The sequence below is a fragment of the Balaenoptera ricei genome, chromosome 1 (assembly GCF_028023285.1).
Source record: "Balaenoptera ricei isolate mBalRic1 chromosome 1, mBalRic1.hap2, whole genome shotgun sequence".
Lineage (NCBI taxonomy): Eukaryota > Metazoa > Chordata > Mammalia > Artiodactyla > Balaenopteridae > Balaenoptera > Balaenoptera ricei.
In genome coordinates this window covers 78,609,494-78,681,582 of record NC_082639.1, presented here as the reverse complement: position 1 = coordinate 78,681,582, position 72,089 = coordinate 78,609,494, and the positions used below count along the sequence as shown (strand labels likewise).

The 72,089-nt window shown below is 38.4% G+C and overlaps 1 protein-coding gene across 2 annotated transcripts; it reads left to right on the top strand.

The window, feature by feature from the left end:
* The first annotated feature begins 44,092 nt into the window (after window positions 1-44,092).
* Window positions 44,093-65,915, top strand: LOC132367468 (guanylate-binding protein 6-like). 2 transcript variants are annotated; one of them, XM_059925924.1, is made up of 11 exons: window positions 44,093-44,275; window positions 55,004-55,216; window positions 56,015-56,142; window positions 58,403-58,512; window positions 58,715-58,911; window positions 60,265-60,510; window positions 61,228-61,508; window positions 62,235-62,447; window positions 63,377-63,479; window positions 63,816-64,009; window positions 64,951-65,915. In XM_059925924.1, the coding sequence occupies exons 2-11, from the start codon at window positions 55,027-55,029 to the stop codon at window positions 65,176-65,178; spliced, it is 1,890 nt and encodes a 629-aa protein (XP_059781907.1). In that variant the 5' UTR covers window positions 44,093-44,275; window positions 55,004-55,026; the 3' UTR covers window positions 65,179-65,915. The 2 variants fall into 2 exon arrangements, with proteins under 2 accessions (XP_059781907.1, XP_059781898.1); XM_059925915.1 differs by having other exon boundaries at window positions 55,000-55,216.
* The last annotated feature ends 6,174 nt before the right edge of the window (window positions 65,916-72,089 follow it).

Here is a 72,089-nt window from a genome sequence, read left to right as displayed (position 1 = left end):
GTCTATCACCTCCATGTGGTAGAGTATTCATATAATTTTTCTCTGCATTGTATTAACACATTCTTTATAGAGTTAGCTTGAGAAATGATCTGGCAACAATGTTTAGAGCTCTTCAGTATTCCACAGATTCAGTTATACCCAGTTATGACTTTCATTTGCTGGGTCTTTGAAATACCTTTCTTTGCTTTCTCAATATTGTAATAGAACAAGGAAGAACTTAAAATGTGAGTATTCTCTTTGTCTTCTAAGGCCAACAACTTCTATTATAATTTGAACAAAATATACGTCTTGTAATTTATTAACATTCAATACTAATTAACATTTATAATTCATATAACATTTTCATAGTCATTACAGAATTTGATAAAATAAACCCTTGGAGTATCATCATTATGCCTATATGACAGATAAGGAAATGCTCAGAGAGTTTAAGCCTGAGCCGGTGCGTGGCAGAGCTAGGACTCAAGTGCATGTCTTTCAACTCCAGGATCGATGCAATAATAAAAGTTTTGGTAGAAGAATCATCTTTGGGGATGTATGTGAATTTAAATTATTCCTGACTCCTATTACTATGACTAATTTGAAATGACTCTACATATTTCAAAATTTCTAGTTAAATTTTGATAACATCTTTTTAAAATGTACCATCTGTGATTCTTCAGCAACTTTTCATGGTGGATCTGTGGTTTATTCTAAATAGATAGGTTATTAATTCATAATGAAAGTGACACAATGCTAGTAGAAGAAATTCACCAGAAATGATGATAAATCTATCATTAAAAAAGGATTTTAAAAAGTTATTCTTTTGGCTAGTTATCAATAAGATTTTTGAAATTAAAATTATTCCAATTATAGCAAACTTGTACTCGTTCTAGGTTTTTCCGTCCCACCACAGGTTCAGTATTATACTGAACTTCATTCATGGCAAATGGATTCTGTCCTAGCACCGAAATTCAGTGATGTGGAATTGTGGTTTCAATACCAGTTAATGGACTGGCTACTGCCCTAGATGCTGTTATTGATCATCTGAGCATTTGCTAAGATTGCCTTTCTGAACAGCTACTGATTAAGGCTCTTCTCTTACTAACAATAGCAAACACATAAGCCCTCAGCCTGTGCCAGGCATTACAGAATTGTTTCATAGAGGTATTTAGTTCCTGACATGTTATGATAGTTTTGTCTAAACTTTCAAGAAAAGATCTAAATTAGATGACACAAATAGTCATTGCTCAAGGGAAGCTGAAACACTCTTGTCGTTTGTATATTCTTAAAAGCTTGCAAAACACTTTCTTAGAATGATCTAATCCTCAAGATGGCTTCAGGGGCGGGTATTATAATTGAAATCTTACAGTAGAAGGAATTGAAGTTTACAGAGGTTAAGTGACTTACCCAAGACCTCTTTGGTGGTGGCAGAGTAGGGACCTGGGGCATCGTGGAAAGAGCAAGGAGTCAGAGAGACTCGAATGCAAGTTCCACCATCTTTGCCATTTCCCAGCTCTTGACCTTGGGCAGGTTCCTTAAAAGTATCTGAGCTAGTTTCCTCATCTGCCTTGGCTTTGTCAGAGGGTTGCTGGTAGGACTGAGTGAACTGATGAGTGTGAAGTGTCTGACACCTGAAAAGTGTGTGTGTGTGTTAGTTACATTATTTAACCTTTGAGGAGGAGATGGGAGATGGCACAGCACTGTAGACCACAGCACTTCAAGGCAGAACTGGCTCTAACTAACATGTGCTGCATGATCTTGAGTGTGTTATTTGAGCTCTCTGGGTCTCTGCTTTCCTCTGTTGTGAAATATGTATCACAATATGACTCTGTGGAGCTGTGAGCATCGACCATCGTGACGCAGGTCGGAGCACAGCACCAGGCTGTCAGGAGGCACTCAGTGAACATCAGGGCTCCTCTCTCTGGCTTCCAGCCCAGTGCTGGTGTTAGGACAGCACTCGCTCCATAGACAGTGCTGAATGATTTGGTCTAGCATGGAAGAGCTGTGGTGGGCTATGCAGGTCATTCCATGGGTGAGGAATCTGAGACCCGGAAGGGCGAACTGACTTGCCCAGATCACAGAGCTAATGGCAGAGTTGGAAGTTGAACCCAATTCTGATTTCAACTCCAGTAGTCTTTTTTTTTCTTTTTTACAATATTACAGTAACTTCATAAATAGCATTATTTATACCTCTTTCGCCTTTTGAAAATGATTTTTAATAAAAACTAATTAATATGTGTAGATAGCATTGCTGGAGCAGTTGAATCAAACCTGAGTTGTTCTACTTCACTGATAGCCAGGTGTAGGACTTCAAGCGTAGAAACATTTCCTTTTGTATACTGAGCTATTCTCTGTAACAGGACCACAGGGATTATTTGGTTTCTTTGCCTGGTGTCTAAACCTGTGCCCCCTTGGAAACAAGTCACACACTTTCAGTGTCTACTTATTTGATTTCAAATTCCCTGTTGCTATTTCTCCAGAGACTTTTGTGTATCCAATGAAAGATGTAGTGGAAAGAACTCAGTACTGAGGCATAAAGAAATCCAGATTCTAGTTCCACATTTGGTATTATTAACTGGTTGTTAAACCTTGTTGGTAACACATCTATTACCCCTCTGATGGCTCTAAATATCTGAAGTGAGTCTGGAATATTTCTATTGCTGCTACAACAAATTACCACAAACAATGGCTTTAAACGACATAGATTTATATTCTTATAGTTATGGAGGTCAGAAGTCAGAAATGGGTCTTATGGGGCTAAAATCAAGATGTTGGCTCTTTCTGAAGGTTCACAGGAGAATCCATTTCTTTGCTGTTTTCACCTTGTAGAGGCTGCCTATATTCCCTGGCTCATGGCCCCTTCCTGGCATCACTCCCATCTCCTGCTTCCACGATCACATCTCCTCCTCTCTCTGACACTCCTCCAGTGTACCCCTGGGATTACACTGAACTCACCTGAATACTCCGGAATACTCTTCCCATTTCCAAATCCTTGACTAGGTCATATCTGCAAAGTCCCTTTTGCCACATAAGGAAACATTCAGAGGTTTTAGATATTAGGATGTGGGCATATCAGCCTACCACAGTAACCAAAGTGGTCAATGATAGAGGACTGGGGATTGGAGTAGGAAAGAATGAACTTGGTTTTGGTAACTTCATTTATTTCTTAAAATTGTGAACAATGGCAGGAAATATAGTACATGAACTTCAGAGTTATGTAGACCTAGATTCAAATTCCAGCTATGCCACTTACTAGCTGTGTGACCTTAGGCAGATAACATAACCTCTCTGAGTCTCTGCTTCCTCATCTGTAAAATGGAAATAATAATGTGGATTTTTTTTTTAACGTGAGGTTTGAATAAGATAATGCATAGAATGTCAAGCTATTAGATAATGACTAGTACAGGTCAAGGTCTCAGTAAATGAGGCTATCAACACTACCAAAGCCCAGGTCTTGCTTCAAATTCAGCGTGTGACCTCAGGAAAGCTCTCTCACTTTTTTTTTCTTTTTAAAATTTGGAACTTGGGTGCAGAGTTGAGATCATTGTACTCCTCAGTGCTCATCTGGGCAAGGTATCACTTTTGTTTAATTTTCACTTAGTCAAATTTCAATATTCTTATCTCTTCCTCTGGTTCTTATTCCCATTTCCTCCACTGCCTTCTCAACAAACCCTCTCTAATGTGCTTGCTATGTGTCTTTGGATTCATATATATTCTTCTAAAATATACATTATGGTATAATACATGTACATGTTTTAAATTAAATGTTATGTATTGTACTCTACAGTGTGTCTATTTCTTACTTTTTTTTCACTCACAGTTGCATTGTTCAGGATTTGTCTGTCCCAGCCCATATTACTTATCTACTCCGTGGTGATGGGCATCTCTCCCCTCTACAGACGAGTATCCATTTATATACATCTTTATAGACTTGTGCAAAAGTTTCTCTGGGACATACACACAGTAGTTAGAAGAAGGGCAATGGGATAAGTATTGACAGATTGCCCTATAGAAAGGCTACACCATTTCTTCTTCCACCTCTTGAACAAGTGTTCCTGTTCACTTGGTGTTTTTTGACTTTAATTTTTGCCATCTGAGGGGTACAAAAAGCTATTATTTGTTTTTCAATTCCTTTAAGCACTATTGGACTTAAGCATAGTTTTATATACTTGCTGGTTTACAAGTTTCTCTGTTCTATAGATACAAATAATATGCATAATTTATATAGATATTAATTCTTTGCTCATTTCTTTCTTGGCTTAACTAACTTTTTGTCGTTGTTATTTGTTAATTTATTGGTGTCACTTGAATGTTTTAGATGCTACTTCTTTGTTGGGTTTAGACATTTCAAATTTCTTGTCCAAATCTTCATTCTTCTGTTAACTCTATCCATAATATATATTCTAGATATACTCAGATATAGATATCGTGTCAGTTATGCTGTCACTAACTTTGCCCAATCACATGTATTTTAAGACTGGGAGGGTTTCTTTGATGAAAAGAAACTCAACCATTTCCCCCCTTATGATGTATGATTTGGGGTCTTATTAAAAATTTCCTCCCCACCCCGAGATAACAAAGATGCTCTTCTGCATTTTCTTCTACTAGCTTTATATATTCCTTCATACTTTTAGTTCCTTAAACCTTCAAGGCTCACTTTTATGTATGGTATGAGGTAGAGATCCAACTTAATTGTCTCCCAGGCGATGACCAGTTTTTTAATACCATCTCATACACAACACATCCTTTCTCCCCTTGTCTTTCGTACTGTATCCATCATATGGCAAGTTTCCATATGCATATGGACCTATTTTTGAACTCAATATTTAACTCCATGGTCCATTTGTCCCTATATGAATACCATGTGTTTTAAAAAATTACTATGGATATATAGTGTGTCTTAATTTCTGGGGCAGAGTCCCTTCCCTTTTCTATACTTAAAGAACAATTTTTGGTATTCATGAATTTTTATTCTTCCACATCCTAAATGTGCTGAGGTCCCCTAAAATTTCTACTGTAATTTTGATGGGGATTTAATTAAAATGAGAAGTATAATCTTTGATTTTTGGCACTGGATGAGACATGAAGAGTAATGTCTATATATACTACAGAGCTATTTCTAACATTACTATAAATTTTTGAGGGATAAAAACTGCATTTATGCATATGGACTGGGGAGTATCTTTGAAATACAAACTGTGACTTTTTGTTTAACTTGCAATTACAGCAAAAGGTGCAGTGTTGTGAGAATGTTTCTATAGTCATAAAATTATAGCATTTGAATAACATTTTATGAAGTCCTTACATGTACAGACACAATTGCCAACAGAAGCTCCCAACTTAAGAGATTCTGTGGCCATGGATCACTTCTACATAACGTGAACCCTGTGAGCTATCAAGTTCCTTCTGATGTGTTTTTAGTCCAAAGTCTTAATTCTGGAGCAAGAGATTAAAGGTACACTTTTTGGGTGGTGTATCTACAGTTATCTAAACATTTATTTTACTCTGGAAGCACAGTTATTTAAATATTACCATGGTACATAAGCTCTCTGACTATATTACAAAAGCAGATCTCTGTCTCCAGAAACAAATATTCTGAAAAATGTGACCATTGGAGAGGTGCCGGCCAGAAAATATTTTGCTCTATTCTAAATAGAGTTAGATGGGCCTGGCAGTAGCCCCATTGGCTTCAGTACCCATCTTATGAATAGATGGGTGTCCATTTCCCATTTAGCTGCTCATTCTCCCACTCCTTATAGTCTCGGTCTTTCTTGCCCTTGTCAGTTGGCTCTCAGGAAGTAATCTGAAGCTCATCCAGATCAAGGCATAAATGGTCCAGAAGACATAAAGTCCTGCACTCCCAGTGATATTTGCATTAGAACAGATATCTCAGTCTCAAACTAAAGATATGGATCTGCAAGGTAGGCAGTAATCCCTTCTGAAGCCCCTGAAATTATAATTCACATTCCATTTATGCACAATCTCAGCTTCAGAACTAAGGCAAGGATGCCAGCAAAAACAAAAAACCTAGACTTGTCATTAATTTTTTTTAAATGTACTGTTACCAGGTTACCTGTAGTGACTATAAAACTCCATGTAATTGCTGTCCTGTTCTTCCAGCCCCAAAGGGCTAGATTTGTTGTGAGCCTCTTGGGGAAGGGTGTGAAGATTGTCACTTGTCTCCCCTCTCCTCTCCTCTGGGCCTTCTGCAGGAGAGTGAGGGGGCGTCTGAGCACAGAGGAGAGTTCCAGGAAGGCTGCATGACCCACCCAAACACAGCCTGGCCTTATTGGCTCAAAGCCCATCTAAGATATGGGACTCCAAGGGTCATGTCCTTGCATTTGTCCTAGACAATTACAATTGCCTACAAAAATACTTCATCTGGAAGGTATTTAGCATTCTTGATGGAAAATATGGTCTTAGGCAGCCTTCCTGAGAAGTAACCAGTCACAGAAGAGGCTCCTTCCAGCTAAGTCAGTAACTTTCAGAAGCGATATCACTTGACTACTATAGCAGTTCATCTGTAGGGAATATGATGGTTGTTTTGGTTGAATTTTACTCAAAAGGATTCAACTTAACCTTTAAAAAAAGCTTAGGTCAACAATTAGTCAGCACCTAGTTTCTGCCAAATGTGGACTGAGTTTTCCAAAGGTGTGTTGGGGTCAGAAAGAGCCAATGGGAAAAAGGAAGCAAAGGTCATGCTGAGTTCAGCTCAGGATTTGGGGTGTGCTTTCCCAAACTCTGCCTTACCAGGCTACCCACCGATTAAGTGGGGCAAAATGATTAACAAAACTGTTCATGTACTGGGGACACAGTCAACCATTTCAAAAATGCCCTGATTGGCAAGAATGCATTTCTCAACCATGGGTCAAGAGGAGAATGACCACACTTCACAGCAGATTCTGGACATGCACTGCTTGCTTATGGTGAAAGTCTCAGAAAATTAATTGTGGAGCGGAATAACTTCCACTCTGCCCCTTCCTAGTTACCTGGAACTCCTTAAAGAGAGAGACAATGGCTTACTTGTTTTGACTCAGTAATGTGCAGCACAATGCCCAGCACATAGTAGATGCTTAATTAATATTTGCTAAGTGATGGGATCACATCAGCAGACTAATGCCAAGGAGCAACTTCATAATGTGGCTGTGCTATGAGACCTCTCAGTGTGAAAGGATGTGAAGATGTAAGTTCATTGGGGGTGGGGTGGGGAAGCCTTCTCTAACTTATAGCCAATCACCTCTGTGCTTAGAAACTAAAGAATGCAAAACACATAAAGCCAATGATTAGTTTATCAGACAAGGTATCTATCACCTTGCACTGGATCCAAAGGAATGCCATTATTTAGGAAGGGGTGGAAATTGTGGGGAGAAGGGATGTCTGGGGCTTAAGGGCAGAGAAAAGAGAAGGAGGTACTTCAAAGGAAAAAGGAATTAGAAGAGGTCAGAAGAGACACTTCTACCCCAGTGGATATTCAGACTTCTGGGACTGTGAAACTATGAGAACAGGCAGACTTCCTGGATTTATGGCAGCCCAGGAGGTAGTAAGTACGTGACCTTGTTTTTAATGAAACATTCAGTAAGATGCAGGCAGCTCACTGGTTCCTCACTGGCATTAAGCAATAAGAATAGTATGGGAAGGGGCTTCCCTGGTGGCGCAGTGGTTGAGAGTTTGCCTGCCAATGCAGGGACACGGGTTCGAGCCCTGGTCTGGGAGGATCCCACATGCTGCGGAGCAACTAGGCCCGTGAGCCACAACTACTGAGCCTGCGCGTCTGGAGCCTGTGCTCCGCAACAAGAGAGGCTGCGATAGTGAGAGGCCCGCGCACCCTGATGAAGAGTGGCCCCCGCTTGCCGCAACTAGAGAAAAGTCCTCGCATAGAAACGAAGACCCAACACAGCCAAAAATAAATAAATAAATAATTAAAAAAAAAAAAAAGAATAGTATAGGAAAAAATGAAACCCATAGATCACACCCACATTTACTTTCACCATGGTATTACATCACCACCCTTTTCCTGTTAGACTCTGACAAGGAAGCTCTTGTCCTGAGTGATCCTACCCTTCTTTTCTACCACTTCTGCTCTGTTATCAGAGAAATGGGTTGAAGGAGTTTGGAGTGGAAAGCAAAGGGCGAGGTGTCTCATACCTGGATGAGAAACCTCTGGGGAAAATTCAGAATCAGACATGATTGGGGAAGGATGGGATTCTGTGTCTCCTTCACCCCTTTGTTCCTCTCATCCCCCAGCTGGTGTGGGTCTTTGAGAATGACCACTCTGTAATTACGCAGTGTGAGGTGGTCACTGCTGGGGGAATTGGGTGGTGAATCAGCCCTACTCAAACCCTCAAAAGAGCACACCTTTACCTTTGCACGTTTCCACCAGGATTGGTTGTCTGGGCCTCACCTGGGCCCATGCGGGTCTTTTCGGGCTCTGTCCCAAGGCCTTTTGCAGTAACTCTGGCCTTGCTCTCATTTGTCTAAAATGGGACAGTCACTTCTTTCTGGGGTCTTGCCTCCTCCCTGGCCCCCAGCCTTCAGGGACCCACATCTTTTCTTGTTTATTTCCCCCTCTCCCAGAGGAAGTCTTTTCTCTGGGCTGAGGAAAGTCCCTCCATCCTGCTTGCTTCTTCCAAGACTCTCTGCTTTTAAATTCCCTTTTCCTTTTTATCTCCTCCACAAACCTTCTAAATTCTCCCGTGGGTTTAGTTTAGGCTTTGTGAAATAAAACCTGGAAATTGTTGCTTTTGGCTCCGCTACAGACCTCTCTGAAAGCAATGAAACACAGAGCCAGCTACTTGTTTGAAAGAGGAAGAAGAAGGGAGAAAATATAGGAAGGTGGGGGGGGGGGGAAAAAGTAACTCCTAAAGGCTTAAAATATAGTTTTTCAACCTTATTTCAAGAATATTCAAGTATTTGTAGGTGCTCTGATCCCAAATAATCATAATAACATAAAGAAACAAACGTTTCCATACTTGAAGGGGAGATATTTATAGACAGATAGAACCTATGGGGCCCTACGAATGGCACTATATATGCAGTTTTCCCCAAGTGAATATAAAACTCCCCTGGGTACAATATCCTGAAATACTTGGTTTGCTGACTAATATTTCCTGCCATCTCCCAAAAAGTTGATCTCTCTTTTTTCTTGACTTCCTCCCTTTTTCGTTTTACTGTTAGGTTCTGGTGGATCAGATTTCCTTACATCTTCCTTCTACCAAATTTGGCTTATTTGCCCTGAATCGCTTCTAACAAACTTTTACAGACTTTACTAAAAGTTCGTAAATTTCTTGTAAACTTGATTCTTTATAAAAGTTACTTAAAATCTCCCCATCTTTCTCCCTCTTCTTCGCCTTCTCTCTCTGTCCTATGTCTCAAGTCCGAGAGTGTGCCAGCTCTTTTAGAAAAACCCCTCTGCTGCCTTCTTGTGGACATCTGTGGAGAAGCAGGCATGCTCCCCAAAGCTGCTGAAACTGGCTGGCTAACTGCTGCTAACTGGCTATGGAAATGGGTGGGACGATCACTTGGCTCCCACCAATGAGCTCCTTGACGTTGCTTCCTTCCTGGCAGCATCCAGGACACTGACCCACAGTCACAGCTACACTCGTTTTTTTATTTAATTGGACGGACTCAGCTAGTTTTTTGTTATTGGCAGCTTATGAGTAGTTTCCCCTATTTTTCTGTCTCAGTCCCAAGGTTTGGAGTCAAGGAAGAAAGCAAAGTATTTCATAAATGTCTGAAGCTGCTGCCTGTGGAAAGTGGACCCCTCCTTTGGAGGGGCAGCCTGAAACTCCCTGGATTGTTACTAAGAGTGATCAAAATGGGGCTTCTCAAGTGTCCAGACTGACCTTCATTCTGGGCACCAGGGTATTACTGTGGGCTACTTATGTTGCTGCTTTTCTTTACCTCCAGAGTGGGATGTGTCTTCTTTTTTTTTTTTTTTTTTTTAATGAAAGTAATATGTTCATTTGTACATTAGAAAAATCAGATAGTGAAAGAAAGACAGTAGAAGTCACCTGTAATGTCAACACACTGAAAAGCTGTTGGCAATTTGCATTGCATCATCCTACTTGTGTATATATATCTCTGAAGAGTTGTATCCTATTATAGAAGTGGTTCGACATCCCTTTTCTCACACACACCAGGTTGCAGTCATTTTTCTAAGCTGTGCTGTGTAATTTACATCATTCTTTTCATGCTGCATAGCTGTCCTCATGCTTGCATTAGTGCCTTTTCACTCGGCTTTCCCTTGTGAGGACGGGAAGATTTACAAGCTGTCCCCCTTGTCGGCTCCTTGTTGTCACTGAAGCCTCAGCTCGAATACTGCCACCCCCATGTGGCCTTCCCTAACCTTCAATATAGGGAGACTTCTCTGTCATTTGTCATTTGCTTCATGCCACATGCCATGTCAGTCCTGTCGGTGATGAATTTGTTCATTTATTTGTTTTCTTTCTTTCTTTCTTTCTTTCTTTCTTTCTTTCTTCTTTCTTTCTTTCTTTCTTTCTTTTTGGCTGTGTTGGGTCTTAGTTTCTGTGCGAGGGCTTTCTCTAGTTGCGGCAAGCGGGGGCCACTCTTCATCGCAGTGCGCGGGCCTCTCACTATCGTGGCCTCTCTTGTGGCGGAGCACAGGCTCCAGACGCGCAGGCTCAGTAGTTGTGGCTCACGGGCCTAGTTGCTCCGTGGCATGTGGGATCTTCCCAGACCAGGGCTCGAACCCGTGTCCCCTGCATTAGCAGGCAGATTCTCAACCACTGCACCACCAGGGAAGCCCTATTTGTTTTCTTATCTTTGGCTTTTCCTAAGAGCTGAGGGCTTCTCTGTCTTCTTTATCACTCTGTCCTCAGAGCTTAGGGTAGTATTTGATGCAAAGAATTTCCTTGGTCAATAATTCTTGACTGACTGACTGAATTCATTCTATGGCTGGACCAACTGTACCAAATGTGTTTAAGTGATTTCTTTTTGCAGAGTCTTTAGATGGTACCCTGTATTTTAATATTTTTAGCAACACTGCAAGAATGTCTTTGTGCACTTGGACCCTTCTTTCCTCCCTCCCAACATTAAATTGAAACATTTTAAACATACAGAAAAGTAGAAAGAATGATGCAACAAACACCCATATACGTTTCCTCAAGATTAAAAATTTGTTAATATTTTGCCACATTTATTTTCTCTCTCTGCATACTTTTTTTGATAAACATTTTAAAAGTTACAGATTTCACAATACTTCAACTTAAACACTTCACCCCTAAGCATGCATCTCCCAAGAATAAGTAAATTCTCCCAAATAAACACACCTAGGAAGGTTAATAATAATTTTTAAAAAATTTTTACTGGAGTATAGTTGCTTTATAATATTGTGTTAGTTTCTACTGTACAGCAAAGTGAATCAACAATATGTGTACATACATCCCCTCTTTTTTGGATTTCCTTCCCATTTAGGTCACCACAGAGCATTGAGTAGAGTACCCTGTGCTATACAGTAGGTTCTCATTAGTTATATATTTTATACATAGTATCAATAGTGTATATATATCAATCCCAATCTCCCAATTCATCCCACCCCACCATTTCCCCCTTGGTACCCATACGTTTGTTCTCTATGACTGTGTCTCTATTTCTGCTTTGTAAATAAGATTGTCTATACCAATTTTTTCAGATTCCACATATATGTGTTAATATAATATTTGATTTTCTTTTTCTTACTTACGTCACTCTGTATGGCAGTCTCTAGGTCCTTCCACATTTCTACAAATGACCCAATTTCGTTCCTTTTTATGGCTGAGTAATATTCCATTGTGTTTATGTACCACATCTTCTTTATCCATTCCTCTGTTGATGGACATTTAGGTTGCTTCCATGTCCTGGCTATTGTAGATAGTGCTGCAATGAACATTGGGGTGCATGTGTCTTTTTGAATTATGGTTTTCTCTGGGTATATGCCCAGGAGTGGGATTGCTGTGTCATATGGTAGTTCTATTATTAGTTTTTTAAGGAACCTCCATACTGTTCTCCATAGTGGCTGTATCAATTACATTCCCGTCAACAGTGCATGACAGTTCCCTTTTCTCCACACCCTCTCCAGCATTTATTGGGTGTGGATTTTTAAAATAAATTTATTTATTTTATTTATTTATTATTTTTGGCTGTGTTGGGTCTTCGCTGCTGTGTGCAGGCTTTCTCTAGTTGAGGCAAGTGGGGGCCACACTTCGCCGCAGTGCGTGGGCCTCCCATTGCAGTGGCTTCTCTTGTGGCAGAGCATGGGCTCTAGGTGCTTGGGCTTCAGTAGCTGTGGCACGTGGGCATCAGTAGTTGTGGCTCGCAGGCTCTAGAGTGCAGGCTCAGTAGTTGTGGCACACGGGCTTAGTTGCTCGGCGGCATGTGGGATATTCCTGGACCAGGGCTCGAACCCATGTCTCCTGCATTGGCAGGCAGATTCTTAACCACTGCGCCACCAGGGAAGCCCTGTTTGTGGATTTTTTGATGATGGCCATTCTGACCAGTTTAAGGTGATACCTCATTGTAGTTTTGATTTTCATTTCTCTAATAATTAGTGATATTGAGCATCTTTTCATGTGTTTCCTGGCCATCTGTAAGTTTTCTTTGGTGAAATGTCTATTTAGGTCTTCCGTGCATGTTTTGATTGGGTTGTTTGTTTTTTTGATATTGACCTGCATGAGCTGCTTGTATATTTTGGAGATTAATCCTTCGTCAGCTGCTTTGTTTGTAAATATTTTCTCCCATTTTGAGGGTTGTCTTCTTGTCTTGCTTATGGTTTCCTTTGCTGACAAAAGCTTTTAAGTTTAATCAAGTCCCATTTGTTTATTATTGTTTTTATTTCCATTACTTTGGGTCAAAGTAATGGGTCAAAAAAGATCTTGTGATTTATGTCAGAGAGTGTCTGCCTCTGTTTTCCTCCAGGAGTTTTATAGTGTCTGGCTTTATATTTAGGTCTTTAATCCATTTTGAGTTTATTTTTGTGTATGGTGTTCGGGAGTGTTCTAATTTCAGTCTTTTACATGAAGCTGTCCAGTTTTCCCAGCACCACTTACTGAAGAGGCTGTCTTTGCTCCATTGTATATTCTGGCCTCCTTTGTCATAGATTAGGTGACCATAGGAGCATGGGTTTATCTCTAGGCTTTCTATTCTGTACCATTGATCTATATTTCTGTTTTTGTGCTAGTACCATACTGTCTTGATTACTGTAGCTTTGTAGTATAGTCTGACATCTGGGAGCCTGATTCCTCCACCCCCATTTTTTTTTCTGAAAATTGCTTTTACTATTCAAGGTCTTTTGTGTTTCAATACAAATTGTAAAATTTTTTCTTCTAGTTCTCTGAAAAATGACATTGGTTGTTTGACAGGGATTGCATTGAATCTGTAGAATGCTTTGGGTAGTATAGTCATTTTCACAGTGTTGATTCTTCCAATCCAAGAACATGGTATATCTCTCCATCTGTTAGTGTCATCTTTGATTTCTTTCTTCAGTGTCTTACAGTTTTCTGTGTGCAGGTCTTTTGCTTCCTTAGGTAGGTTTATTCCTAGGTATTTTATTCTTTTTGTTGCAATGGTAAATGGGATTATTTCCTTAATTTCTCTTTCTGATCTTTCGTTGTTAGTGTATAGGAATGCAAGAAATTTCTGTGTATTAATTTTGTATCCTGCGACTGTACTAAATTCATTGATTAGCTCTAGTAGTTTTCTGGAGGCATCTTTAGGATTTTCTATGTATAGTATCATGTCATCTGCAAACAGTGACAGTTTTACTTCTTCTTTGCCAATTTGTATTTCTTTTATTTCTTTTTCTTCTCTGATTGCCATGGTTAGGACTTCCAAAACTATGTTGAATAATAGTGGCGAGAGTGGTCACCCTTGTCTTGTTCCTGATTTTAGAGGAAATGCTTTCAGTTTTTCACCATTGAGAATAATGTTTGCTGTGGGTTTGTCATATATGGCCTTTATTATGTTGAGGTAGGTTCCATCTATACCCACTTTCTGGAGAGTTTTTATCATAAATGGGTGCTGAAGTTTGTAGAAACTTTTTCTGCATCTATTGTGATGATCATATGGTTTTTATTCTTCAGCTTGTTAATATGGTATATCACATTGATTGATTTGCATATATTGTAGAATCCTTGCATCCCTGGGATAAATCTCACTTGATCATGGTGTATGATGTTTCTAATGTGTTGCTGGATTCCGTTTGCTAGTATTTTGCTGAGGATTTTTGCATCTATGTTCATCAGTGATATTGGTCTGTAATTTTCTTTTTTTTGTGTGTGATATCTTTGTCTGGTTTTGGTATCAGGGTGACGGTGGCCTTGTAGAATGAGGTTGGGAGTGTTCCTCCCACTGCAATTTTTTGGAAGAGTTTGAGAAGTATAGGTGTTAGCTCTTCTCTAAATGTTTGATAAAATTCACCTGTGAAGCCATCTGGTCCTGGACTTTTGTTTGCTGGAAGATTTTTTTTTTTTTTTTTTAGTTATTTCTGAGATATACATTTTAAAGTAATAACTAGGATTATGACTTATAACATTATACCAGAACATATAAGATTTTTAGAAATTTCATGTAATGTCTGAAACATTTATATTAACATATTTCCATACAAATAACCCAATGAAAGTTTAGTATTAGTTGTTTTGTTTGTTCGTTTTTTTTATACTGCAAGTTCTTATTAGTCATCAATTTTATACACATCAGTGTATACATGTCAATCCCAATCGCCCAATTCAGCACACCACCATCCCCACCCCACCACAGTTTTCCCCTCTTGGTGTCCATATGTCTGTTCTCTACATCTGTGTCTCAGCTTCTGCCCTGCAAACCGGCTCATCTGTACCATTTTTCTAGGTTCCACATACATGCGTTAATATACGATATTTGTTTTTCTCTTTCTGACTTACTTCACTCTGTATGACAGTCTCTGATCCATCCATGTCTCAACAAATGACTCAATTTCGTTCCTTTTTATGTCTGAGTAATATTCCATTGTATATATGTACCACAACTTCTTTATCCATTCGTCTGTTGATGGGCATTTAGGTTGCTTCCATGACCTGGCTATTGTAAATAGTGCTGCAATGAACATTCGGGTGCATGTGTCTTTTTGAATTATGGTTTTCTCTGGGTATATGCCCAGGAGTGGGATTGCTGGGTCATATGGTAATTCTATTTTTAGTTTTTTAAGGAACCCCCATATTGTTCTCCATACTGGCTGTATCAATTTACATTCCCACCAAGAGTGCAAGAGGGTTCCCTTTTCTCCACACCCTCTCCAGCATTTGATGTTTGTAGATTTTCTGATGATGCCCATTCTAACTGGTGTGAGGTGATACCTCATTGTAGTTTTGATTTGCATTTCTCTAATAATTAGTGATGTTGAGCATCTTTTCATGTGCTTCGTGGCCGTCTATATGTCTTCTTTGGAGAAATGTCTATTTAGGTCTTCTGCCCATTTTTGGATTGGGGTGTTCGTTTCTTTAATATTGAGCTGAATGAGCTGTTTATATATTTTGGAGATTAATCCTTTGTCCGTTGATTCGTTTGCAAATATTTTTTCCCATTCTGAGGGTTGTCTTTTCGTCTTGTTTATGGTTTCCTTTGCTGTGCAAAAGCTTTGAAGTTTCATTAGGTCCCATTTGTTTATTTTTGTTTTTATTTCCATTACTCTAGGAGGTGGATCAAAAAAGATCTTGCTGCGATTTATGTCAAAGAGTGTTCTTCCTGTGTTTTCATCTAAGAGTTTTCTAGTGTCCAGTCTTACATTTAGGTCTCTAATCCATTTTGAGTTTATTTTTGTGTATGGTGTTAGGGAGTGTTCTAATTTCATTCTTTTACACGTAGCTGTCCAGTTTTCCCAGCACCACTTATTGAAGAGACTGTCTTTTCTCCATTGCATGTCTTTGCCTCCTTTGTCATAGATTAGTTGACCATAGGTGCGTGGGTTTATCTCTGGGCTTTCTAACTTGTTCCATTGATCTATGTTTCTGTTTTTGTGCGAGTACCATATTGTCTTGATTACTGTAGCTTTGTAGTATAGTCTGAAGTCAGGGAGTCTGATTCCTCCAGCTCCGTTTCTTTCCCTCAAGACTGCTTTGGCTATTTGGGGTCTTTTGTGTCTCCATACAAATTTTAAGATGATTTGTTCTAGCTCCGTAAAAAATGCCATTGGTAATTTGATAGGGATTGCATTGAATCTGTAGATTGCTTTGGGTTATATAGTCATTTTCACAATGTTGATTCTTCCAATCCAAGAACATGGTATATCACTCCATCTGTTGGTGTCATCTTTAATTTCTTTCATCAGCATCTTATAGTTTTCTGCATACAGGTCTTTTGTCTCCCTAGGTAGGTTTATTCCTAGGTATTTCATTCTTTTCGTTGCAATGGAAAATGGGAGTGTTTCCATAATTTCTCTTTCAGATTTTTCATCATTAGTGTATAGGAATGCAAAAGATTTCTGTGCATTAATTTTGTTTCCTGCAACTTTACCAAATTCATTAATTAACTCTAGCAGTTTTCTGGTGGCAGTTTTAGGATTTTCTATGTATAGTATCATGTCATCTGCAAACAGCGGCAGTTTTACTTCTTCTTTTCTAATTTGTATTCCTTTTATATCTTTTTCTTCTCTGATTGCTGTGGCTAGGACTTCCAGTACTATGTTGAATAATAGTGGTGAGAGTGGACATCCTTGTCTCGTTCCTGATCTTAGAGGAAATGCTTTCAGTTTTTCACCATTGAGAATGATGTTTGCTGTGGGTTTGTCATATATGGCCTTTATTATGTTGAGGTAGGTTCCCTCTATGCCCACTTTCTGGAGAGTTTTTTTCATAAATGGGAGTTGAATTTTGTCAAAAGCTTTTTCTGCATCTATTGAGAGGATCATATGGTTTTTATTCTTCAATTTATTAATATGGTGTATCACATTGATTGATTTGCATATATTGAAGAATCCTTGCATCCCTGGGATAAATCCCACTTGATCGTGGTGTATGATCCTTTTAATGTGTTTTTGGATTCTGTTTGCTAGTATTTTGTTGAGGATTTTTGCATCTATATTCATCAGTGATATTGGTCTGTAATTTTCTTTTTTTGTAATGTCTTTGTCTGGTTTTGGTATCAGGGTGATGGTGGCCTCATAGAATGAGTTTGGGAGTGTTCCTTCCTCTGCAATTTTTTGGAAGAGTTTGAGAAGGATGGGTGTTAGCTCTTCTCTAAATATTTGATAGAATTCACCTGTGAAGCCATCTGGTCCTGGACTTTTGTTTGTTGGAAGATTTTAAATCACAGTTTCAATTTCATTACTTGTGATTGGTCTGTTCATATTTTCTATGTCTTCCTGGTTCAGTCTTGGAAGGTTGTACTTTTCTAAGAATTTGTCCATTTCTTCCAGGTTGTCCATTTTATTGGCATATAGTTGCTTGTAGTAATCTTTCATGATCCTTTGTATTTCTGCAGTGTCAGTTGTTACTTCTTTTTTATTTCTAATATTGTTGATTTGAGTCTTCTCCCTTTTTTCCTGATGAGTTTGGCAAATGGTTTATCAATTTTGTTTATCTTCTCAAAGAACGAGCTTTTAGTTTCACTGATCTTTGCTATCGTTTTTTCATTTCTATTTCATTTATTTCTGTTCTGATCTTTATGATTTCTTTCCTTCTACTAACTTTAGGTTTTTTTGTTCTTTCTCTAGTTGCTTTAGGTGTAAGATTAGGTTGTTTATTTGAGATGTTTCTTGTTTCTTGAAGTAGGATTGTATTGCTATAAACTTCCTTCTTAGAAATTTTTGCTGCATCCCATAGATTTTCAGTCATTGTGTTTTCGTTGTCATTTGTTTCTATGTATTTTTTGATTTCCTCTTTGATTTCTTCAGTGATCTCTTGGTTACTTAGTAGCTCACTGTTTAGCCTCCATGTATGTGTGTTTTTTACATTTTTTTTTCTGTAATTGATTTCTAATCTCATAATGTTGTGATTGGAAAAGATGCTTGATATGATTTCAATTTTCTTAAATTTATTGAGGCTTGATTTGTTACCCAAAGTGTGATCTATCCTGGAGAATGTTCCATGTGCACTTGAGAAGAAAGTGTATTCTGCTGCTTTCGGATGGAATGTCTTATAAATATCAATTAAGTCTATCTGGTCTGTTGTGTCATTTAAGGCTTGTGTTTCCCTATTAATTTTCTGTCTGGATGATCTATCCATTCATGTAAGTGGAGTGTTAAAGTCCCCCACTATTACTGAGTTACTGTTGATTTCCCCTTTTATGGTTGTTAGCATTTGCCTTATGTATTGAGGTGCTCCTATGTTGGGTGCATGAATATTTACAATTGTTATATCTTCTTCTTGGATTGATCCCTTGATCATTATATGGTGCCCTTCTTTGTCTCTTGTAATAGTCTTTATTTTAAAGTCTATTTTGTCTGATATGAGTATTGCTAATCAAGCTTTCTTTTGATTTCCATTTGCATGAAATATCTTTTTCCATCTCCTCACTTTCAGTCTGTATGTGTCCCTAGGTCTGAAGTGGGTCTCTTGTAGACAACATATATGCAGGTCTTATTTTTGTATCCATTCAGCCAGTCTGTGTCTTTTGGTTGGAGCATTTAATCCATTTAGTAAGGTAATTATCAATATGTATGCTCCTATTACCATTTTCTTAATTGTTTGGGGTTTGTTTTTGTGGGTCTTTTTCTTCTCTTGTGTCTCCCACCTAGAGATGTTTGTTTAGCATTTGTTGTAAAGCTGGTTTGGTGGTGCTGAACTCTCTTAGCTTTCGCTTGTTTGTAAAGCTTTTGATTTCTCTGTGGAATCTGAATGAGACCCTTGCTGGGTAGAGTAATCTTTGTTGTAGGTTTTTTTCTTTCATCACTTTAAATATATCCTGCCACTCCCTTCTGGCCTGCAGAGTTTCTGCTGAAAAATCAGCTGATAGCCTTATGGGGATTCCCTTGTATGTTATTTGTTGCTTTTCCCTTGCTGCTTGTAATATTTTTTCTTTGAATTTAATTTTTGTTAGTGTGATTAATATGTGTCTTCATGTGTTTCTGCTAGAGTTTATCCTGTATGGGACTCTCTGTGCTTCCTGGCCGTGGGTGGCTATTTCCTTTCCCATGTCAGGGATGTTTTTGACTATAATGTGTTCAAATATTTTCTCATACCCTTTCTTTTACTCTTCTTCTTTAGGGATCCCTATAATTTGAATGTTGGTGCCTTTAGTGCTGTCCCAGAGGTCTCTGAGACTGTCCGCAATTCTTTTCATTCTTTTTTCTTTATTCTGCTCCTTGGCAGTTATTTCCACCATTCTATCTTCCAGCTCACTTATTCCTTCTTCTGCCTCAGTTATTCTGGTTTTGATTCCTTGTAGTGTATTTTTCATTTCAGTTATTGTGTTGTTCATCTCTGTTTGTTTGTTCTTTAGTTCTTCTAGGTCTTTGTTAAACATTTCTTGTATTTTCTTGATCTGTGCTTACATTCTATTTCCAAGATTTTGGATCATCTTTACTATCATTACTCTGAATTCTTTTTCAGGTAGCTTGCCTATTTCCTCTTTATTTATTTGGTCTTGTGGGTTTTTATCTTGCTCCTTCATCTGCAACATATTTCTCTGTCTTCTCATTTTGTCTCACTTACTGTGTTTGAGGTGTCCTTTCTCCAGGCTGCAGGGTAATAGTTCCTCTTGCTTCTGGTGTCTGCCTCCAGTGGGCAAGTTTGGTCCAGCAGCTTGTGTAGGCTTCCTGGTGGGAGGGACTGATGCCTGCCTTCTGGTGGGTAGAGCTTGATCTTGTCCCTCTAATGGGCAGGGCCGCATCAAGTGGTGTGTTTTGGGGTGTCTGCGGGCTTAGTATGACTTTAGGCAGCCTGTCTGCTCATGCGTGGGTTTGTGCTCCTGTCTTGCTTGTTGTTTGGCATGGGGTGTTCAGCACTGGAGCCTGCAGACAGGTGGTTGGAGCTAGGTCTTGGAGTTGAGATGGAGACCTCCGGGAGATCTCTCGCCATTTAATATTACCTGGGGCCTTGAATTTTCTTGCGATTCAGCATCTTGGACTCAGAGCTGCCACCCTGAGGCTCAGGCCCAACCCCTGGCCTGGGAACCAATATTCTGCAAACCACACAGGTCATCAAAAGAAAAAAAAGAAAAAAAAGAAGAGAATAGAAAAAAGAAAAAGAAGAAGAAGAAAAAAAACAAACTATGAAAATAAAGGGTGGGAAGAAAACCAATGAAAACAAACAGCCAAAAAGCCCACAACAAATAGCAAAGACAGAAACAAGCAAACAACAACAACTATTAAAAACAAACAAGCGAGCAGACAACCAAAGCCCCAGACAAATGGTAAAAGCAAAACCAAAGAAACAAAAACAAAAAAGAACAAAGAGACACGCACACACATACAAAAAAAGAAGCAAAAACAAAAACAGAAACAACAAAAACCAAGAGAACAACCAGCCAAAGAGATGAACCCCTAAATGAAATGGAACAATTAAAAGCAAAACTAACAAATCAAAAACAAAACAAAACAAATGCAAACTGAAGGAAAAAACAAAGAAAACAAACCAAATACACAAAAATGATATAAAAGATAGAAAAGATAAGCACAAATAGAACAAAGGAAAAAAGAGAAAAACAAAATAGAATAAAGGCAAGAAAAGGGAAAAACCACAGAACAACAAAAAAGTAAAGTAGAAATAAAAATATAAAAAGATAAAAAATATTAAAAAACTAAAGAAAAATAAAAATTAAAACAAATAATAAAAAACCCTACAGAATAAAACAATACATAAAAAAAAGTAATAATTATATTTTCCTGGGGTCTCAGCTGTCAGTGTCCTTGCCCCCACCATGAGTCACAGCCAACCTCCGCTACCCCAGGAGGCCCTCCAAAACTTCTAGGTAGGTCTCTGGTCCCTCTGTGGGCCTTGTGGGAGCAGCTCAGACTCTGACCTGGCCCAACTCCTGTATGTACTAGTCCCCAAAGTCCACAGCTGCTAGAGCTAGACCACCTTCATTTGTGGGAATACTCGCTGTCCATTCAGATATTCCATAGATGTAAGGGTTACCAAGCTGATTGCAGGGGTTTGTGGCTTGTGCCCAGAAAGATTTTTGTTCCTCTTCCTTAGTCGTCCTGCCCCTGGGGCTCAGCTGTGGTTTTAGCCCCACACCAGCATGTGGGCCACCCACAGGAGTCTGCTCCTGAGGCTGTCCTGGAGCACTTGGGTCTGCCCCTGTGAGGACAGGGTGCATATGTGGCATGACTACCTAGGTCATGGGGGCCCTGGCAGTGACAGGTGCATGGGAAAGCCAGTGGCCACAGTTGCTAGAGATCTGGCCCTAGCTCCTGATGGCTGGTGTGAGAAGGTCAGCCCTGGTGGGGGCTTTCCTTAGCACCTGGAGTGGCAGGGGGCTGGTTTTTGGAGAGAGAGGCTGCAATGGCAAATCCACCCACTGTGCATCACTCAAGAGTGGTGCCTTGCTTCTATGGCAGTCTGGGTTTCCTCCACAAGAATTCCTGGTTGCGGATTTCCTTCCTCCCGTCCCCTCGTGCTGTCTCCTTGCAGCCAACAGCAGTTTGCTCTCCAATCCCTACGTTCCAGCTCTCAGTCCCCATGTGCACATGTGGACACACATCCCAGTCTGTGGTGCACAGTCCTGTGGCATGGACCGCCTGTGTAGGTCTCACTCTGTCCTGTCTGCCACAGACTGGCCATTTCACCCTCCTCCAACAGCCTCAGGGCTCCCCTTCTGTCCCAACTGATTTCCCCATCAGTGAGGGGGCTTCCCCTGATGTGGGACCCTCTCCTCTGCTTCAGCTCCCCTTCAGGGGTGCAGAGCCTGTCCTGCTTCCTCTCCTCTTCTTTTTCCCTTCTTTCTTTCATCCTACCTGGTTTTGCAGAGATCTTTCTTGTCCTTTCCGGTGTCCAAGGTCTTCTGCTAGTGTTCAGCTCGTGTTCTGTGAGAATTGTTCCATCTGTCAATGTAGTCTTGATGCATTTGCGGAGAGAGATGAACTCCATGTCCTCCTACTCCTCTGCCATCTTAGTGATTCCCAATAATAATTAATAATTCTCTAATATAACCTGATAGTCATCCTATATCCAAATCTCCCCAACTGTGTCTAAAAATACTTTTATAGCTGTTTCATTTATTTATATTTTTGAATCTGGATAAACGGAGTTTCACTCCCTGTATTTATTTATATGTTATATCTGTTTAGATCAACCTAGAAGTGATAAATAAAATTTTAATTTATTATTCATTTTTTTAAATGACATTGAATTTTTAAAGAAATAGATTAATTTTCTTATAGAATATCCCAGATATTCTGCCTGTTTGTTTTCTCACGGTGTCATTTACCTTGTTTTTCTTTCCCCCATGTTTACTATCACTGAAGGTAGATCTGGATACTGGCTGGGATTATATGATTATAGTCACTCATAGTCGTGAGTCTTTTTGATGTTAAAATTGTCCCAAATTTGTCCATGAGATGTCCATTTGGCCAGCCTCTCTGTCCTTGATATGACCTCATTAATCTTTGAGTGTGCTTTTGCTTTCTGGCATAGAAATATATCATAGCCACACTTTGTGTTTTTCCCCTACACCTGCAATCTGTGATTTCTCCAAGGAGCACTGTTTGCTGTTGTTTTTTAAAAAATGAACAAAAATTATTTAAAAAACAAAAATCCGGGTGCTGCATTTGCTCATTATTATTAGAGTTCTGTTGTTTCAAGAACATTTTAATGGACCAAACTGTTATATATATATACTTTTTATTTTTTCTATTCAAATTTATGTTATAAAGATTTTTCTTAACTTCTTTTATATTTTTATTTTAAACACTCACCAACCAAAGCTCACCAGAGAAAAAGATTTACTTAGCTTGTGGCAGCAAAGGAAAATGCACACCATAGGGAACCAGAGGTCATCTCAAAATTGGGAAATTAAGAAGAGTACAGGGGTTGGGAGTTAAACATACGATAGTCTCGGCTGGAATTATTTAGAATTTGTAAAGTCTATGAGTTGCTGCTATCGTTTGTAGTTTTATCTTTAGAACACCGAGTTCCCTATGAGTTATTGTTAAGAATGTGGTCTCTTCTGAAAAAGGATTATGGGCTGAATGAGCTGGTGTTTGAGCTTAGATAATTTGTCTTGCATGTTATGGTTTGGTGTATTTTATATATTTTGTGAGCTATAGTACAGTTATATAAGTTGTGTTTTTTGTTTCAGTTACCAGTTCCCCCCTTTAACCTAGCAGCCATCAGGGTTATATTTTTAAAAACAACTTTATTGAGGTAGAGTTGATATACAAAAACTGTACCTATGTAGTGTCTACAAGTGATGAGTTTGGACATATGCATACAACCATGAAACCATCACCACAGTCAAGACCATAGACATATTCATCACCTCCAAAAGTTTCCTTGTGCCTCTTTTTTTTTTTGGTGAGAACACTTAAGAGATTTACCCTCTTAACAAAATTTTAAATGCATCATGCAGTGTTGTTCACGATCAGTTCTATGTTGTACGGCAGAATTTATTCATCTTGCATAACTGACATTTTAAACCCATTAAACAGCCAGTCTCCATTGCCTCCTCCCTGTGGCCCCTCCACAGCCACCACTTGATTCACGGCTTCTATGAGTTTGACTATTTTAGGTACTTCATATAAGTGGAATCATGCAATATTTGTGCTTCTATGACTGGCTTACTTCACTTACATAATGACTTCCAAGTTCATTCATGTTGTCACAAATAGTAGGATTTCCTTCCTTTTTAGGACTGAGTAATATTCCATTGCATGAATATACCACATTTTCTTAGTCTATTCATTGGTCATCGGACATTACTGTCGTTGGCTTTGCCTGCCTTGTAGTTCTTTTGTTTCTCTTTTCCTCTCTTACTGTCTTCCTTTTTTGTTTTGCTGATTTTTGTAGTTGTTGAGATATTGTTGTGAAACTTGCCCTCTGTTCACTGGTGCTGAATAGAAACGTGGAGACAAAGTTTTGGGTAAAGTAGAAAAGAGTAGCTTTTATTGCTTTGCCAGGCAGAGAGGGCCACAGCAGGCTAATGCCCTCAAGACTGTGTGACCCACCCTAGAGGGGGTAGTGAGGAGTTTTATTGTGTTCAAGGAGCAGGGTGTGATCAACTCATGGACAATTCTTGGATTGGTTGGCATCAAGGTGAAATTTCAAGCAACATCAACCTTCTGGTTTCAACCAGTGTAGGGTTTATGTTCTTATGGTCAGCAGTTTTCATCTGGTGGGGATCTGCTTCCTCTAAAAACAACTTAGGAATGTATGTCAGGCCTTTATATCTTTCAGGGAACTGTGAGTTCGGTGATTCTGCCATGTGGCAGATTTATAGCCTAAACTGTTACCCGTTCCCCAGCCCAACAGCTATTCTTTGTTTCTACATCTTCACATTTCCGAATCATCAAATCTTGAGTCAGCCTTTTACTTCCAAAGATAAGGACACAAGGGCTTGTACACAGTTTCAATATTCTTTGATTGTTTTCTCTTTCTCTCTCTTTTTTTTAAGTTTTTTTCTTTTCTTTTGGCTTTGCCATGTGGCTTGTGGGATCTCAGTTTCCCAGCCAGGGACTGAACCTGGGCCATGGCAGTGGAAGCCTGGAATCCCAACCACTAGGCCACCAGGGAACTCCCTGTTTTCTCTTTTTCTTTTTGTATCCTCTGTTGGCATTTTCTTTGTGGTTACCATGAGGCTTACATAAAATATGATATCTTATAGTTATGTCTCTTTTTAAGCTGACAATAACTTAACTTCAATCACATACAAAAACTCCCTCCCCACTTTATGTTTGATGTCACCTTCTATATTTTTTTATATTGTGAATCCATTAATAAATTTTTGTAGTTTTTATTCTTAAAACTTTTTCTTTTAACTCCTATACCATAATTAACAGTGATTTATATACCGCTGTCACAGTGTCACAGTATTCTGTATTTGTATATATATTTATGTTTATCAGCGAGTTTTATACTTTGATATACTTTCCTGTTGCAGTTTAGTGTCTTCATTTCATCTTGAAAAACTCCCTTTAGTGTTTCTTGTAAGGTGGGTCTACTAGTGATGAACTCCTTCAGCTTTTGTTTGAGAAAGTCTTTATCTCTCTTTCATTTTTGAAGAACAGCTTTGTTGGGTATAGTATTCTTAGTTTACAGTTTTTCTTCCATCAGCACTTTGAGTATATCATACTACTCCCTTTTAGTCTGTAAAATTTCTGCTGAGAAATTCACTCATGGTCTTATGGGTTCCCTTGTATGTTAGTTTTTTCATGCTGCATTCAAAACTCTCTCTGTCTTTGACGTGACAATTTGATTATAATGTGTCTCAGTGTAGACATCTTTAAGTTCATCCTCTTTGGTTCTTTAGGCTCAGTGAATCTGGATGTTTATTTCCCTCCCCAGATTTGGGAAATTTCAACCATTATATTTTAAATAACCTTTCTGTCTCTTTCTCTCTCCCTTCTCCTCCTCTTATACTGTGTACATTGGTTTTCTTGAATGCTCTCCCATAAATCTCATAGGCTTTCTTGACTCTTTTTTGTTCTTTTTTCTTTTTGCTCCTCTGGTGGGAGTGTTTCAAATGACTGTCTTTGAGTTCACTGATTCTTTTTTCTTCTTGGCCAAGTTTGTTGTTGAAGCTCTCTACTGAATTTTTCAGTTCAGTATTTTATTCTTCAGTTTCAGAGTTTCTGTTTTGTTCTTTGTTATGGTTTCTATTTCATTTTGTTCATGTATCATTTTCCTGATTTTTTAAAAGTATTCTATCTGTTCTCTCATAGCTCACTGTGTTTCTTTAAGATGATTATTTTGAATTCTTTGTCAGGCAATCCACTCATTTCAAATTCTTTAGGATAAGTTACTGGAGATTTACTTTGTGTCATATTTCCCTGATACTTGTGTTCCCTGCAGCTTTGCATTGGTGTCTGTGATTCAAAGAAGTAACTACCTCTTCCAGTCTTTACAGACTGGCTGTGGCAGGAAAAGACTTTCAGCAGTTGGCCTGGCTAGAAGTTCTGGGAGACTCTCAAACATTTTCTATGGATGTGCACAATCCACTGCTCATCTTCCTCCTGGGAGAGAAGTTTCAGGGTTGTGTGCCTTCCTCCAATCTTGCAGAGCTGTGCTGCCCACTGTGAGCTGCCATCCTTTTTACCTAAGGCCGTGTAATGAAAGGCCAGGATGTTGGATTCATGCCTCATTCCTCTCCCTCCCATCTGAGGGAGAAGTCTCAAGATTGTGCTCCTTCTCCCAAACTCACAGAGCTGTGTGACTTCCATATACCACATGTCCCTTTTCCTAGGGCAGTGCATTGAAAAGCCTGGTCACTGAGTGCAAGCTCCCCTTCTCTCCCTCCCTCCTGAAGTAGAAGTCTCAGAATTGTGTGTCATCTCCCAATCTTGCAGAGCCAAGCCAATGGCTGAGAGCAACTCCCCTTTTTTGCTGCCTTCATATTTATTTCTCATTTGAAATAAGGGAGCCTTTAAAAATTTCTCTATGCTAGTTAGTCATTGATAGAGGTGTTACAGCTATAAATTTCCCTCTAAGCTCTGTTTTTGCCACATTTGTACATTTTGACATGTTGTGTTGTGTTTATGTTTTTATTCATTTCAAAGTATTTTCTAATTTCTCTTGTGATTTCTTTTTTGACAAATTCATTATTTAGGAGTATTTGTTTAATTTCCACATATTTGTAAATCCCCAAATTTCCTTCTGTTATTGATTTCTAATTTAATTCCATTGTGTTTGGGGAATATAGTTTACATGATTTCAATCCTTCAAAACGTATGAGGTTTGTTTTATAGCCTTGTGTATGGTCTGTCTTGAAGAATGTTTCAGGTGTGTTTTTGAGGAGTGTATGTTTTGCTGCTGTTGGGAAGAGTGCTCTACAGATGTTTGGTAGATTTGATAGTGATGCCGAGTCCTTTATATCCTTGTTGATTTTATGTTTACTTGTTCTACCACCTAATTTAAAGATTTACTTTTGTCCTTGTGGTTCTGCAGTTTCACCATGTTGTGTCTATATGTATATTTTTGGAAACTTTTTTCTTTGAGTAATTGGTCTTGAATCTATGGTTTGGTTTCCTTTCAATATTTCTGGAAAATATCCACCAATACTTCTCTTTTTAAATTTTAAAAAACTGAAGTATAGTTTACATAAAATATTATATTAGTTTCAAGCGTACAACATAGTGATTCAACATTTATATACATTACAGGTTAATCCCTATGATAAGTCTATTTGTCACCATACAAAGTGATTACAATATTATTGGCTATATTCACTATGCTGTATGTTACATCCCCCTCACTTATTTATTTTGTAACTGGAAGTTTGTACTTGTTAATCCCCTTCACCTATTTGGCCCAACCCACACTCCCTTCGCTTCTAGCGATTACCAGTTTGTTCTCTGTATCTATGAGTCTGTTTCAGTTTTGTTTTGTGTGTTCATTTGTTTTGTGTTTTAGATTCCACATATAAGTGAAATCATATGGTATTTGTCTTTCTCCACCTGACTTATTTCACTGAGCATAATAGCTTCTAAGTCCATCCACGTTGTCTCAAATGGCAACATTTCATTCTTTTTTAATGGTTGGGAAATATTCCATTGTATATGTATACCATATCTTCTTTGTTCATTCATCTGTTGATGGACACTTATGTTGCTTCCATATCTTAGCTACTATACATAATGCTGCAATGAACATAGGGGAGCACATATCTTTTCAAATTAGTGTTTTTGTCTTATTTGGATAGATATCCAGAAGTGGAATTTCTAGATTGTATGGTAGTTTTACTTTTAATTTTTTTGAGAAAACTCCTTTCTGTTTTCCACAGTGGCTGCACCAATTTACATTCCCACCGACAGTCCATGAATGTTCCCTTTTCTCCACATCCTCACCAACACTTGTTGTTTGTTGTCTTTTTGATAATAGCCATGAATAGCCACTCTGACAGTTGTGAGGTTATATCTCATTTTGGTTTTGATTTGCATTTCCCTGATGATTAGTGATGTTGAGCATCTTCTGATGTGTCTGTTAGCCATCTCTATGTCTTCCTATGAAAAATGTATATTTGGTCCTCTGCCATTTTTCAGTTGGATTGTTTATTTTTTTGGTATTGAGTTGTATGAGTTCTTTATATATATTTGATATTAACCACTTATTGAATATATAATTTACAAATACCTTCTCCCATTCAGTAGATTGCTTTTTGCTTTTGTTGATGGTTTCCTTTGCTGTGCAAAAGCTTTTTAGTTTGATGTAGTCCCATTTTTTTTTTTTTGCTTTTGTTTCCCTTGCCTGAGAAGACAGACACTCCCCCCCCCCCCCAAATATCTCTAAGACCAATGTCAGAGAGCATAATCCTGATGTTTTCTTCTAGGAGTTTTATGCTTTCAGGTTTTACATTTAAGTATTTAATCCAATTTGAGTTTATTTATATATATTATAAAAGAAAGTGGTCCAGTTTGATTCTTTTTCATGTAGTTGTTCAGTTTTCCCAGCAACATTTATTGAAGAGACTGTCTTTTCCCTACTGTATATTCTTGGCTCCTTGGTTGCAAATCAATTAACCATATAAGTGTGGGTTTATTTCTGGGCTCTCTATTCTGTTCCATTGATCTATATGTGTGTTTTTGTGCCAATACCATATAGTTTTGATTAGACTAGATGAACACTTTAGACCAGATGTACATAGAACATTCCACCCCAAAACAGCAGAATACATATTCTTTCCAAGTGCACATGGAGCATTCTCCAGGATAGATCACATGTTAGGCCACAAAACAATGACAAAACAACTACATCTTGGTAGTGTAGTTTTTTTTTTTTTTTTAAACATCTTTATTGAAGTATAATTGCCTTACAATGGTGTGTTAGCTTCTGCTTTATAACAAAGTGAATCAGTTATACATATACAATATGTTCCCATTTCTCTTCCCTCTTGCATCTCCCTCCCTCCCACCCTCCCCATCCCACCCCTCTAGGTGGTCACAAAGCACCGAGCTGATCTCCCTGTGCTATGCGGCTGCTTCCCACTAGCTATCTATTTTACATTTGGTAGTGTATATATGTCCATGACACTCTCTCACCCTGTCACATCTCACCCCACCCCCTCCCCATATCCTCAAGTCCATTCTCTAGTAGGTCTGTGTCTTTATTCCCGTCTTGCCACTATGTTCTTCATGGCCTTTTTTTTTTTCCCTTAGATTCCGTATATATGTGTTAGCATACTGTATTTGTTTTTCTCTTTCTGACTTACTTCACTCTGTATGACAGACTCTAACTCCATCCACCTCATTACAAATACCTCCATTTCATTTCTTTTTATGGCTGAGTAATATTCCATTGTATATATGTGCCACATCTTCTTTATCCAGTCATCTGTCGATGGACATTTAGGTTGCTTCCGTGTCCTGCCTATTGTAAATAGAGCTGCAATGAACATTTTGGTACATGACTCTTTTTGACCTATGGTTTTCTCAGGGTATATGCCCAGTAGTGGGATTGCTGGGTCGTATGGTAGTTCTATTTGTAGTTTTTTAAGGAACCTCCATACTGTTCTCCATAGTGGCTGTATCAATTTACATTCCCACCAACAGTGCAAGAGTGTTCCCTTTTCTCCACACCCTCTCCAGCATTTACTGTTTCTAGATTTTTTGATGATGGCCATTCTGACTGGTGTGAGATGATATCTCATTGTAGTTTTGATTTGCATTTCTCTAATGATTAATGATGTTGAGCATTCTTTCATGTGTCTGTAGGCCATCTGTATATCTTCTTTGGAGAAATGTCTATTTAGGTCTTCTGCCCATTTTTGGATTGGGTTGTTCGTTTTTTTGTTATTGAGCTGCATGAGCTGCTTGTAAATCTTGGAGATTAATCCTTTGTCAGTTGCTTCATTTGCAAATATTTTCTCCCATTCTGATGGTTGTCTTTTGGTCTTGTTTATGGTTTCCTTTGCTGTGCAAAAGCTTTTAAGTTTCATTAGGTCCCATTTGTTTATTTGTGTTCTTATTTCCATTTCTCTGGGAGCTGGGTCAAAAAGAATCTTGCTGTGATGTATGTCATAGAGTGTTCTGCCTATGTTTTCCTCTAAGAGTTTGATAGTGTCTGGCCTTACACTTAGGTCTTTAATCCATTTTGAGTTTATTTTTGTGCATGGTGTCAGGGAGTGTTCTAATTTCATACTTTTACATGTACCTGTCCGATTTTCCCAGCACCACTTATTGAAGAGGCTGTCTTTTCTCCACTGTATATGCTTGCCTCCTTTATCAAAGATAAGGTGACCATATGTGTGTGGGTTTATCTCTGGGCTTTCTATCCTGTTCCATTGATCTATATTTCTGTTTTTGTGCCAGTACCAAACTGTCTTGATTACTGAAGCTTTGTAATATAGTCTGAAGTCAGGGAGCCTGATTCCCCCAGCTCCATTTTTCGTTCTCAAGATTGCTTTGGCTATTCGGGGTCTTTTGTGTTTCCATACAAATTGTGAAATTTTTTGTTCTAGTTCTGTGAAAAATGCCAGTGGTAGTTTGAGAGGGATTGCACTGAATCTGTAGATTGCTTTGGGTAGTAGAGTCATTTTCACAATGTTGATTCTTCCAATCCAGGAACATGGTATATCTCTCCATCTATTTGTATCATCTTTAATTTCTTTCATCAGTGTCTTATAATTTTCTGCATACAGGTCTTTTGTCTCCTTAGGTAGGTTTATTCCTAGATATTTTATTCTTTTTGTTGCAATGGTAAACGGGAGTGTTTTCTTAATTTCACTTTCAGATTTTTCGTCATTAGTGTATAGAAATGCAAGAGATTTCTGTGCATTAATTTTGTATCCTGCTACTTTACCAAATTCATTGATTAGCTCTAGGAGTTTTCTGGTAGCATCTTTAGGATTCTCTATGTATAGTATCATGTCATCTGCAAATAGTGACAGCTTTACTTCTTCTTTTCCGATTTGGATTCCTTTTATTTCTTTTTCTTCTCTGATTGCTGTGGCTAACACTTCCAAAACTATGTTGAATAATAGTGATGAGAGTGGGCAACCTTGTCTTGTTCCTGATCTTAGTGGAAATGGTTTCAGTTTTTCACCATTGAGGACAATGTTGGCTGTGGGTTTGTCATATATGGCCTTTATTATGTTGAGGAAAGTTCCCTCTATGCCTACTTTCTGCAGGGCTTTTATCATAAATGGGTGTTGAATTTTGTCGAAAGCTTTCTCTGCATCTATTGAGATGATCATATGGTTTTTCTCCTTCAATTTGTTAATATGATGTATCACGTTGATTGATTTGCATATATTGAAGAATCCTTGCATTCCTGGAATAAACCCCACTTGATCATTGTGTATGATCCTTTTAATGTGCTGTTGGATTCTGTTTGCTAGTATTTTGTTGAGGATTTTTGCATCTATGTTCATCAGTGATATTGGCCTGTAGTTTTCTTTCTTTGTGACATCTTTGTCTGGTTTTGGTATCAGGGTGATGGTGGCCTCGTAGAATGAGTTGGGGAGTGTTCCTCCCTCTGCAATATTTTGGAAGAGTTTGAGAAGGATAGGTGTTAGCTCTTCTCTAAATGTTTGATAGAATTCACCTGTGAATCCATCTGGTCCTGGGCTTTTGTTTGTTGGAAGGTTTTTAATCACAGTTTCAATTTCAGTGCTTGTGATTGGTCTGTTCATATTTTCTATTTCTTCCTGGTTCAGTCTCGGCAGTTTGTGCATTTCTAAGAATCTGTCCATTTCTTCCAGGTTGTCCATTTTATTGGCATAGAGTTGCTTGTAGTAATCTCTCATGATCTTTTGTATTTCTGCAGTGTCAGTGGTTACTTCTCCTTTTTCATTTCTAATTCTATTGATTTGAGTCTTCTCCCCTTTTCTCTTGATGAGTCTGGCTAATGGTTTATCAATTTTGTTTATCTTCTCAAAGAACCAGCTTTTAGTTTTATTGATTTTTGCTATTGTTTCCTTCATTTCTTTTTCATTTATTTCTGACCTGATCTTTATAATTTCTTTCCTTCTGCTAGCTTTGGGGTTTTTTTGTTCTTCTTTCTCTAATTGCTTTAGGTGCAAGGTTAGGTTGTTTATTCGAGATGTTTCCTGTTTCTTGATGTAGGCTTGTATTGCGATAAACTTCCCTCTTAGAACTGCTTTTGCTGCATCCCATTGGTTTTGGGTCATCGTGTCTCCATTGTCATTTGTTTCTAGGTATTTTTTGATTTCCCCTTTGATTTCTTCAATAATCACTTCGTTATTAAGTAGTGTATTGTGTAGCCTCCATGTGTTTGTATTTTTTACAGATCTTTTCCTGTAATTGATATCTAGTCTCATAGCGTTGTGGTCAGAAAAGATACTTGATACGATTTCAATTTTCTTAAGTTTACCAAGGCTTGATTTGTGACCCAAGATATGATCTATCCTGGAGAATGTTCCATGAGCACTTGAGAAAAATGTGTATTCTGTTGTTTTTGGGTGGAATGTCCTATAAATATCAATTAAGTCCATCTTGTTTAATGTATCATTTAAAGCTTGTGTTTCCTTGTTTATTTTCATTTTGGATGATCTGTCCATTGGTGAAAGTGGGGTGTTAAAGTCCCCTACTATGATTGTGTTGCTGTCGATTTCCCCTTTTATGGCTGTTAGTATTTGCCTTATGTATTGAGGTACTCCTATGTTGGGTGCATAAATATTTACAATTGTTATACCTTCCTCTTGGATCGATCCCTTGATCATTATATAGTGTCCTTCTTTGTCTCTTGTAATAGTCTTTATTTTAAAGTCTATTTTGTCTGATATGAGAATTGCTACTCCAGCTTTCTTTTGATTTCCATTTGCAGGGAATATCTTTTTCCATCCCCTCACTTTCAGTCTGTATGTGTCTCTAGGTCTGAAGTGGGTCTCTTGTAGACAGCATATGTATGGGTCTTGTTTTTGTATCCATTCAGCCAGTCTGTGTCTTTTGGTGGGAGCATTTAATCCATTTACATTCAAGGTAATTATCGATATGTATGTTCTTATTCCCATTTTCTTAAATGTTTTGGGTTTGTTAGTGTAGGTGTTTTCCTTCTCTCGTGTTTCTTGCCTAGAGAAGTTCCTTTAGCATTTGTTGTAAAGCTGGTTTGGTGGTGCTGAACTCTCTCAGCTTTTGCTTGTCTGTAAAGGTTTTAATTTCTCCATCACATCTGAATGAGATCCTTGCTGGGTAGAGTAATCTTGGTTGTAGGTTTTTCTCCTTCATCACTTTAAATATATCCTGCCACTCCCTTCTGGCTTGCAGAGTTTCTGCTGAAAGATCAGCTGTTAACCTTATGGGAATTCCCTTGTGTGTTATTTGTTTTTTTTCCCTTGCTGCCTTTAATATGTTTTCCTTATATTTAATTTTTGACAGTTTGATTAATATGTGTCTTGGCGTGTTTCTCCTTGGGTTTATCCTGTATGGGACTCTCTGTGCTTCCAGGACTTGATTAACTATTTCCTTTCCCATATTAGGGAAGTTTTCAACTATAATCTCTTCAAATATTTTCTCAGTCCCTTTCTTTTTCTCTTCTTCTTCTGGGACCCCTATAATTTGAATGTTGGTGCGTTTAATGTTGTCCCAGAGGTCTCTGAGACTGTCCTCAGTTCTTTTCATTCTTTTTTCTTTATCCTGCTCTGCAGTAGTTATTTCCACCATTTTATCTTCCAGGTCACTTATCCTTTCTTCTGCCTCAGTTATTCTGCTATTGATCCCATCTAGAGTATTTTTAATTTCATTTATTGTGTTTTTCATCATTGCTTGGTTCCTCTTTAGTTCTTCTACGTCCTTGTTAAATGTTTCTTGCATTTTGTCTATTCTATTTCCAAGATTTTGGATCATCCTTACTATCATTATTCTGAATTCTTTTTCAGGTAGACTACCTATTTCCTCTTCATTTGTTAAGTCTAGTGTGTTTTGACCCTGCTCCTTCATCTGCTGTGTGTTTTTCTGTCATCTCATTTTGCTTATCTTACTGTGTTTGGGGTCTCCTTTTCACAGGCTGCAGGTTCGTAGTTCCCGTTGTTTTTGGTATCTGTTCCCAGTGGCTAAGGTTGGTTCAGTGGGTTGTGTAGGCTTCCTGGTGGAGGGAACTAGTGCCTGAGTTCTGGTGGATGAGGCTGGATCTTGTCTTTCTGGTGGGCACGTCCACGTCTGGTGGTGTATTTGGGGGTGTCTGTGGCCTTATTATGATTTTAGGCAGCCTCTCTGCTAATGGATGGGGCTGTGTCCCTGTCTTGCTAGTTGTTTGGCATAGGGTGTTCAGCACTGTAGCTTGCTGGTCATTGAGTGATGCTGGGTCTTGATGTTGAGATGGAGATCTCTGAGAGATTTTTGCCGTTTGGTATTACGTGGAGCTGGGAGGTCTCTTGTGGACCAGTGTCCTGAAGTTGGCTCTCCCACCTCCGAGGTACGGCCCTGATGCCTGGCTGAAGCACCAAGAGCCTTTCGTCCACACGGCTCAGAGTAAAAGGGAGAAAAAATAGAAAGAAAGAAAGAAAGAAAGAGGCTATAATATAGTGAAGTAAAATAAAGCTATTATAAAGCAAAGCTATACAGACAAAATCTCCCCCAGAAGCATATACATATACACTCACAAAATAAAAGGAAAAGGGGAAAAATTAATATATCCTGCTCCCAAAGTCCACCTCCTGAATTTGGGATGATTCTTTGTCTATTCAGGTATTCAACAGATGCAGGCACATCAAGTTGTTTGTGGAGTTTTAATCCGCTGCTTCTGAGGCTGCTGGGAGAGATTTCCCCTCCTCGTCTCTGTTCGCACAGCTCCTGGGGATCAGCTTTGGATTTGGACCCGCCTCTGCGTGTAGGTCGCCTGAGGGCGTCTGTTCCCCGCCCAGACAGGACGGGGTTAAAGGAGCAGCTGCTTCGGGGGCTCTGGCTCACCCAGGCCGCGGGGAGGGAGGGGTACAGAGGAGGCGGGGCGAGCCTGCGGCGTCAGAGGCCGGCGTGACGTTGCAGCAGCCTGAGGTGCGCAGTGCGTTCTCCCGGGGAAGTTGTCCCTGGATCACGGGACGCTGGCAGTGGCGGGCTGCACGGGCTCCCGGGAGGGGCGGTGTGGAGAGTGACCTGTGCTCGCACACAGGCTTTTTGGAGGCGGCAGCAGCAGCCCCAGCGTCTCACGCCCGTCTCTGGGGTCCGCGCTGATCGCCGCAGCTCGCGCCAGTCTCTGGAGTTCGTTTAGGCGGCGCTCTGAATCCCCTCTCCTTGCGCGCCGCGAAACAAAGAGGCAAGAAAAAGTCTCTTGCCTCTTTGGCAGCTGCAGACTTTTTCCCGGTCTCCCTCCCAGCCAGCTGTGGTGCGCTAACCCCTTCAGGCTGTGTTCACGCCGCCAGCCCCAGTCCTCTCCCTGCGATCCGACCGAAGCCCGAGCCTCCGCTCCCAGCCCCGCCCGCCCCGGTGGCTGAGCAGACAAGCCTCTCGGGCTGGTGAGTGCTGGTCAGCGCCGAGCCTCCGTGTGGGAAGTGCGGGAATCTCTCCGCTTTGCCCTCCACACCCCTGTGGCTGTGCTCTCCTCCGTGGCTCCGAAGCTTCCCGCCTCTGCCACCCGCAGTCTCTGCTCGCGAAGGGGCTTCCTAGTGCGTGGAAATCTTTCCTCCTTCACAGCTCCCTCCCACTGGTGCAGGTGCCATCCCTATTCTTTTGTCTCTGTTATTTCTTTTTTCTTTTGCCCTACCCAAGTACGGGGGGAGTTTCTTGCCTTTTGGGAGGTCTGACGTTTTCTGCCAGCGTTCAGTGGGTGTTTTGTAGGAGCAGTTCCACGTGTAGATGTATTTCTACTGTATCTGTGGGAAGGAAGGTGATCTCCGTGTCTTACTCTTCCGCCATCTTCTCTCCTCTCCCCCCTGTGTCAGTAGTGTAGTTTTGATAACAGGATGTGTGATACCTCAGTTTTGTTTTTTCTTAAGATTGCTTTGGCTACTGAGGTCTTTTGTGGTTCCATACAAATTTTAGGATTATTTGTTCCAGTTCTATAAAAAATACTATAGGCACTTTGATAAGGACTGTATTGAATTTGTAGATTGCTTTGGGTAGTATGGATATTTCAACAATATTAATTGTTCCAATCCATGACTGTGGTATATCTTTACATTTATTTATATTGTCTTCAATTTCTTTCATCAATATCTTATGGTTTGCAGAGAACAGATCTTTTACCTCCGTAGTTAGATTTATTCCTAGATATATTATTCTTTTGATGCAGCTGTAAATGGGGTTGTGTTTCTTAATTTCTCTTTCTGTTAGTTTATTATTAGTGTATAGAAACACAAGAGATTTCTGTATATTGAGTTTGCATCCTGCAACTTTACTGAGTTTATTTATCAATTCTAATAATTTTTTGTGGAGTCTTTAGAATTTTCTATATATAGCATCATGTAATATTATTTCCTCCTTTTTACTAACTTGGGCTTTGTTGTTCTCTACTTTTTAAAGTTCCTTTAGGCATAAGGTTAGATTGTTTATTTGAGATTTTTCTTGTTTTCTGAGGTAGACCTGTATCACCATGAACTTTTCTTTTAGAACTGCTTTTGCCAAACCCTATAGATTTTGGAATGTTGTGCTTCTATTTTCATTTGTCTCAAGGTACGTTTTAATTTCCTCTTTGATTTCTTTGTTGAGCCATTGAGGTTTTTTTTCATAACACACTTTTAAATTTATTTATTTGTTTATTTATTTATGGTTGCATTGGATCTTTGCTGCTCATGGGCTTTCTCTAGCTGCGGTGAGTGAGGGCTACGCTTTGTTGCAGTGCACAGGTTTCTCATTGTGGTGGCTTCCCTTGTGGCAGAGCATTGGCTCTAGGAGCATGGGCTTCAGTAGTTGTGGCACATGGGCTCAGTAGTTGTGGCGCATGAGCTTAGTTGCTCTGCGGCATGTGAGATCTTCCTGGACCAGGGCTCAAACCTGTGTCCCCTGCATTGGCAGGCAGATTCTTAACCATTGAGCCAACAGGGAAGTCCCAAGCCATTGAGTTTTTAGAAGCATGCTGTTTAGTCTCCACATGTTTGTGTTTTTTTCCATTTTTCTTTTTGTATTTGATTTCTAGTTTCATACCATTGTGATCCTAAAAGAAGCTTGATATAATTTCAACCTTCTTAAATTTATTGAGATTTGTTCTGTGGTCTAACATGTGACCTATCCTGGAGAATGCTCCATATGCTCTTGAAAAGAATATATATTCTGCTGTTTTGGGGTGGAATGTTCTATATACATTTGGTCTAAAGTGTTCATTTAGTCTAAAGTGTTGTTTAAGGCCAATGTTTCCTTATTGATATTCTGTTTGGATGATCTATCCATTAATGTCAGTGAGATGTTAAAGTACTTGACTATTATTGTATTACTGTCAATTTCTCCCTTTATATATGTTAATATTTGCTTTATGTATTTATGTGCTCCTATGTTGGGTGCATAGATATTTGTAAATGTTAAATCCTCTCATTGAATTGATCCCTTTATAAATATGAAGTGTCCTTTTTTGTCTCTTTTTACAGTCTTTGTTTTAAATCTATTTTGTCTGATATAAGTATTGTCACCCAGATTTTTTTTGTTTCCATTTGCATGGAATATCTTTTCCTGTCCGTTCACTTTCAGTCTGTGTGTGTCTTGATCCAAAGTGAGTCTTTTGTAGGCAACACATATTGGTCTTGTTTTTATACATTCAGTCACCCTATGTCTTCTGTTTGGAGCATTTAGTCCATTTACATTTAAAGAAATTATTGATAGGTATGTAATTATAGCCACTTGTTAATTGTTTTCTGTTTGTTAATATTTGTTTAATATTGCCTCTGCATTACCTTGCTTTTGTTCTGGAACACCCATTTAATGTAGTTTAGGTTTTCTTGCCTTATCCTCCAAGACTCCTCACTTCTACTCTTCTCTTCTAAATTCTTTCTCCTTCTCCTTTCCCTTCCCCCTCTTCCCCTTCCTCTTCTTCTTCTCCTTCTTCTTCTCCTTTTTCTTCTCCTCCTTCTTCTTCTTCCTCTTCTTCTTCTTTCTCTTCCTCTTCCTCTCCTTCTCCTTCTCCTTTTCCCCCTCCTCCATCTCCTCCTCCTCCTCCTTCTTCTGTCTCTTCCCTCCCCTTCCTCTTCCTCTGCTTCCTCTTCCTTCTTCTTGGTGCTGCCCTCAGGATATTTTATTCTGACCTGTCTTCCAGTACACCAGTTCTTTCTTCACATGTCTCTAATTTGCTTTGAATAATATATTTTGGGTTTTAAATTTCAGCTATTCCATTGTTCATTTAAATAAACTTCCATTCCTTTTGAAATCTTCTATGTCACTTTATCTAGTTTCCTATAACTTGTAAATATCTTAAAGTTTGTCTTTTATTTGTATAAATGGGGAAACCCTATGAGTTTGTAATCTGTATTCAATATTTCCAGTATTTAAAATTTGCTAGTCTCTTTTTACACTTTGTGGGTTTTTTGGGGGGGGGGGGAGTGTTTGCTCATTGTTTCTTTTTGATTATTTTTCTCTCTATTTCTGTTTAATTTCTTTTAAAATTCCTTGTCAGGATTGATGATGAATAGGATAAAGTTATCTTCCTTTGTGGAGGATTTAAACTTAATTTTTAGGGACCTGTGACTATTACTAGTCCAGAATTGCCTCAAATTGGCTTGAGTTTCTGGACCATCAAAGAGATGCAACCCTGTAATAACTACATTTTCTAGCTTCTGTATTTAATGCTTTGGCATCTTGAGAATTTGCTGTCCCTGGAGAGATTGACCATCCCAGAGCTAACCAATTCTTAGAGACAGAAAGGGACTGACTCCTCTGCAAGTATGCCTTTGACATACAAATGAACCAATCCATAGCCCATATTCCAACCATCTCCTCTATCAGCCCTTGCACTCTGGCCACTATATAACAGTCCTAATCACCTGAGGGTCAGATATCAGACAACTATAGATACTCCCATACCCTAGAGCCCACTGATATTATTCCAAATAGCCAATCCTAACCCTGCTTGCCATACCTATTCCTTCTTGCAGAAATCACAATAAAGCTCTTGCCCATGTTTCACCTTGCTCCCTATGCTCCTAACTGACCCTCATGTGTGGCCATGCATGGCATGGCATATTCTCTCAACATGGGAACTATGAGTAACAAACTGTCTTTTCAATGGCAATCATCTCTGGATGTGTTGGCCTTACCATATTTGAATAATAAAACCTACTTTTAAAAACAAACCCCAGGCTGCAAATATATGTGATAGCCAGTGATCTTTTTTTCTTTTCTTTTTTCTCTTTTCCATATGTAGCAAATCAACCTTGGACATAAGGCATTGGGAGTGAGGGACGGCAGATTTACTTCTAGTTCAACTTTCTTTGCAGGTTTACTCCAGTTGTTTGCATCCTTGACTGCGATTAGAATCACCTGGGGAAGAGGCCTTAAAAAAACACTCACGCTCAGCTCAAAATCCAGACCTCTTATATCAGAGACTGGTGATAGTCCAGAAGTGAAATACGAGCATTTTTAAGAGAGCATCCCATTGATGTTTATGTGCAACAACTGTTAAGCATTACTGATTTAGCCTTTTAACATCTAAAAGAGGTCTTCTACAAGACTCTTTTTTATCCTCCTAACATCCTCTACTGACAAAACTTAACTTTGTGCCATTTTGCAAAGGAAAAATGTTTAAAGGGGTCAGCTCTATTTTTTTCAGAATGCAGAATGAAGGGTAGACTTGGAGTTGGGAAGCAATGAGTTGATAAAAAACACAATCACACTGAGAATCACATGAGGTATATAGTGACCATGCTTAATATGTTAACATTGAACAAGTTTAGCACAGTGCCTGGAACACGGTGAGTGATTAATATATACTATACTATTATTATGTTTTCTATGTAATATAATATATAGTATTATACATTATAAAACCCATTCTAATTTTATTATTAAATGAGGCTGGGTTTCTAGTTAGTGACTCTAAGAGATGTGAAATAATGGATAATGTTCAGAAGGATGAGGCAGTATCTATTCTCTGGAAAGCTAAAAAGAAGACAGTTATTCATTTGCCTCATATAGATTAAGGAGCAGCCTTATCTGAGATTATGTTTTGAAGCAGAAGTGTAAACATCTAAGGACGCAGCAAGAATACTTTGCTAGGGCTCTAGTATGGGAATTCCAATCTTAGAATTTTTAATGTCCAAACAAAAAATGTTTCCTCATTAATAAAGACACGTTTTCGTTGAAGCTTCATCACCTTTTGTGTCGAATGGCACTGTGTTATCATCTCATTAGTCTTCAATGTTCTTGAGAGGCAAGAGTATAGAATCATCCATCCCATTATATTGCCCTTTACTTATCATATTTGATTCAATATCATGTTATAAAACATGAGTTCTTTACCTTTTATTCTTCTAATTGTTAGCCATAGACTAGCAGTTTTTGATTCTGAGTTATAATATTTTGTTATTTTGGTGCATTTTTATGTTATTTTTAAAATTGAGATACAAATGACATATAATATTATATTACTTTCAGGTGTACAAAATAATAATCTGATATATGCATATATTTGTGAATTGATAATCACAATAAGTCTAGCTAACATCCATTGCCACAAATGCTATAATATTTTTTCTTATGGTGAGAACTCTCTTTTTGGATGATAAAGAATTCAACATTTATTAAATATATATTATGTATCATGATAAACAACAGTGACTTCAGTCTTTGAGGAAATAGTCTAGGAGAGGGGAGAGATAGAAAAAAATATCTATAATATTTCATCAGTGTTATAACATTACAGAAATATTGGATCATTAATGTGATAACCCCCAAGAGATAAATAAAAGAAGTAAGCTTCAAACCCATGTATATGCCCACCCTAACAGTATTGGCTTTTTTTTTACAATTACAACTACACACATATTGGCTGCTATAGAGTGTCTGTGGAAGTTTGGGCCTGTACTTTTTTTTTTTTTTAGTGTCTTTTTGTCTGGTTTTAGTATCAGGGTGATGGTGGCTTCATAGAATGACTTTGGGAGTGTTCCTTCCTCTTCAATCTTTAGGAAGAGCTTGAGAAGGATAGGTATAAGTTCTTTGTATGTTTGGTAGAATTTCCCAGTAAAGCCATCTGGTTCTGGTTTTTTTTTTGCTGGGAGTTTTTTAAAATTACAGATTCTATTCACTTGATGAGAACTTTTAAGATCTACTCTCTTACCAACTTTCAAACATACAATACAGTGTTATTAACTATAGTCACCATGTCAACTGTAGTATATTACATCCTCATATACTCTTTGGGCAAGCTTTGGCTTTTGAACTCTGGCCCCTAATCTCATAATGCCTTCAAAACTGATGGTACATTCCCTTGTTTGGCAAATGCTATCAGGAAAAAGCAGCTTCAATGCTCCAGCCAACTCTTTGAGTTCCCACTTTCCCATGAAATTTGACCTAATGATGTCATTCATTACTAGTTTGCCAAAAAATTTTATTGTTTTTAAAAAGATACTTTTAAAAATCCAGAATTGTACATTGTTTCCAGTACAAGACTTTGTCTGAAAACATTATTCAGATTAGGTCACTGTATTTCCCAGTTCCTTGGCGTAAGTTTAGAGGGGTTAAAGACCTCTATGGTAACTCTTAATCAATGGGAAACATGAGTTGTTGGAAAAATCCTCACATTGCCCTTCAAAGGGACACTTCTTTTTTTTTTTTTTTTAATTAATTAATTAATTTATTTATTTTTGGCTGTGTTGGTTCTTCGTTTCTGTGCGAGGGCTTTCTCCAGTTGTGGCGAGCGGGGGCCACTCTTCATTGCGGTGCATGGGCCTCTCACTGTCGCGGCCTCTCGTTGCGGAGCACAGGATCCAGACACGCAGCCTAAGTAGTTGTGGTGCACGGGCTTAGTTGCTCCGCGGCATGTGGGATCTTCCCAGACCAGGGCTCGAACCCGTGTCCCCTGCATCGGCAGGCAGACTCTCAACCACTGCGCCACCAGGGAAGCCCCAAAGGGACACCTCTGAAATGCATTCCATGTAGTTCTTCAGAATATCCATGTTGGGATTGATCTCCAGTTTCCCACAAGGGTAACCAGCTCAATAATTCACCTTTTTGACTTTTCTATTTCCCTCTTTTACTCTCCCTTTCCCCCCTCTCCCTTCCTCTGGCTTCTTGTCATCACTTCTCAAATAACTATGTGCATCCAAGTCTCTTTTCTGAGAAGGAAAACCCACGTAGAAACATTTTCTACAAAGGAGCTTAAGACCGTACTACTTCTCTCTTCATTTCAATTAACCTTTAGAGAACTTACATTATAGCCAATGTTTACGTTAGGAAACATATAAAGGCAAAATTATTATTGTATGCATGTGATACATTTGTATATATGGATTTCTACTTTATTATAATTGAATTTCTATAGATTCTATATTGAATTTATATTGAATTCAGTGAAGTACTTTTCACAGGAACATTCATATGTTACTGGATAGATTATGATTTTGAGTTACCACATGATGGCAGTGTCTGCAAGCCTTTATATCTTAGGTTTGGCCTTGTGCTGCATCCTCGGGAACTCTGTTCTTTAATCTGTTCTTGGAATGAACAGTCTAGCAAATGCAGGCAGAAAAGTCTGTATAACCTTCACCAATGCACAGCCCACTCAGGCTAGCTGAAGTCACCTTGACATGTACCCAGATGTTAGGCTTCCTCACTCATTCACAGAGGCCTGTAGACCTGGCCAGGTGTCCCACAACCAAACCAGCCTCTTCCTCATTACCACTGACCATATTCTATCACCACTTGTTTCTCTTTGGCCTGTTTAGGAGCTACTTTCAGGGCTATGTTGTTGGGAGTTGGACAATTAGTTATGTAGACATGTGGATGCATGGCTCAGGCACCCAGGCAGGAACTCACTTGGATGATGCTCAGACATATGGACAGTAAACACACTCCTTTTCCATCTCTCTGCTCCAAAACAATACGGATAGTTAGATATTGTTTGACCCAAATGGCCGTAGAAGCAGATACTCAGCCTGAGACTTTGGACTTAGACCAAAGTTCACTTGGCCTGTAAAGCAATGATACATGAGAAGGTGACAACCCCTAGCATGTAGTAGCATCACACTTACCTAAACCAAGGGTGGACAAACTATAGCCCATAGGCCAAATCCACCCTATGGCTTACTTTTGTAAATAAAGTCTTACTGGAACATAGCCACACCCATTTGTTTACCCATTGCCTATGGATACTTTTGCTGAATAGTTGTGACAGAGATCTGTGGCCTGCAAATCCTAAAGTGTTTACTCTCTGGCCTCTTATGGAAAAGTTTCCACAGACAAGGAGAATGGTGGGGAAGGTGGAGAAGAGGAGGAAGGAGGAGGGCTCCTTTGTTCTCACAGCCTGACTTCCTTGGACGTCTTCCTACTGCACCTCCATTTTTCTCTTACAAGCTGCTCCATTTCCTTCCTCACTAACAAACAGGCACACCCAATCACTTTCCTATCTGACTGAATAAATCCCTTTGAAACTGGTCCAACTGGCTAAACTTCTGTAGAAAAGGGGTTGTACCTATGTTAGGAGAGGGTCCATGTTTGGGGGAAGTACAAGAATGCCAAGCCATTAGCGAGCATCCTCTGATAATACCATGAAGGGTTATTCATTTTCATCTTTACTTATCTTTATTTTCTAATTATTATAAAAGATACTCGTTTCATTAAATATATATATATTAGGGAACAGGCTAAAATGTTAAGAGCTCTTCACTAACAAAGCACTCAGGAATCCTCGCTAAGAGAAAAATACTTGAAATATACTTGGTTTATACTGCTTTGCTTACACTTGTGCCATGGATTTTCTAATTTTCTTGTTTGCCAAGGAGACTTAAGCCACCATAAGCAACCTTACACCCGGGAGAGATGTACCAAGAAGAGAGGCCAGGAAAGCCTTCAATGTGGGGAGGCCCAAAGAAAGCTGGGGGAATGTGTTAGGATGTGACTGTTGGGTGACTGGCTTTTTCTAACTTCCTCTCACCCTGCACCACACAGCCATATTCGTGCTGTAGTCACCAGATCTGGCACGACTCTGCTCTCCCAGAAACAGCGGGGATTACTTTCACTTTCAATTTCAGTTTTATCCCGTTACTCTACAAGAAGGGAAGACTGGCTTGCTCAGTCTGTTTTAGCTTTGATAAAGGAGGGACAGAAAGGTGCAAGGAGCAAGTGAGCAAGGGGTGAGAGGCAAGGTGGTGTAACAGTCAAGAAATCTTTGCCAAATCATTGCCATTGGTGTGTGTGGAGCAGGTATGTCTATCTCTTTTATGTGCAACCCAAAATTGATTTCTGATTCAAAGTGACAGTTGAGAAAGGGCAGGTTGCTTATTGTCTGGGGTGCAGAGGTCTATGGCTGGCTTTAGTTTGGAGGACGCTCAGCTTCTCTGGACCAGTAAGGTCTGCAAAGTGAGGGGCACACTCTGTCTCCCTGGATGTGCTGCTCCTCGAAAGCGTCCTCATGGGAGCTTGCCTGTCTTGCTTTATCAAGCTCTGTGGCTGGCATTAGAATTAAGAGAATAAGACAGTCTCTGCCAAGGAGGTTATAGGCAATTATCATCTAAAGAGATCGTTTCTTTGAATCTTTCTATCAGTCATACTTAAGAAAGCTTCATAGCGAGAGCTCTGAAAATATCTATGTAGAGATAAATGTAGTCCCCACATAGCTGATCTTTTATTAGTTAAAAATTAAAAATCTCTTCAAAACTCTCTCTCTTTTTCCTTCTCTCTCTCTGGCTCCCCCTCCTCTCTCTTCCCTCTCTCTTCTCCCCCATGCCCTTGTGTTTGTAGGTTTGTTTTTCATAGTGACATTGGAGTCTTTTGTAGCATTTAAAAAATCTATACAATCTGGGTTTAACAACCCCTCTGGATGATTCTTCTGTAGATCAAATTTTGAAAACCAATCCTGAGCAGGACTGAACAGTTGTACTTTGTTAATTGAAGTTAAAAATTCTGTAGCCTATTCACAGCTAAGAAATCACAGATCTGCAGATCTGTTTTTGTTTGTTTGTTTTTGGTTTTGGTTTTGGTTTTGGTTTTTTTGGAGCAAAGAGAACAAAGAAGCAGTTTATTGAGGCAAAGGCAAAAGGAAACACTCAGAGGAGAGTGTGGGGCACCCCTGCAGGGTTTTTTGATTCCCCCTTTTATCTTATTTTTAGCCCTTTGAATGGGTGGGGTCTTTTTTTTTTTTTAACGTTTTTATTGGAGTATAATTGCTTTACAATGGTGTGTTAGTTTCTGCTTTATAACAAAGTGAATCAGTTATACATACACATATATCCCCATATCTCTTCCCTCTTGCATCTCCCTCCCTCCCACCCTCCCTATCCCACCCTTCTAGCTGGTCACAAAGCACCGAGCTGATCTTCCTGTGCTATGCGGCTGCTTCCCACTAGCTATCTATTTCACATTTGGTAGTGTATATATGTCCATATATACACTACCACTCACTCTCTCACTTTGTCCCAGCTTACCCTTCCCCCTCCCTGTGTCCTCAAGTCCATTCTCTAGTAGGTCTGCGTCTTTATTCCCATCTTGCCCCTAGGTTCTTCATGACCTTTTTTTTTTTTTTTTTAAGATTCCATATATAAAGTTGTTTGCAGTTGTTCCTCTCACATCTTCCTACAGCTTCCTTTAGTCTTCACTCTAAAGAGGGGACTGGACAATTGCAGAAATTATAATGTAGCTGCTAGAGGCCCATGTTTTCCTTTGTATTCTTTACTCCCCACACTGAAGAATTAGACAAAAGGAGATGGTGCAGGAGCAGTTTTTGAATTTGCTTGCTGCTTTGCTCTGATAAAAAATTTTAATTTGTAGACCTTGTTTCTTAGTAACCTAGAGTTCACAGACTGTGTTCAAATGCACCAAATGGACCAACTGGTTCAGTGCAATTATTGTGGATAAATCTTCATCTAATTCAACAAACATGTACTGAAATCCTATTTTGTGTTGCATGCTATGCTCGGATATAAGCTTATAGTATTTAATTTTATTATCAAAACATTCTCCAGGCTGGACCTATAATTTTTCTCACATTACCCCTATAATTATCTTTTTTTTCAATTTAATTTTATTTATTTATTTTTATACAGCAGGTTCTTATTAGTTATCTATTTTATACATATTAGTGTATATATGTCAGTCCCAATCTCCCAGTTCATCCCACCACCACCACCACCCCCAATCTTTAAAAACTTAGGTTTAACTAGGTGAGACTCCTTGTTTAAGGCCACATGAGTAGTAACTGATAGAGCTGTTCTTTCGGTTTTCTTTTTTTTTTTTTTGGTATTTTTTTGATAGTATTAGATGCATCTTGAATATTTGACCTATAAATATAAAACTGAATATTTGAGATATTTGAATATAATATCATGTTTATATATTCTGATAATGAAACATGCATAGATATTATAGGAAACTTCTAATATAATAGCAATCAAAAATATGCCAGGAGACCCATGGTATAATTGTGCTTTTAATACTTAATTTTTCAAATCAAACTTTGCCTTGGAAAACAATGACAAGGAAATCTCATATCCTTTTCACCTAGATTTACCCGGTGGTGATCTTTTGCTAGATTTGCTTTCTCTCTCTAAATATATGTATATGTCTCTCAATGTAATGTAAAATGATATTTGCATTTTTATCCTTATTCTTATTCTCATTTCTGGGACTAAGTTGCAAAAAAACCTGACCCTTCTCAGCTAAGTGCTTCAGCCTGAATCCCTTAAGATACAAGACATTCTCCTGTCTCCTGCCTTCTCTTTTTGAAAGGGAGGCTGCATCCTTTTTATTGACCTCATTCCCACACAGCTGCTGCTGCTTCTACTTAACACTCTTCTATACCTGCAGGTAAAAGATGAGCACGTAGGATCACACTAAAGTGTTAGCACATTTTGGTGTATGATGGTCACTTGAAAGCTACCACTGGTTATTGATAAAGGAACTTATAGGATAACCAATGTCTTTGAAGAAGATTATTCTGCCAATTAATTGGTTGCCGTAGCATGGCACAGAGAAATAGATTGCTTTTTTTCTTTTAACTTTTTTATTATGAAAAAATATATTTAACTTAAAATTTACCATTTTAACCATTTTAAGGGTACAGTTCAGTGGTACTAAGTACATTCACATTGTTGTGCAACTACCACCACTATCCATCTCCAGATATTTTCACCATCCCAAATGGGAACTCAGTACCCTTTAAATAAACAATAACTCCACATTCCCTCTCCCTGCAGCCCGTGCTAGACACTATTCTACTTACTGTCTATGCATTTGACTATTTTAGGTAGCTCATATAAGAGGAATCATATTATATTTTTCCTTTTGTGTCTGGCTTATTTCAATTAGAATAATGTCTCCAAGGTTCATCAATGTAACATAATAGAATTTCATTCTTTTTATAGCTGAATAATATTCCATTGTATGACTTGCCACATTTTGTTTATCCATTCATCCCTTGATGGACATTTGCGTTGTTTCACCTTTTGGCTATTTTAGATACTGCTGCTGTGAACATTGGTGTACAAATATCTGTTCAAGTCCCTGCTATTAATAATTTTGTGTATATACCCTGAAGTGGAATTGCTGAGGAATTTGTGCTGCTGCTGGCGCACAACTGAGAAATTTCTTGGAATTTCTTCTTTGACCCATTGGTTAAGAGTGTGTTGTTTATTTTCCATATACTTGTGAAGTTTCCAGTTTTACTCTGGCTATTAATTTCTAGTTTTATTCCACTGTGATCAGAAAAGATACTTTGCATGATTTCAGACTTTTCAAAATTTAAGATTTGTTTTGTGGCCCAAAATATTGTCTATCCTTGGAAGTATTCCATGCACACCTGGGAAAATGTGTATTCTCCTGTTGTTGGATGGGAGTGTGCCATATATGTCTGTTAGGTCCAACTAATCTGTAGTGTTGTTCAAGTCCTCTATTTTGTTACTGACCTCCTGTCTGGTTTTTCTACCCATTATTGAAAGTAGGGTTTTAAAGTCTCCTATTATTCTTGAGTGCTCTGTTGCTCAATTCTGTCAACGCTTGCTTCATGTATTTTGGAGCTCTGATGTTTGAGGCATATATATTTAGAATTGTTTTATATTCTAGTGACTTGACTCTTTTACCTATTCATAATGTCCTTCTTTGTCTCTTTTAATAATGTTTGAAGTACATTAATTCTCTCTTGTCTCGTATAGGTATAACCACCCCACCTCTCTTTTCGTTGCGATTTGCATAGAATATCTTCTTCCATTCTTTCACTTTTAACCTGTGTGCGTCGTTAGATCTAAAGTGAGTTAGACAACATATAGCTGGAGCACTTTTTAAAAAAATCCATTCTGCCAATCTATGCCTTTTCATTGGAGAGTTAATCCATTTACGTATGACTAGGGGAAGTTTTATCTATCTGCATTTAAAGTAAGTACTGATAAGGAAGAACTTATTTTTGCCATTTTGTTATTTATTTTCTTTATGTCTTACTGCTTTTTGTTTCTCATTTTCTTCATTTCTGCTTCTTTTATGTTTAGTTGATTTTTTTGTAGTGACATATTTTGATTCCCTTTGCATTTCCTTTTGTGTATATTCTATAGATATTTTCTTTGTGATGGCTGGGGTGATTACATTAACACTCTTATAATATCTATTTTGAATAGATACCAACTTAAGTTCAAATGCATACAAAAACTCTACTTGTTCATTGTTCTTCCTTCCTCCCTTCACTGTATGTTATTAATGACAAAATTACATCTTTATATATTGTCTATCCATTAACATAGATTTATAATTTTTATGTATTTGTTTCTTATACACTGTAGAAAATAAACAGTGTAATTAAACCCCAAATTACAATAATACAGGTTTTTATATTTACCGATAAATTCCCTTTCCCAGAGATCTTTCTATATTCTTATGGTTTTCTGGTTACTGTCTAGTGTCCTTTATTTCAACCCTTTAGCATTTCTACCAGGACAGGTCTAGTAGTAACGGATATCTCAGCTTTTCTTTATCTGGAAATGTCTTAAGCTCTACCTCATTTTTGAGAGCAGTTTTTATGGAAAGAGTTCTTTTTTCTTTAAAAATTTAAAAAAAAAAATTGAAGTATAGTTAATTTACAATATTGTGTTAGTTTCAGGCATACAGCATAATGATTCAGTATTTTTGTACATTATATTTTATTAAAGGTTATTATAAGATAATGGGTGTGATTCCCTGTGCTATATCCTTGCTGCTTATCTTTATCCTTGTTGCTTATCTATTTTATATATAGTACTTTTTATCTGTTAATCCTATACCCCTAATTTGTCCCTCCCCTCTTTTCTCTCCCCTTTGGTAACCACAAGATTGTTTTCTACATCTGTGACTTTGTTTCTATATTTGTTTCTGAATATACATTCATTTGTATTCTTTTTTAGTTTCCACACATAAGTGATATTATTTGTCTTTCTCTGTTTCACTTATTTCACTAAACACAATATTCTCTAGGTCCATCCATGTTGCTGCAAATGGCAGTATTTCATTCTTTTTACTGCCAAATAATATTCCATTGTCTATATACTACAACTTCTTAATCCAGTCATCTGTTGATGGAACTTGGGTTGCTTCCATGCCTTAACTATTGTAAATAGTGCTGCTAAAAACATTGGAGTGTATGTATGTTTTTTGAATTAGAGTTTTCATTTTTTCTGGATATATACCCAGGCATGGGATTGCTGGATCATATGGTAGTTCTATTTTTTGTTTCTTAAGGAATCTCTATGCTGTTTTCCTTAATGGCTGCATCAATTTACATTCCTACCAACAGTGTATGAGTGTTCCCTTTTCTCCACATCCTCTCCAATATTTGTCATTTGTGATCTTCTTGATGATAGCCATTCTGACTGGTGTAAGGTGGTAGCTCATTGTGGTTCTGATTTGCAATTCTCTAGTAATTAGTGATGTTGGGCATTTCTTCATGTCCCTAATAGCCATCTGTATATCTTCTTTGGAAAAACGTCTACTCAAGTCTTCTGTGCACTTTTTTTTTTTTTTAATAAATTTATTTATTTATTTATTTATTTTTGGCTGTGTTGGGTCTTCGTTTCTGTGCACGAGTTTTCTCCAGTTGCGGCGAGCGGGGGCCACTCTTCATCGCGGTGCGCGGGCCTCTCACTGTCGCGGCCTCTCTTGTTGCGGAGCACAGGCTCCAGACGCGCAGGCTCAGTAGTTGTGGCTCACGGGCCTAGTTGCTCCGTGGCATGTGGGATCTTCCCAGACCAGGGCTCGAACCCGTGTCCCCTGCATTGGCAGGCGGATTCCTAACAACTGCGCCACCAGGGAAGCCCCTCTGTGCACTTTTTGATTGAATTGTTTGCTTTTTGAGATTGAGTTGTATGAATTGTTTGTATATTTTGGATATTAACCCCTTGTTGGTCACATCATTTGCAAATATTTTCTCCCATTCTGTAGGTTGTCTTTTCGTTTTATTGATGGTTTCCTTTGCTATGCAAAAGCTTTTAAATTTAATTATATCTCATTTGTTTATTTTTGCTTTGATTTCTTTTGCCTTAGGAGACTGATCTAAGTAAATATTGCTACAATTGATGTCAGAGTGTTCCACCTATGTTCTCTTCTAGGAGTTTCAAGGTTTCAGGTCTTACATTTAGGTCTTTAAACCATTCTGAATTTATTTGTGTATGTGGTGTGAGGGAATGTTTTAATTTCATTATTTTACATGTGGCTGTCCAGTTTTCACCGCACCACTTGTTGAAACGACTGTCTTTTCTGCATTGTATATTCTTTCCTCCTTTGTCACAGATTAATTGACCATATGAGTGTGGGCTTATTTCTGGGGTCTCTATGCTGTTCCACTGAGCTACATGTTGTTTTTTTGTGCCAATACCATGCTGTTTTGATTACTGTAGGTTTGTCATGTAGTCTGATGGCTGGGAGGGTTATACCTTCAACTCTGCTCTTTTTACTCAGGATTGCTTTGGCAATTCAGGATCTTTCGTGGTTCCATATAAATTTTCATATTGTCTGCTCTAGTTCTGTGAAAAATGCTTTGATAGAGATTGCATTAAATTTGTAGATTGCTTTGGGTAGTATGGCCATTTTAATAACATTAATTCTTCCAATCCAAGAGCACTGGATGTCTTTCCATTTCTTTGAATCATCTTCAATTTCCTACATCAATGTTTTATAGTTTTTGGAGTATAGTCTTCAATTCCTTTGTTAAGTTTATTCCTAGATAGTTTATTTTATTTTTGATGTGATTTTAAATGAGATTTCTTTATTTTCTCTTTCTAATATTTCTTTATTAGTGTATAGAAATGCAAGAGATTTCTGTATATTAATCTTGTATCCTGCAACCTTGCTGAATTCATTTATTAGTTCTAATAGTTTTTGGGTGGAGACTCTAAGGTTCTCTATACAGAGAGTATCATGTCATCTGCAAATAGTGACAATTTTACCTCTTCCTTTCCAATTTGGATACATTCTATTTCTTTTTCTTGTCTGAATGCTGTGGCTAGGACTTCCAATACCATGTTGAAGAGAAGTGATGAGAGTGGGCATCCTTGTCTTGTTCCTGAATTTAGTGGGAAGGCTCTCTCAAGTTTTCACCATTAAGTATTATGTTGGCTATGGGTTTCTCGTAAATGGACTTTATTATGTTGAGATATGCTTCCTCTATACCCACTTTGACAAGAGTTTTTATCATGAATGGATATTGAATTTTGTCAAATGCTTTTTCTGCATCTAGTGAAATGATCATGTGATTTTTGTCTTTCCTTTTGTTAATGTGGCATAACACATTGATTTGCCTGTATTGAACCATACTTGTGACACTGGAATGAATCCAACTTGATCATGGTGTATGATTCTTTTTATGTACTGTTGATTTCAGTTTGTTAATATTTTGTTGAGGATTTTTGTATCTATATTCATCAAAGATATTGGCCTGTAATTTTCTTTTTTTGTGGTGCCTTTGTCTGGTTTTGGTATCAGGGAAATGGTGGCCTCATAGAATGAATTTGTGAGTGTTCCCTCCTCTTCAATTTTTGGAATTGTTAGAGAAGGATAGGTATAAGTTCTTTATATGTTTGGTAGCATTCCCCAGTGATGCCATCCAGTCCTGGGTTTTGTTTTATGGTAGTTTTTTTGTTTGTTTGCTTGTTTTTACAGATTCTATTTCACTTCTAGTGACCGGTCTGTTCAAATTGTCTGTTTTTTCTTGACTCAGACTTGGCAGTCTCTATGTCTCTAGAAATTTGTCAGTTTCTTCCAGGTTGTTCAATTTGTTGGCATATAACTATTCATAGTATCCATTTATGTTATTTTGTATTTCTTAGGTTGCAGTTGTTATCTCTCCTCTTTCATTTCTTTTTTTGTTTATTTGGGTCCTCTCTCTTTTTTTCTTGGTGAGCCTGGCTAGAGGTTTGTCAATTTTGTTTATCCTTTCAAAAAGCCAGCTCTTGGTTTTATTGATCTTTTCTATTGTTTTTTTGATCTCTATTTTATTTATTTCCTCTCTGATCTTTATTATTTCCTTCCCTCTGCTGACTTTGGGCTTTGTTTGTTCTTCTCTTTCTAATTCTTTTAGGTGGTGGGTTGTGATGAGTTGCTTCTTTCTTGTTGCTTTCAAGATTCTCTCTTTGTCTTTTGACAGTTTGATTATAATACGTTTCAGCATGGGACTCTAATTATTTATCCTATTTGAGTTGTTGAACTTCTTGAATTTGTAGATTCATGTCTTTCGTCACATTGGGAATTTTTTAGTGATTATTTCCTCAAAGAATCTCTCTGCCCTGCCTCTCCCCTTATGCTTTAGTGACTTCCATAATGCATATATCTGTCTACTTGACAATATCCCATAAATCTATTAGGCTATATTACTTTAAAAAAATTCTTTCTTCCTTCTGCTCCTGAGACTTGATAACTTCAGATATCTTAGCTTTAAGTTTGCTGATTCTTTCTTTTGACTGCATAAATCTGATCCCATCTAGAAAATTTCTAAATTCAGTTATTGTATTTTCCAGTTTCAGAATTTCTACTGGGTTCCTTTTTATTATTTTTATCACTTTGTTGATTTAAAAATTTTGTTCACATATTGTTTTTCTTTTCTTTCTTTTTCTTTCTTTCTTTTTTAAGAAATGTGTGGATGGGATGGAGTTACAGCTTATTTATTTATTTATTTATTTAATTTTTGGCTGCCTCAGGTCTTAGTTGCAGCACATGGGATCTTTCGTTGTGGCACGCGGGCTTCTCTCTAGTTACAGTGCGTGGGCTCCATGGCACATGGGCTCAGTAGTTGTGCCGTGCAGTCTCTCTAGTTGTGGTGTGCAGGATCCAGAGTGCGTGGGCTCTGTAGTTGAGGCATGCGGGCTCTTTAGTTGTGCTGTGCAGTCTCAGTAGTTGAGGCACATGGGCTTAGTTGCCCTGCAGCATGTGAGATCTTAGTTCCCTGACCAGGGATCGAACCTGTGTCCCCTACATTAGAAGGCATATTCTTAACCACTGGACCACCAGGGAAGTCCCCACATGTTGTTCTTCTGGTATTCTTTAGTTCTTTGTGTTTTCATTTAGCTTTCTGAGCATATTTAAGAAAGTTATTTCAAAGTCTTTGCCTAGAACACTTAGTGCATGTATTTCTTCAGGGGTGTTTCATACTACTGTATTTTTTTCCTTTAAATGGGCCACATTTTCTTTGTGTGCCTTGAATGGGCATACATTTCTTTGTATGCCTTGTGATTTTTGTTTTGTTGTTGCTTTTGTTGAAAATTGGGCACTTATAAAAGCAGCTAACTTTCCCATTCTTTGCATACTGGCTTTGTGCCAAGGAATTCTTTCACTAAGCTAGCCCTTGGTTTTGAGGCTTGGGATTAAGCTAAGGAGAAACCATAAAGTCTTTTTAGGCTTTTCGCAGCATGCATCTTCCCTGAGCCTGTGTGTGCCTTTTCAGTTTTCCCCTGTATGTGCTGCTTTTAAATATCTTAATTTCCCAAAGTGTCTCTCCTTGGGTCTTTTGATCATCTATTGTTTGTCTCCACCCTGAAAAGGAAAACTTCAATTTCTCCTCTCAACTTTCTATTCTCCATACTTCACTTATGGTCACCACATATCTGGGCATTTTTTTCACACTAAGCACTTCTGACACTAATTTCCAAGAGTTAGTCCATACCCGACAGGTTAAGGGCTCAGTTGCGCAAGACTGCCCCCCAGTTCAAATGTCAATTACAAGTCTAGGTTGTCAACTGGACTTCTAACTGACTATACATTGGAGGTTCCCACCATCTCCGCTTCAGGTTCAATAATTTGCTAGGATGGTTTACAGAAATCAGGAAAAATAGTTTACTTACTAGATTACTGGTTTATTAAAAAAAGATACAACCCAGGAACAGCAAGATAGAAGAAATGCATAGAGAAAGGTAAGAAAGGGGTGTGGAGCTTCCATGTCCCCTCTAGACATGCCATCCTTTGACCACCTCCATGTTCATCAAGTCAGAATCTCTCTGAACCCTTTTAATTAGGGTTTTTCAGTTTTTTAAATGAAGTCTTCATTAAATAGGGATGGTTGATTAAACAATTAATCACTGATGATTACGCAACTTTCAGCTCTTCTCTGATCCCCAGAGGTTGGGTGATGAAGCATAATGTTTCATGTCTCTAATAGCATGGTTGGTTCTTTTAAGTATGAGTTTAGGTGGGTATGTACTTTATGTATCATAGAGCTTGGTATATCATAGACCTTCAGTGTGTAGTAACAATAACTTGAATTTTATTATTATTATTGAAGTAAAACTATAGAGAGTGATAATAGCCTGTGTTTCACTACAAACATCATCAGAGATTTGAGGGAATGATGGAGGAAAACCTCTGTAGTCTGCTAATTCTAGGTTAGCTTTCGTCTCATGGAAAGTACAGAAATCTAACCAAGTCCAACGCTGACAAATGCTTGTATGACTCTGAGTTAGGGAATGACTTTATAATCTTATTTCTACAAGGAAGCACTTCTAGGTTAGCAGGTTGCCATGGCATCTGGACCCAACATGATGGACCCCATTTGTCTGGTGGAAAATGACAATGAGCTGCTGTCAGTGAACCAGAAAGCTCTACAGATTCTTGAGAAGATTTCTCAGCCATTGGTGGTGGTGGCCATTGTAGGACTGTATCGTACAGGCAAATCCTACTTGATGAACCGTCTTACAGGACAGAACCATGGTGAGTGTTGTACTTGGTCAGGATCCATTTGTTTGACTCTAGCTGATATCTCAGCCTCTTAATTTTCTTCCCTGGTCATGTGAAGGGAGAACCAAATTCCTCTCAATAAGCCAACGTTTCACTTCTAATTCTCACCACTAAATCACTACCTTATTGTGATCTGTTGTCATATTTTTTGTTTTATTCCTATAAAGCAAAATTTCTCATACGTATGCAAAAAATCGTACCTTCTTCTACCTGCTTAAGTACTGGGCTCTTGCAATTGTGTCTTCTCTCTCTCAAAACACATTTTGGTTTTTTATGGAATATTCTCATCAACATATAAAGATGTTTCATTATCTATCATCTTAAAAATCCTTCCTGGACTTCATATCCTATTGTGGCTGATACCTCTCCCCCTTTTCAAAAATTATTTTGTCTGGCAAAAAATATAATCTCAATTTCTTTTTTCCACTTTTTTACCTGCCCATATCTTACTGCTATCCACTTCTCTTTGCCTCTGAACCTCACCATTCTTTCAAAATACTCTTCTTATGGTTATCTGAGACCTCTGTTTTGTCTGATTCATGGATACCTCTTTGTCTCCTTTTTCATCCCTTGCTTGGCATCATTCTCACAATTAATATCCCCTCCTCCTTGAAATAGGTGACAGACAAAGTAGGACATTCTTGAGGAAATAGAGAAAGCACCATGTTGTATGCTGGGGTACTTACACTCCAGTAAGTCTGACTTTGTAGCCCCTGGGCTGCTTAGATTATCTGCTGTAACTGAATGTTGCTTTTTCCCCTCCCCTTGCAGGTTTCCCTCTGGGCTCTACAGTGCAGTCTGAAACAAAGGGCATCTGGATGTGGTGTGTGCCTCACCCTTCCAAGTCAGACCATACCCTGGTCCTTCTGGACACAGAGGGCCTGGGCGATGTGGAAAAGGTAAGGCAGAAAATCACAGATAAATCCTTTTTATTCTGGATTTTCTCCTTATTGCTTGACGATCATAGACATTTAACTGCTGTAGTCTATTTGTAAAGTCTAGAAATCACCTATAGTAAATGAGGCAGACTATGGTTTGTTTGAATCTCACTTCTAGGTAAGGTATCATGGTATGTTAGATAAAATCTTTTATTTCTTGGCACTGTGTGGATGACTTGATTGCATTTAATAAATAATTGTTGAACAACTGAATTCTAGACCTTTGGACTTAGTACTGTAGATATCAGTGACCAAAATAAAGGTCCTGTCCTCAAAGAATCTTTAGTCCAGTTGACAAGACCACACATATGCAGTCAGGTTTAATAAAGTATGATTGGTAAAAAAGCAGGTTGGAGAGAGGAAGAAGTGCTGTGTTGCAATCTCCAACTTCTGTCAATTCCATGTGAGCTCTAGGTTGAATGGTCCTTTTGAGTTATCCTGAGTTGGGACAAGGGTGCTGATAAATTATTGAAAGCCTGCTCTGGAAGCCTTTCTAATTAAGAGGCCTGGCACCTGAGGACTGTCTTTCACCAGCACTCCCAACAGCTGGGGGACTAAGTCCTTCAGTCTTGAAAGGTGATCCAGGCAGCACCTCACAGTTTCCATAATTTACAGTTAAGTGTAAGGATGCCTTGGTAAGAAAGTGGAGAAACATCAACCTGGGAGTGAGAAAGTTTTCTGATTCACCTTCTTAGCTACCAGATGGAGAATGTATTTGAGGGTTGGAGTTAAGAGATGGGTTTATATTTTCTATGATGAAGTTCATCAACTGCTCACAGAGCATTGTAGAATGCTGTAAGATACCTCTGAATGTGCTGTTTCTATAAAGGCATGTGTTTGTCCTACAAGAAATATTTTAAGATGGATTTTTGGTATTTTAGCTTTCTACTAATGGATGAAATAAATTATTTTTTTCCACTTACTTTGAGACTTATTTGGATATAGTATCTAAATTTCTATAGCTTTCTATTTCTTCCCAAAGGAGAATTAGAAATTCTGTATTTATTTTAAAATCATATATCAAGCAATGATATAGTCTTGTTGTTGATAATTTATTGTTTGTCATAAATACCACTTCTTCTTATCCTAATTGATTATTTTAAAAAATTGGGTTTTGGGGAAATAAAGTGATGAATAGACTATTCCCCCCCCCCCCCAAACTCCCATATAGACTCTTCTTGACATGAATCACAGTTTTTGCATTTGTTCTAGGGAATAGCTTCACAACTGTTATAGTAGAAATGATCTCTGGATTTATGCTATTACTTAGACAGTGCTATGATTTATACAAACACATTAGCCTGGCCTTTAAGGCCCTTCATCAGGCTGCACTAGAGCTCAAATGTACTTCTCTACTCACCCTCTGCTCCAGTCAAATGAAATAACTCTGTTTTCATTATAAGACCCCTGTATTCTCCCATGTCTAATTTTGCTTCTGTGAGTGTTTTTATCTATGGGACCACCTTCATTTCTTCAATTCCACATTCCACCAATTCTTTAATACTCAGTTCAAGACTTTGAGGAAGCTTTCATATCATAGATTCTTTCTCCAACTTTCATAGCTCTATTCTTCCTTGACAAACATAAATTTTAATTTAATATTATAGCTATAAGTTCAACTGCTTATATACATTACTAAGATATAAGCTTTTTATAGGTACTGTCATCTTTGTTGCATTTATTGTTATGGATGTTTGTCACTGCTTTGAAATAGGCATCTTGAAAGGAATAATTGTCATTTTTAACATGGCTTTTTGAAATCTAAGAAACAGTGGGGAGCATTCAGTAACTTCCTGCAGATATTTATTGATTGGATATAATTTAAATACCCAGTTATGCCAACTGTGGTATATTTTATATGGGCTATGATTAATAAATATTTGTAGAATGAATAAGTGCTAACACTCATCATTGAATACATAATTACACACCAAGTACTGTACTAGATTTTATGTATATGTTATTTTACTTCATCCAATTGAGGGGAAAAAAAGCACTAGGAAAATAAGAACAATTTTATATATGAAAAAATTGGAAACATAAAAATGTCTTTGTAATTGTCAAAGCTGTTATCTGTATTTATGTTTCACTTCAAACAATTTCTTTGCATGGTGAGTATGTCAGCTGAAATAATAAATGAAAATATGATAGAATAAGTGTATGAATGAATTTCTAATTTAGGAGTAAACTCCTAAATCTCGTGTTCAAATGTGCTTTCTAGGGTGACCCTAAGAATGACTCGTGGATCTTTGCCCTGGCTGTGCTTCTATGTAGCAGCTTTGTTTACAACAGCATGAGCACCATCAACCACCAAGCCTTGGAGCAACTGCAGTATCCTTCCAAGAACTGAGCCACCAAGTTTCACTGAGTTTTTGGGAATGGAGATAGAGTCAGTTTCTCCTTCCCTGTTATTTAGTTGCCTTTAGTGGAGTGGAGGGGACTCAAGGCAAAAGAGAGTGATTATAATACTTTTTAATTAGGGAAATGTGGGAATTGTGTGTAGGGGTTTTCTTTTGCTTAACCAAGTTCCTAGTTATGTGACAGAGCTCACAGAACTCATCAGGGCCAAGTCCTCTTCAAGACCTGATGAAGTAGAAGATTCCACAGAGTTTGTGAGTTTCTTTCCAGACTTTATCTGGACTGTACGGGATTTCACCCTGGAGCTGATGTTAAACGGTCACCCTATCACAGAAGATGAGTACCTGGAGAATGCCTTGAAGCTGATTCCAGGTATCAGAGCATGGCCTGGACAGTGGATGGTCCAATAGAGGGTGGGATCTACTACACACCGTCCACCATCTCTGGGGCTGCATTTGTATTTGAGACTAGATCAAAGTCTGTAGAAATTGTGGCTGGAAAGCGGATTGCAAAGCTCTAGCGACTGGAGTCTAAGTTCTCTTAAGAAAAGTAAAATGTAAGGTAAAGTGAAATTATTCAAAACCAATTTGTTTTTCATACCATTTATAACTTAGCATTCAGATTACAATGGGTGCTAAATCTTCTAAAGACCAGACACTTGAGTTCCCTATTTTGGCTTCTGCTTTTGTTGTTGAGGAAAACAACTGACAAGATACTTGTTAGACATGAAATTAAAATGAAAAGTCAATCTAATGAAAAAAAAGTGCGTTTCACATAGTTAGGTATTATTTTTCTCAAAGAGGGAACTTTCTAATCCTGTATAGTATATCATGTACAAAATGACTTTATGTTCTAAGTAATCCTGAAGAAGTGTGTGTCTTTTCAATCTATGCCTTTTCAATATTTCCAATAATTTTTAGAACATTCATTTTACATTCCATGTCACAGCTTTCTCCTAATTCCCATATATTTACCCATGCTTGAATTACAAATTAATAAATTATTTTAATGGGTTACATTTACAGTGGGTATATCTGATGAAATCTTGAAAGATATATCAATTCTGATATATTCCTTTTTGTTTTCATTTTTCTATTTATGCTTTCTCAAAATATTTGTTGAGAAATTGGCTAGGCGGGAGAAGACAACTGTCAGATCAAATATAATCCTTTATGTCAAAGAAGTTATTGATTAGTGGTGACATCTTAAAATTACGTTTTAGGTACATTTACCCTTCAGTATTTTTACCTAAAAATTAGCTAACTCTGTACCAATTATTTTTTAGCATCAAAATCATTTTCCCTAAATAATCTGGTGTCATTCCTAATATTCCTGATATTGTTCACTATCCCTTTTTTGTGGCTCTTCTTTTTAGTCCCACAGCTCAATTCCTACATGAGATTAAGTGGAGCAAAAAGTTACACTTGACCTTTCATTCTTTTAGCCATTAGTTCAGTAAACATCTAATAGACAACTACTCTACCATGTGCAGGTCTGGGGATACCAGCCATAGGTTTCTTTTACTGGATCAGAAGTCTCCCCAAATTTCTCTCCAGAGTTACATCATTGGTATAAGTTTGATGTGCATAGAAGTACTGAATGTCTATGTTAAAGGAGTTATAAACATAGAAGACAGCAAAGATACACAAATCCCTGTCATAAAAACCATTAGCTCCCTTGTCCCAAGACTCTTCCCAGTCTAATCTCTGTTTTTCTGTCCCTCAGGCAAGAATCCCAAAGCCCAAACATCAAATCTACCCAGAGAGTGTATCAGGCATTTCTTTCCAACACGGAAATGTTTTGTCTTTGACCGGCCAACAAATGACAAAGAACTTCTAGCTGATATTGAGAACGTGTCTGAAGACCAACTGGATCCTAAATTCCTGGAACAAACGAACAATTTCTGTTCTTACATCTTCACCAATGCAAAAACCAAGACCCTCAGAGAGGGAATCACAGTCACTGGGAACCGTGAGACTCTTTTTCCCATTTCCATGGGCCCGTTGAATATTTTATATATGTGTTTTTCAGTAGTTTTGTTTGATTCTGTATGGAATTTAGGTTTTACAGACATTCATACTCCATGAAGAAATGTGTATATTTTATACTTATCTTACTTTCGGAGATTTAAAAATCTCTCCCCCAAATTGCAAGTTTTGTCACTGAAATCTGTGGCTTCCACTTATCTGAAAAATACCTACACTAAGAAAAAAATTCACTATCTGGGTATAAAAACAAAATTCCATTTTCTCAGGGGAAGTCTTGTATAGTAAGTGTTCTTCACAAAGAGAATACAAAAAATATTTTTGGAGTTTACAGTGGTCCAAAAATAAATATTAGCCCATAAATCACTGAAAATTCCATTCAAAGCCTCAGAATTGGGAATAAATATAATCTGATATAATCTGATATACCCTGTCTCATCTCAATACCTCTGTAATCTATCTTGCTTTCAATATTTCAGATATCCCCTAGTATTTTACATACAGGTAAATTTTTAATTTTTTTCTGCCCTCTGGGCTGGAAAACCATAAAAATGAAGAGTCAGTAGGAAAATGAAGGTAGGGATAGTAGAAGGGGGAAGTGGTGTGTGTGTGTGTGTGTGACCTTAGAAATGTAGCCTCAGAATCCTGGTGCCTACTGACTGATAACTTAATATTTATCCCTTAAATGTCCTGGCTTATTCAGGTCTGAGGACTCTGGTTGTGACCTACGTGGATACCATCAATACCGGAGCCGTACCTTGTTTGGAGAACGCAGTGACAACTCTGGCCCAGCTGGAGAACTCAGCGGCTGTGCAGAAGGCAGCCGACCACTACAGCGAGCAGATGACCCAGCGACTGAGGCTCCCCACGGACACGCTCCAGGAGCTTCTGGAGGTGCACGCAGCCTGTGAGAGGGAAGCCATTGCAATCTTCATGGAGCACTCCTTCAAGGATGAAAATCAGGAATTCCAGAAGAATCTTGTGGTAATTTCTCTTAGTATTTACTGTTTGTCCCCTCCTCTTGAAGAAGGGGAGAATATGACAGAATGAAGAGGCATCTGTCAGAAGCCTAGCAGAGCCTTTACTGAACCCATGGCTCATCCGTCTCTCAAGGATAAAGTAGTCTGTGTCCCCATCAGGGATAGGACTTCAAAGGACTACATTTCCTTCTTTTTTCTGCCAAACCTCAGGCAATTTATCTGGAAATGTCTCTCATTTCTGATGTAAAATCAGTATAGATATCTTCATGAAGTAAATACTTCTGTGGATTCCAAGACTGTCCAGAGCACCCAAAAGTCATTCTTAAGCTGGTTTCTTTTCCTGTGAACACACTCCCATGACCAGCAACCAAAATTTCTCTTATCAGCCCCTCATTCCAGGCCATTTTCCACTTAGGTTGCTCCTTGTATCATTGAATATAGAATCACTGAATGTCACAGCTGCAAGGAACCACAGAGATTAGATAATGTAACTCCAACATTTCAGATGAGGAACCTGAAGGGAGGCTAAGAAACTTTCCTGTGGTCTTACAGAGAGTTTTCAAGATTGTGAATAGATCAAATCTTGTGATTGCTATTTTATTCCCTGTACTCCAACAGAATGCTTTTCTCATGAGGACCACAGTCAGACCAACCCTTCTATCAGATTCCTTGGAAATCTATCTCCTCTGTTCCTTGCTTCTGGTGACATCCCTCTACATTTCCCTTGCAGGAAATCATAAAGGATAAGAAGGAGGGTTTCTTGCTGCAGAATGAACAGGCATCTGTCAAATACTGCCAGGATAAACTTCATGAGCTTTCCAAGGCCCTAATGGAAAGTATTTCAGCAGGCACTTTTTCTGTTCCTGGAGGTCATGAACTCTACAGGAAAGCAAAGGAAATGCTTAAAAGGGACTATTGCCAAGTGCCCAGGAAAGGAGTGAAGGTGAGGAATAAGGGGAGCATGGGGAGTCTACAGAACAGAGTCAAGGGGGTCTTCTGAAAATCTGAGACCACAGCACCAGGTGTGGGTAATGAGAGAGCATGGGCATATCATGACAGCTTTAGCTCTTGAGGTCCGTACAATGTTCTTTATTCCTGAGGAGAAATGTCCATTCCCAGAAAATGACTATGGATTTCTAAAATTCATGAGACAGAACAGAAATTGTTCATTTCTTCATCCAACAACATGCTTTTTGATATGCCAAGTGCAGACCATTTACAAATCAGAGTCTTTGTACTCAAGGCTGATCACAAGAGAGGAAATCCAATACACAGACAATTGCATACAAAGTTATAACACTTGTGAACCTGTGAAAATGGGCTACATAGGTGATAGTAACAAATGTAATAATAAAAAAGTAATAATGATAATAAGAATGCAGCTGACATATTTTGAACTGTTATTGCCTATAGCCATAGGCAATAAAGCTCTTTCGCTAGACTCTTTAATCCTTCAAATAACATTAAGAAGCATCTACACTTATTGTCAACATTTTAAACATCTGAACAGAGAGGCTTAGCAGGTTAAACTAACTTGCCTAAAGTTACAGACAGCAAGTAGCAGAGGAAAACAGCAGCACATTTTAGAGTCAGTATTTCACATTGGGAAGAGAAATATATAAAAGCACCAGAGATCCTGGGTTTGTAGAACTGAACATAGTTCTGACTGGCTGGAATCTGGAGTCGGTAGAAGGAAGTAGCACGGGGCTAGATACTGGAGGAAGACAGGTCACTCTAAGGAGCTTAGGCTTGTTGTAGTGAACCACTGTAGAATTTTAAACATGAAGCAAAAATTACATGGACATACTTGTTTTTGCAGCACTAATCTCCTCAATGGAATTGTAAGTTCTGTGCTCCTTCTTGGTTCCTCAGGCAAACGAAGTCCTCCAGAGCTTTCTGCTGTCACAGGTGGCAATAGAGAAATCCATCCTGCAGGCAGATAAAGCCCTCACTGATGGGGAGAAGGCTGTAGTAGGTACGGCGTAGGGCTCTGGCGGTCCTGCAGTTCCCTCTGACAGGTGTGAGAGCAAAACCTTCCTGATAACCAGGAGTCTCTTCTCCGTCTGTGGAACAACTCTGCTACATCCGAAAACAGCAAGGGGAGTTGTGGTTGGACATGGTTAGACGTCAGCCAGACAGAGCCTCTCCCATCACATTCTGAAATGTGCCCTTGGTGGTGTGGACACGGTCGGGGGGTGGATTTCAGAGATTTCCTACCTCCCTTTCCAATTTTATTTGGTCTCTGAGGTCAGGAGGGTAGAGATCAGTCCTTACCTTATTTTCATCCCTCTCTAAAACTTTCTTGGGGCAGAGGAGCGGGCCAGGAGGGAGACAGCTGAGAGGGAACAGGAGCTGCTGAAACAGACACTGCAAGAGCAGAAGCAGCAGATGGAAGCACAACAGAGGAGCCTCCAGGAGAACATAGCCCAGCTGACAGAGAAGCTGGCGAGGGAAAGAGAAAACCTGCTGAGAGAGCAGAATATGATGTTGGAGCACAAGCTGAAGGTAGGGCAGGCTGTGGCCTTAGTAGTGCTTGACGGTCATTACCCTTGTACAGCAGGAAGGGATGGGCGCAGGTTACAGCAAGACTATGGGGGGAAGCACCACTGCCATTTACTGCTTGTGATTTATTAATACCCTGAAGCCTTTGAATCCTTCCAAAGCCTTTGAATTCTACTCTATAAGTAGACTCTGGAGAGTTCAGCATGATTATGGCCCCTCCAATCCCTTGGAGAATATAAATAGTGTTTGGATATCCATTTTGAGAATTTGTAAATGATCTCATGAGGCTTCATGAAACAGATATCCCAACCACATATATTTAATATGAGCAGCAACTGGTTTGCTTTACCAGGATCACTGCCAATTACCAGGAACCTTGCTACCACCCAAAGACCCTGAGGTAGATCTATGCTGTCATAAAACTATCAGAAATGTCCAGACTTAAAAACATAGAGAGGCAACGGCTTCTAAACTTGCTGCATTGTCTCCAGGTGTGGATAGATACCCAAGCTATCATGTGGCATAGAGGGAATTCTCTCACTGTCCATCTGGATGTGTTTATAACAGATTTCTATGATTTGGGTGACTGCACCATCCTGAGTGGGACTGAGAATTAGTGCAATCAGACCAAGGTTACCTCTCACCTCTCATTTTTTGGCTGGAACATATATTTGTCCTCATGTCAGGCTTAGCTTTTTGGCAAAACCCAATGGTATGTGAATATTAGTAAGGCTGTAAACTATACTTTCTCTTAGTGTTCAGATCCAAACCAGTAGATATTCTGTGTTACAAAATTCTCCTTTCATGACTGAGTAAGAAAGAACAATTTTAGGAGTGAAACAAAGATAGTTTGACAAAGTTTTAAAGTTTGACAAAATGTAATCCTTGAAAAAAAATGGGGATTTAAAAAGTTTTACTTCCCTTCTCACTTTTTTTTTGTTTAGGTCCAGGAAGCTCTGCTTAAAGAAGGATTTAGAAAGAAATCTGAGGAGGTGAATGCAGAGATAAATCATTTGAAAAATATGATTGATAATACTAAAGATGATGATACTCCCTGGCTGGCATTAGCCTTGGACAAATTTGGCAGAGAGATCTCTTCACTATTGTGCACTCCAGGCAAACTTCTTGGTCATATTGTGAGTGGTGTGAGCTCCCTATTTAAAAAGAAATAGCTCTCCTTTTAAAGAAATTATAGATGCATAATATATGTACATGCTCTGGCCTATGTTTGGTGTGAATGCTTTTCACTTTCATTCAGCAAATCTTTAAATATAAAAAGTGGTAACTAGAAAATATCAATGCCTGGCCCACATGAGATAGAATAAATGCATGGACAGTTTGATATAGTATGTTCACTTTTAGGAAATATATGTGTGCAAAATCATATATATGTATATATACATACATACATACATACATACATACAAGAGGACCGTTGAGGCATCCCTTTTAATGGCAAAAGATTGGAAACTACTTAAATGTCCATCTATATAAATTGGTAATATACATTTTCCATGTACATATACTGGAATACTATGTAGCCAGTAAATAAATTGACAGTGGAGGTTTATATGTATAAATATAGAACAACCTTGAAGATATATAGTAGAGTGAAAAAAATGAGGTACAAAACAGTTTGTATAATCTGTTCACCATAAAAAATGCAATTATTATGTGCACTCATATATATGTACACATAGAACACCTCTGGAAGATTCATTAGAAAGTGGTATCATTGGTTCCTTCTGGGGAGAACAGCTTGGCATTAGGGATGGAAGGGACACATACTTTTCATTATATCCTCTATCTTTTCAATTTTGTAAAGAAAGCTTGTATTATCATTTCTCAAATAACAAAGAAAACATAAAGTATGATACTAAAAATGATAATAAATGGAATGTGAAATTGACTATTAGATGATGAAATTGCTCATTGCTTCTAGAAATGACATCAGTCTGTTCAATGAGTTGGATCAGAATACTAGAAAGCATAAAATCTGCATCCTAATCTTGTTTTCACTTTGGCTTTGTTTTTAATCCCTTATATTTGCTTCAAAAAGAAGGTATAAACTTTCCTGTTACCCCTTGAAATCTCAGCTAGAGGAGCCTTCACTTCCTCTCTTTGAGCTACACTTCTAAGGTATTGGAAGAAAATTACTAAACATTAAGAATATGCACTGGTGAGAGGAATCCCATCGTCCTTGAATGTTCATTGGTGGACTCTCTGCTGCAGGCAAGGGCCAAAGACGTGATGTATCATTGAAGAACTGGATGTCCTGATAGTACTGGGGATTATAGATCCTGACCCATGGAGGCCACCTGTTGGCATTTAAACATCAGAAGCCCAAGTACATACCATAGTGATGAGCATCATAGTTTGTCTTAGCTGAGGCTGCTATAACCAAATTACCATAGACTGGTTGGCTAAGAAAAGAGCGTTTATTTTTCCCCGTTTCTGGAAGCTGTAAGTCTGAAAGCCTGTGCCAGCACTGTTGGGTTGTTGGTAAGGGCCCTCTGGCAGCTTTACAGATGGCAAGTTTCTTACTGTGTCCTCATATTTTTGGGAAAGGGAGGAGGCGGAGAGAGAACCTCATGATTCTTTGTTATAAGGGCACTAATCAGATTCATGAAATCCCCATACTCATTACCTAATTTCCTCCCCAAAGGCCCACTTCCAAGTATATGGGAACATTGGAAGATAGGGTTTCCTCAAATGAATTTTGGAGAACACAAGCATTCAGTCTATAACGTGGTTGGAGTGGCAGCCAGCCGGACCTGAGCAGAGAAAATTCTGAATATGGCAAATAGAACAGGGTGTCTGTAGAGTCAAAAGGGAGGGGAGGAAACAATCAAATGGAATCAAGGATGTTTACCAGGAGGCTGAGAGGTAGCCTCGATAAAAAAGACACAGTCCATAGCCTTGATCTAAACCAATTTCAGATCATGAACCTATCACCTGGAGGAGAGGGCAGGATCCCAAGAGAAAGGACTCTGTAAATCTAGAACAAGGTTAAATGATAATGATTTCCCCAGTCCCCCTCCTAGGGGACCTCTGGAAATTCACTTGGTACCTGTGTGCTGAGAAATGGGAATGCCCAAACGTTTCGATGACTCTTGGAATCAGGATCCAAGTTTGCAGTGATACTTAGATCCTGAAAAGACTTCACAGTCTCCCTGTTAAAGTAGAGGCACACAGGATCCTGGTAATAAATGCAGTCTTGGCCCAGGTGCAATGCAGCTAATTTGGTCTAGTATTTGTTTTCAAATAAAAGTAAAGTTCACCTGAGGACAGAAACCATTACATATTTTTCTGTACATCTTCATAGAGTATGTTTAGGCACAGAGTGTACTACATAAGAATCTGCTGGAAAAACAAAAGACTGACACATGTGTGACTTATCAATTGCCAGATTTCTGTGAACACTCTAAGGGTCTTTGGTAATAGATAGTTTGGATTTTACACACTAGATTAAGGTCTCTAAGGTGACCCTTTAAGCCTTTAAGGTCTTAAAGGCTAGCAGATCAAAAGAAACTTTTCTGGTGTGGTCTCCTCCTCTGTGACTTCGTGTATCACAGTCTCTGTGCCTCTGCAAGGATGTTAACATGTCTTCACTGGAGATTTTAAATGACTCTATCCAGTTGTGGCTTCAAGTGTTCAGAAGGAAGAATGGCTTTGACTTTTATGGAAGAAACCATATAGTAGTGAATATGTGGCCAATAAATGGTAGGCTTTAATGAAAAAGCAAACTATTCTATAGAAATATTGTATATCTGTTCTCATTGAGAGCTTGAATTAAGCAGATGTTCTAATCCCTTAGACTAGAGACACCCCAAATTGAAGAACAAAAAGAAGTCTTGACTTTTTTAGATTTGACATATAAAGGACATCGTAAAGTTCTTGTCTTTCTCTGTCTGACTTATCTCACTTAGCATAATGGGCTCAAGGTCCATCCATGTTGTTGCAAATGGCAGAACATCCTCCTTCCCTGTGGCTGAATAATATTCCATTGTGTATATGTATCACTTCTTTTTTATCCATTCATCTGTTGATTAGTGTTTAGGTTGTTTTCATATCTTGGCTATTGCGAATAACAGTGCAATAAACATGAGAGTACAGATATCTCTTTGAAATACTGTTTTAATTTCCTTTCAATAAAAAATAATAAAACCAACTTGTATTGATTGCTTAAAAAAAGAAAAAGGCTTTCAAAAGTAGTTAACAATTTATTCACACATCTAATACTCATTAAGGAATACTTAGTTCCAGTTATTTACACTGTTTACTAAATTCTTATGCCCTACCTGCCATTGTTCTGGATTATGTGAAGAGAGCAAAGTAAAGATCTTGTTCTCATGCAGGTTACCCCCTATAGGGAACTTACATAATATTATGGCAATATTTAGGCAGTAATAAATGTTGCAAATATATATATATTACCTGGATAGTGATTAAGACTCAGAGTAGAAACCAAATAGTCCTTCTTTAAGTTTGGTTTCAATCTAGTCCATCTTGCCTGGGGATATAATTGTGCATTATTGAATCCTAAGGACCAAATATGATAATGTTAAAGCATAGTAAAACCCAGATGCATGGTGATTGAAAGAATGAATAAGTAGATGAATGTTTGGATGAATTAGTGAGTGTAATATTTCTTTATCATTTCAAGGGGTAATAAATATCCCTACCATTACCCATAGTCAAAATAGTAAAGGTGTTTGCTGAGAATATTGTGTTTTTCCATCTGATGGAAACAAAATACAGACAAGATCTCAAATCTAAGACCCTTGGATTGATGCAAGCATCTTGATAGCTGGATAGGAGGAAGCTGAAAAATGAGCAAACTCTCTCACAGAGCAGAGTTTGAGCTTTATAGCTCTGAACCTGAACTCCAGGGTCCCAGAGTGAGGCTAGGACAAAAGGTTTCTGACCTTAGGTAAACACTCAATGTGATTTTCCATCTCAGGTCTGAGTGATGGAACATTTTAACTAGCTAAAATGAGCTCATGAGTTTTTTCCAGCCCTTTTTAAAATAGAAAGATCCCTTTGTCTCTCTAATAGTAGTTTCTAGAGTGCTTATCATTGCTGGTCTTTGCCTGTTTGCTCCGGGATCTGTTCTGCTCCTTTCCTGCTGCTCTCCATTGCTGTGGAAATTGCATCTCAGCACCACACACATTCCTCCTTTCCCTTGCCTGCCTGCTGGGTTCAGCCAAGATATGAGGCCTTGGATGAAAACTGTGAGTGGGGAGGAAGGGACGATTTGGGATCTCTGCTTCCTGTGTTCCTCAGGTAGTATCTGGGAGGAGATACATCTCCTCTGCGGCTCCAACTGCCCCAGCAGAGGCCCTGTGACACATCACTTTCTGCTGTGAGGCCCAGGTCTCTGTGCTTCAGTATAGGCACCTTGTCCCTTGTCTCTCCAGCCTTAGATTGTTGCTTCTTCCTGCAGTTACTTAGCCCTGGGTTTACTTCACGGGCCCCTGTCTTTGATCTCTATTCCTCTGTCACCTGTACAAATGTATTATGTGTAAACAAACTAAAGTGGTTTCTGTTTCTGTGACTGTACTGTGACTGATATATCAACGCTGGACCATTAGTCCTAGTACCCCTTTCCTTGGAAGTGTGGCTTCCCTACTCAATATTGTTATTTGAATGGAATCTTTTTACTTCATCAATATGAACTTATTCCCTGACCACTGTTTTTGTTCTCACTTGTCCAAGGTTGCACTGAATATGGTGCCCACTCTTGGCCCAGTTGATTGGTCTAGGGAACAGGCCCAGATCAAACATGAATTAATGAATTCCTCCCCTGATATATTTGGAGTAGGAGAGGTCCCAATCTCTCTCTGTCCCTGTTGACTGTACATTAATATATAAAATGCAGAGACTATCAAGTTCTATTTTCCTTCCACCTAAAATATTAATTTTTTTTCATTGTGGTAAAATATACACAACATAACATTTACTCTTTTATCTATTTTAAGCGTACAATTCAGTGGAATTAAATATATTCACATAGTTGTTACAATCATCACCACTATCTGTCTCCAGCCCTTTTCATCATCCTAAACTGAAACTCCGTATCTAATAAACAATAAGTCCCCCTTTCCCTCTCACTAATTTCCCAGTAATCATTAGTAAACTTTCTATTTCGATGAATTTAACTACTCTGGATACCTCATATAAATGGTATCATACAGTATTTGTCTTTTTGTAGTGGGTTTACTTCACGTAGCATAATGTCCTCAGGTTTATTTATGTTGTAACATGTGTCAGAATTTCCTTCCTCTTTAAGGCTGAATATTATTCCATGGAAAATGTATACTGAATTTTATTTTTATTTTTTAAAAAACTTTATTTTATACAACTTTTAATGTTACACTTCAGTTACAGTTATTACCTGTGTTGTACAGTACATCTCTGTAGCTTATCTTACACGCAATAGTTTGTACCTCCTCTGCCCCCACTCTTCTATTGCCCCTCCCGCCTCCCACTGGTAACCACTAGTTTGTTCTCTATATCTGTGAGTCTGCTTCTTTTTTGTTATATTCACTAGCTTGTTGTATTTTTTAAAATTCCACATATAAGTGGTATCATGCAGTATTTGTCTTTCTCTGTGTGACTTATTTCACTTAGCATAATGCCATCCAAGTCCATCCATATTGATACAAATGACCAGATTTCATTCTTTTTTATGGCTGAATAGTATTCCATGGTGTATATATATCACATCTTCTTTATCCATTCATCTGTTGATGAATACTTAGGTTGCTTCCATACCTTGGCAATTGTAAATAACACTGCTATGAACATTGGGGTGCATGTATATTTTTGAAATAGTGTGGGTTTTTTTCTTTTTTTTCAGATGCATTCCCAAGAGTGAAATTGCTGGGTCATATGGTAGTTCTATTTTTAGATTTTTGAGAAACCTCCATACTGTTTTCCCTGTGGTTGCACGGATTTACATTCCCACCACGAGTGTACAGAGGGTTCCCTTTTCTCCACGTCATCTCCAACATTTGTTACTTGTGTCCTTTTTGATGATAGCCATTCTGACCAGTGTGACGTGATAATATACTCCATTTTATTTACCCATTCATAGGTTGATAGATAACTGTGTTGTTTCCATTTTTTGGTTATTGTGAATAATGTTGTTATGAACATTGGTGTACAAATACATGTTTGAGTTCCTGCTTTCAGTTCTTTTGAGATATATAACTAGAAGTGGAATTACTGAATCAAATGGTAATTTTATGTTTAACTTTCTGAGGAACTGCCATAATGTTTTCCGCAGCAGCTGTTTCATTTTACATTCCTACCAGCAATGTACAAGAATTCCAGTTTCTCTACAGCCTTACCAAAACTTGTTTTCTGAAAAACAAGTTTCTTGTATTCTAAAAAAATAGTAGACATCTTAATGTGTGCGAAATTTATCTTATTATGGCTTTGATTTGCATTTTTCTAATGACTAATGATGTTGAGCACATCTTCAGGTACTTATTGGCCACTTGTGTATCTTATTTGGAGAAAGTCTATTCAAGTCCTTGCCTATTTTTTTTTTTTTTTCCTTAATTTTATTTATTTATTTATTTATTTATGGCTGTGTTGGGTCTTCGTTTCTGTGCGAGGGCTTTCTCTAGTTGCGGCGAGCGGGGGCCACTCTTCATCGCGGTGCATGGGCCTCTCACCGTCGTGGCCTCTCCCGTTGCAGAGCACAGGCTCCAGACGCGCAGGCTCAGCAATTGTGGCTCACGGGCCCAGTCGCTCCACGGCATGTGGGATCTTCCCAGACCAGGGCCCGAACCCATTTCCCCTGCATTGGCAGGTGGATTCTCAACCACTGCGCCGCCAGGGAAGCCCCCTTGCCTATTTTTGAATTGAGTTTTTGTTGTTGTTCTTGAGTTGTAGTTCTTTATATAGTCTGAATATCAATGTCTTATTGAATATATGATTTGCAGATATTTTCTTCAATTCTGCGAGTTGCCTTTTATTCTTTTGATAGTGTCCTTTGGTATGTACAAAAATGTTTAATTTTGATGAAATCCAATTTATCTATTTTTTTAATTTGTTGCTCATATCTTTTGTG

Coding starts and splice junctions, on each gene's coding strand:
- LOC132367468 (XM_059925924.1), top strand. CDS start 55,027: ATGGCATCTGGACCCAACATGATGGACCCCATTTGTCTGGTGGAAAAT. Junction 62,448..63,376: donor TGCCCAGGAAAGGAGTGAAG/GTGAGGAATAAG, acceptor TTGGTTCCTCAG/GCAAACGAAGTCCTCCAGAG. Junction 63,480..63,815: donor TGGGGAGAAGGCTGTAGTAG/GTACGGCGTAGG, acceptor TTCTTGGGGCAG/AGGAGCGGGCCAGGAGGGAG.